The sequence below is a fragment of the Adiantum capillus-veneris genome, chromosome 23 (assembly GCF_014529385.1).
Source record: "Adiantum capillus-veneris isolate H3 chromosome 23, ASM1452938v2, whole genome shotgun sequence".
In the NCBI taxonomy this organism is placed as follows: domain Eukaryota; kingdom Viridiplantae; phylum Streptophyta; class Polypodiopsida; order Polypodiales; family Pteridaceae; genus Adiantum; species Adiantum capillus-veneris.
In genome coordinates, this window is record NC_140953.1 from 43,926,175 (window position 1) to 43,998,263 (window position 72,089).

General features: G+C 44.0%; 1 protein-coding gene across 1 annotated transcript; it reads right to left on the minus strand.

Moving 5' to 3' along the window:
• Window positions 1-13,246: 13,246 nt before the first annotated feature.
• Window positions 13,247-57,239, minus strand: LOC147427718 (diaminopimelate epimerase family protein). Its single transcript, XM_086497279.1, has 10 exons — window positions 56,939-57,239; window positions 56,805-56,855; window positions 56,550-56,717; window positions 56,408-56,478; window positions 56,271-56,328; window positions 14,466-14,645; window positions 14,279-14,363; window positions 14,127-14,186; window positions 13,739-13,812; window positions 13,247-13,598 (listed from the first exon to the last, which is right to left on the minus strand). The coding sequence occupies exons 1-10, from the start codon at window positions 57,164-57,166 to the stop codon at window positions 13,485-13,487; spliced, it is 1,089 nt and encodes a 362-aa protein (XP_086353405.1). The 5' UTR covers window positions 57,167-57,239; the 3' UTR covers window positions 13,247-13,484.
• Window positions 57,240-72,089: the final 14,850 nt, after the last annotated feature.

The following is a 72,089-nucleotide window of genomic DNA, read 5'->3' on the forward strand; positions in this document are numbered from 1 at the left end:
AGACCTACTAAAATATCCCAAGCCTATTTTGCAGATTTTGTTGAACGGGTGTGAGGAACAATGGTGCGCTTCACAAACAACGCAATCAATGCATGAGCCTGTGCATCCTTAACATCCCAACGAGCTTGTTCTGCCATAGGCAAAACAACTCTAACAGCTCCAATCCTTGCAGCAAGGCCTGCAACATCCTCAACATCGCCTACATCCTCAGAACCAGGACGTACATCAATGCCCTGCACAATGTTCCAGACACCGTTTGACACAAGAACATGTTGCATCATATAAGCCCACATAGGGTAGTTGTTCCCATCCAACCTGTCCTCAGCAACAAACATCTTGAACACATCTGTGTTGTTGTTGTCAGGCATGGTAAATGCTACACCTGATGTGAAAACTGCCCGAAAATAGGAGAAACGGAGCGGGAACAACCTGTGCTATATAGCACAAACCGTAGAAGACTATAAGGCACCTGTTATGCAGAAAACGGAACTGACAGAAATTCTGCACAAAATGACGAAATAGCCCGTGCAGTACTGCCTGTAGTGGAAACGGAGGCCGAAATGAGCCCAAATCAAAAATCTGAGCAGACGAGTGCTGGAACGAACGCTCGCCAAAGCTCACTGAAATCGGAGAAAGTGAGAAGGCATGTGCTGGAGCAGCTGGCGACTAAGCCCGGGAGGACGTGACCTGCTTTGATACCAATTGTTGGAATTAGGGTTGCAGAGAAACACACACAGCTTGGAGAAGACGAAGGAAGCTCAAGGCACACAATAGAGAGTGTGTTACTTAGTGTGCAATGGAAAGATATATAGCCGTAGAGTGATGGGCGTATATACAATGCACGGGGGAAAAAACCTCCTAAAGAGGGAAAAAATGCCCCGACGGTCCTAGTGTGTTCACACACATCACTACCACATGTATATGGTAACAAAGACTATCTCTACCAGAAGGACCTTTACTTGCCACTAGGCAGTCTTGCAAAGAAGCTTGCAATGATGGTAGATGAAGCATGGATTGTCCTTGACCGAAAGGGACTGGGTAAAATTTGGTTAATCTTGGGCTCAACGGTGGCCTTCAAAGTTTTGAAGATGAAGACCATGGAGGATTTTATGAAGTTAGTTGACAGCCTCTATGCCAAACCATCGGCATCTAATAAGGTATTTCTCATGAAGCGCTTGTTCAATCTAAAGATGACAGAGAATGGTTCAATTGCAAAACACCTAAATGACTTTAACACCAACATAAGTCAACTTCAATCGGTGAAAATCAATTTCAATGATCAAATACTATCATCTCTACAGGATAGTTGGGACAGCCTTGTGATTGTTGTAAGTAATTCTATCTCTGGCACAAATACTCTTAAGTTTGATGATGTTGTGGGTGTTCTCCTAAGCGAGGAAATGTGAAGGAGAAGCACATGAGAATCATCAAGTGTTGCACTGTTAGTGGAAACAAGTGGAAGGCCTAAGAAGAGGTTCAAAAGCCAAAAGGGTCGTGATCGCTCAAGGTGGAGCAAGTCCCGTACACAGTCAGTTCTTGAATGTTGGAATTGCAACAAGAAGGGCCACGTCAAGAAGGATTGTTGGTCCAAGAAGAAGAAGGAATCAAAGTCTCAAGACAGCAAGCCAACATCGAAGGCCAATGTGGCAAGTAAAGTAGAGCGAGATTCTCTAATTCTCTCATTAGAGAATGTCTCTAATTATTGGATAGAAGATTCTAGGGCTTCATTCCATGCGACACCACACAAGCAACATTTCCAAGATTACACCAAAGGTGATTTTGGGTATGTATACTTGGGAGATGATGAAGCTTGTGAAATTTTTGGCACAGTGGATACTTAGGTAGCTGAAAGGGACAACAACAAATGCTTTGCATTTTGGAGGAACTGATATTTTTCTTCAAGGATATGCTAATGCAGATATGACACGTGACTTGGGTCTGAGGCCGTGAGGGAATTGATGTTGTGGTTTATAAGTGTTTTGTCTAGTGCTTGAAACTTCCATCTTCATTGCACTAGCTAGTTATTAAAGGAACACAAAGAATTGTATTGTAAAATGTCTCCCTTGATGGGGGAAACCTATAATACAAAGCCTTTTGGAGGGGGGACCGGCTGCATGAAAATCTGGTCCTCAATTGTTGTCATAGCTTAATTTCTCTCTCTTTTGAAGTATTGTTCATGCTTAACTAACTAGGTGTTATGCTTTTTGTTGCTCTCTCTTACCCAAGCACTCTTGCTATGCTCATTAAGAATCTATTCTAATGAAATGCTCAATATGTTCATGCTATTTTCCGCTACACACAAGTTACTAGGCCATTAAAAGTTACACCCCTTATGAGGAGAAGCCATTGTGCATGGAGAAAAATCACTCGACGGAAACCAAAATTTTCACGGCCAGTCTCGAGCTAGGTTCGCCAAAATATTATAGCCGGACGGTGACCGCAAAGTAGTCGGAAAACGACCGATCGGTTGGCCGGTGGCCGGTGGTCGAACATCAATGGCCCGTGGGGCCGATGGCCGAATTCAATGGCCAATGGCCAATTTCAAAAGCGGACTTGTCTTCTTAAGGGTGGCCACACATGGGCAGATTGGAGGGTCCAATTTGGACTTGTCAACACAGGGCGGCTACACATGGGTGCCTCTCATGAGAGAGGGCAGCCCTTTTGGCCTATAAAAGGAGGCCTCTTCTACACACAAAAACAGATTGTAAAGCATTGTGGTGCATTGTGAATTTGATGTGAGGTGGTGAGAGTGAAGCAAGGCGGGAGCTCCAAAATGGTATAATCCCTTTGTAACTTACTTCTTGTTTGAAGTACTAAAGCCATTGAGTGGCTGCTTTCTAGTGGATGTAGCCCACATTGGATGAAACACGTATATCGTGTGATCTCTCTCTCTCTCTCTCTCTCTCTCTCTCTCTCTCTCTCTACTTTATAATCTCTCGTGTGTGAAAATTATCTCTCTCCATTAAGTAACCTACTCAATTATCTACTTAGCTATGTCATATTTCCTAACATGCAGAACCAAGTTGCTCATTGATATCCTTGACACCAGTAAGGAAAGTTTTCATCTCATCTTCCTCATGCATAATCTTTGACTCTAGCTCTTTACGCAGTAATGCAATTTTAGCCTCATTGTGACTTGCATAAAGACTAGCCAAATATCCCAAGCCTGTTTTACGAATTTTGTTGAACGAATATGAGTATTAATAGTGTGCTTCATAGAAAATGCAATCAATGCATGAGCCTGTGTATCTTTTACATCCCAATGAGCTTGATCAGTTGTAGGTAAAGTAGCTCTGGCAGTAGTAATCCTGCCACCAAAACTTGCAGCATCCTCAACATCGCCTACATCCTCACAACAAGGACGTACATCAATGCCCTACACAATATTCCAAACTCCCTTTGGCACAAGAACATGTTGGGTAATTGTCCTCATCCAATCTATCCTCAGCAGCAAACATCTTGAACACATCTATGTTGTTGTCATCCATGGCAAATGTTGCACCTGATGTGAAAACTACCCGAAAAGAGGAGAAATGAAGCAAGAACAACACAGCACAAATGTAGAAGATTGTAAGGACCTCTTATGCAAAAAATGGCACTAACAAATATTCTGCACAAAATGACGAAATAGCCATGCCGTATTGCATGTCACTAGAAACAACGGTCGAAATGAGCCCGAATAAAAAATTTGACTAGACCAAGCTCGCCCAAAGTAATTTTTGACCTGCTGCTGACGCTCGCCAAAGCTCAGAAAATTTGAGAAAATGAGCAAGCGTGCTGCAGCTGCTGGTGACTAAGCCCGGGAGGACGTAACTTTCTCTAATACCAGTTGTTGGAATTAGGGCTGCAGGAAAACACACACAGCTTGGAGAAGACGAATAAAACTCAAAGCACACAACAGAGAGTACATTACTTAGTGTGCAATGGAAAGATAGATAGCCCTAGAGTTGTTAAGTATGGAGCCTGATTTATCCCTTGTTATTTTGTATTAAAAAACGTATATTTGTAAGGCCCCCGTTATGAGGAGAAGCCATCGTGCGTGAACAAAAATCACTCATCGATGAAAAACCAAAATTTTCCTAGCCAGTCTTGAGCTTTGCTCAATACTAGCTTTGCCAAATATTATGGCCGGACGACGGGCGAAAAGTGGTCAAAAAATGGACGGTCGCGGTTGGCCGATTGGTCGATTGCCGATAGTCGATGGCCGTTAGCCAGTGGTCGAAAGTCAATGGCCGATGGCCAATTTCAAGGTGGACTTGTCTTCTCAAGGGCGGCTACACATGGGCGCATTGGAGAGTCCAACTTGGACTTGTCTACACAAGGGCGGCTACACATGGCTGCCTCTCATGAGAGAGGCCATCCCTTTTGTCCTATAAAAGGAGGCCTTTTCTACACACAAAACAAATCATTGTGTAGCATTGTGATGCATTGTGAAGTGGATGCAACAAGGTGTGTGAGAGGTGGTGAGAGTGAAGCAAGGCGGGAGCTCCATTAAGGGTATCCCTTTGTAACCTACTTCTTATTTGATGTACTAAAGCCAATGAGTGGCTGCTTTCCCGTGGATGTAGCCCAAATTGGGTGAACCACGTATATCATGTGTGCTCTCTCTCTCTCTACTCTATAATCTCTCGTGTGTGAAAATTTTTCTCTCTCCATTAAGTAAGCTACTCTACTATCTACTTAGCTACATCCTATTTCCTAACAAGAGTGATGCACATATATACAACGCACAGGGGGAAAAAACCTCCTAGTGAAGGAAAAAATGCCCCGGTGGTCCTAAGTGTGTTCACACACATCACTACCACATGTATATGGTAATAGGTACTACCAATAGAAGCATCAAGAATAGGTGATTTCCCACTTGAACCATGAGAAGTGGCTACATTGCTCTTACTACCTTTTTTGAGCAGCAATAAAAGCCTCTTCAATTACATGTTTTTTAGCCATGTTCTTTCTTGAAAGTGACTCTTGCAATAGCAACGTGCATAATGCATCAAACTTAACAACATCAAGATTTCCTTGGGTCATTATTCTCCAAGTACCAGCAAAAGTCTGGTAAGAATCTGGCAAAGCATCAAGAACAGTCTACACAAGGGAACTATTAGAAATGACTTCACCACAAAAATGAGCTACTCATTAATATCCTTGATACCATAAAGGAAATTTTCCATGTCATCTTCCTCAAGCATAATCTTCGACTCCAACTCTTTATACACATCGATGCAATTTTAGCCCCATTATGACTTGCATAAAGACCATCCAGAATATCCCAAGCCTGATTAGCTGGTTTTGTTGAGTGAATGTGAGGAGTAATAGTACGCTTCACAAACAACACAATCAATGCATGAGCCTGTGTATCTCTAACATCACAACAAGCATGCTCAATCGTAGGAAAAACAACTCTAGCTGCATCAATCATGTCACCAAAACGTCCAACATCCTCAACAACGTTTGTATCCACAGAATCCATACGTACCGATGGGAATGGGATCGTGCTAGCTAAGGTAGGTGATAGAGAAACATAGTGCAAGTGTGTGAGTGTGTGTAAGCAAGATTATCACTCAAGTGAATTAAGTTCCAAGATAGATTAGCTTGGACTCATAAATACAATCTTGAGTATTGACTTATCTTAGCACAAGCTCCCCACAGACAAGCATATAGTGCAAACTTGAACTGTGTTGTTTATTCATGAAAGTGAGCTTTAAGTAGCTCTACAGCTTGACTCCTTTACATGTGGGACTATTCCACCTTTTCCCTCATTCACTTAGAGTCTAGGACAAAACCCATCTTACAATTCTCCACTTGGGATTTGGACTAGGACAGATACATTGAAGATGCATTATCCACTAAGGATGACAAAATGGTATCCACAGAGGATGGCAAAATCCACACAGGATGACAAAATCCACATAGGGTGGTAAATCCACACAAGAAAATAAAAGTCCTCCCCTACAAGTAGAGAGGCTGCAATCTTCAAAACTTGTCGTATAGAAGACAAGGTTATTATCGCCTTCGTCTTATTCTTTGTCCTCTACCATGTGAGCTAATTCTCTGATTGGTCTCTTCCCTTTGTAGCTTCTGATGTTGCTGCTACTACTGCTGCTTTCTCCATTGCTACTGCCTCCATTTGAGTAGCATCAAGAAGGAGGGTGTCCCTTCTTACCACATTTGTTGCAAGGTTTGTTTGTGTAGCAATATTTCACTACGTGTCCCATTCTTCCACATTCGTAGAACTTTCTTCCAATTGATGATGTCGATGGTGTCCCTTGAGGATGATGTGAAAAAAGCCCCTCCTGATGATGTTAATGAGTCTTTTTGCTTTCTTCCTTCTGCTTGAATTGAGTTGATGACATCTTGGAAAGGTGGAGCCGGTTCTTTCTCTTCAAGAATGGTGACTGGGTGATCATAAGAGGGTGGAAGTGCACTCAAAATCACAGGCACTTTGTGGTACTTTGCACTAGATATAAGTGCGCTGCGTGATAATGCTCTTAAGCCTATTTACTAGGCTAGCAATGTCCTCCCCTTCAATCATAGTAAGCTTGTAAAGTTGTCTCTTGTGACTAACCTTACTTCTTCTAGCCCTGGCTCCACAATTACTTTCTAGGACATGCCAAGCTTCATGTTCATGCTTACATTCGTCTATGACATGAACATAGTTGTCATGCAAGGAAGTGATGATAATTCCTAATGCTTGTTCGTCCTTGGCCAATCGTCCTTGGCCAAATTTTGTGCACTTGCTATGAGTATAGATGCCCTAGTGTGCACTCCATCGATTTCGGCTTGTTGTTCTAAGGCAGTGCTCATAATAGACCATAAGCATTTTTTCATGAGGTATCCCCGTAGCTTTGTTTGTCAGGTGTGAAACCCTTCCCCGTTGTACTTTTCTATTCCCTTCTCCCCCATTCGTGCTAATAGGGGGGTCGTAGCTTAGGAGACTGTGAGGGCTTTCCCATATGGTGCCTCAAGCTGGGCTTACCCTACATTTGGTCCTCATCTCCAACTATGTCTTCATCTATTACTCCATCTCTTGTAAGTCTGACTTGGTTGATGTCCACATTCCAGAATGCACATTGCATGTGAAGAATATGCCATGAAGTGAGGATCTTAGAGATAAGTGATGTAATCGATCCATGCATGAATATGTATTCTTTTCCATACAAATCACTCGCCCTCTGACTATCAGGTAGGGATTCTTCTTCCCAATCTTCTTCATCCTCTCTTCTTCTCCTTCTATTCCTCGTAAGCGAGTTGCATGAAGAATGCCCGAGCATAACTTTGCATGGCATTGAAATATTTCTAAAGTAGCAATAAACTCCATTGGTGGCTTGTTAGGCACACAAACACCACATTTTCCATGGTACACACCCCGTCAGTGGAGTGATGCTCCTCAAAACGCAAGACCAACTCCCTTGCACCAACTACTCGTCCTTCCTTGCCTGAATCTTGCTTTGCTAGCTTAAAAAAGGCATGAACGACATCTGAGAGAGAGAGAGAGAGAGAGAGAGAGAGAGAGAGAGAGATCCCTCCAAGGAGCTGCGGTAATATGTAAGGTTGGTGGCAATGAAATGGGTAACCTTGGATCCAGATAAGTTGGGAGACATTGAGAGTTTTGACTTGACTCTAACCTGCATGGAACATCTATCACTTATGTTGCTTTTTCTTCATCTTCTTCTTTCTCTCTCCTCTAGCTATCTATTGACATTAGGGATTTTCCCTTTCTTCTTGCGTGTGTGTGCTTAAGATCTTATATTGTGTAGTGGTTCGTGATATGTGAGGTGGGTTGCTTAATATATAGATGCTCTCTCTCTCTCTCTCTCTCTCTCTCTCTCTCTCTCTCTCTCTCTCTCTCTCTCTCTCTCTCACACACACACACACACACACACACACACACACACACACACATTCTATAGGACTGCGCGTGAGTGTGCTACCCCACACCTCCAAGAGCTTTTAGCATGCAGTGGTTCATGATATGTGATGTGGACTGTTTAATAGATAGATGTCATCTCTCTCTGTCTCCCTCTCTCTCCCAGGGTCATGAACTTCTCTTTTTCTCCTCCAACCCCAACATGACGATGTGTGATAGTGCTCTCTGCTTGAGCATTTATTTAAGCAAAATAAAGAAGTAACAGATGTAGGTGTAGTTTAGAACTTTACATTTCAGTTTGACATAAGTTTCTATAAGTAGTAATATTGATATAGTATAAATATAAATATTATAAATATTGGTAGACTACAAAGTTTTTGACTTTATATTGCCAGAAACAACTCACAAGTCTTTTCACTTTTTACAATCGTACTACTTACCTTTCACTTTTGCATTTCAATTAAACATGAAATCAACCAATCTATGACATGTGGTTTAAGCTCCATTATATATACAATATGGGTAAGATACTTAAAAGATAGATCTATATTAGGTCTACAAAAGTTGGGATAATCCATCCAAAAATGATACAAGGATTTATAGAGATTTTTTAAAATTTGAGGGATATTTTAGGATTTTGACAAATTTTAGTATGTTTGCACGATTTTGACGAGTGTGCAAATAGGTGGAATCACTTGAGATCCAAGCGAAGGTTGAAGAAATATTGAGGGATGTGAAACAACGTAGGGGATGAAAGGGAGAAGCTGACAAGAGCTCCAAGCACGGTAGGTACCTGGCAGGACCACGAAATGTGTGTCAACAGGGGGACGCATTGGCAATAGGAGGCTGCAAGTCAGAGCGTGCCTTGATTTTAAACTTTTTTAAGTTGATGGACACGAGATGGATCAAAGACGGAACTTGCCAGGATGGCCTAAGTCAATTTTTCTCAAATTGTTGTCTTACAGCTAGCGTGGGTTCCATTTCTCTATTCTACTTCTCATTTTCCAAGGCAACTACAGCCTTCGGCCTGAGAGAGAAAAAATCTAGCCAGATTTTGTTTAGTAGAATGAGTAGTAGCCAGTATGTTTGTTTAGCTAATTTGACTAATCTAGGAAAAGGCCAATTTGTATAGAATGTCAATGAGATTCAGTTTAGGGTTATTTTGGTAATTTTTTGTTTTGAGGAAATGGGCCGACCCCGTCGAGAAGCGGCCATATTGGAGGACCCCTAGGGAGATGAGGAATGGAGTGCAGGCTTCGTCATCAAAATGGAGTAGCAGCTAGCTACCCCTGTTCTTGCTCAAGGAGGCTCTTGCCTCAGCACAAAAGCATGAACCCACACAACTTTACATCAATCAAATGAAGAGCCCTCTTGTGGGGCATCACATAATTGCACGTCGGGGAGAGAGAGAGAGAGCAGTGTGTAGCGTGCAGGGCATCACTCCTAGCACCACACTGTACATGGGAGGGAAAGAAAGCACCGCACTTGCAATGAAGAGTCTAAGGCCTCAGCGGCCGCAGACCATCATCAGGAAGAAGTTTCTCATCTCGATCATCATCATCATCACTACGAAAAATCAGCAGAGGACAGTATGCGCAAGAGAAATCCCAAGCTCATTCAAATGATGTAGGCTTCTTGTCGATGTGATGTCTAGCTAGCTGACTCTTGTGTCAGCTATATATATATATATATATATATATATATATATATATATATATATATATATATATATATATATATATATAGTGGTAGCTACATGATCTACCAAAGGTAGCTACCACCCTATCATTGGTAGCCAACACTATGTGATCAAGATTGATCTATCTATCATGGTCATTATTAATACAAACCATACAAGAAGCTACTCTTTACACGGTTCCCTTGATAACAACAAATAGAAGATAATCTCTAACTCAATGCTACAAAAACAAGTTAGTATGAATACCATAGTCCATGCTTTTAGATGCATCACAATTGCTTCAGGGCACCGATGGTGGTTTGCTTTGTGATTGAAGTCCTTGGAAATTGGATCCGTATTTCCAAGCATCACTTTACGATGATGGTTTGCTGGTTTGCTTTGTGATTGAACTCCTTGGAAATTGGATCCTTATTTCCAAGCAAAGTGATGCTTGGAAATACGGATCCAATTTCCAAAGAGTTCAATCACAAAGCAAACCATCATCGGTGCCCTTAAGCAATTGTGATGCATCTAAAAGCATGGACTATGGTATTCATACTAACTCGTTTTTGTAGCATTGAGTTAGAGATTATCTTCTATCTGTTGTTGTCAAGGGAACGGTGTTAACTGTAGCTTCTTGTATGGTATGTATTAATAATGACCATGATAGATAGATCAATCTTGATCACATAGTGTTGGCTACCAATGATAGGGTGGTAGCTACCTTTGGTAGATCATGTAGCTACCACTATATATATATATATATATATATATATATGAGATAGATTTCGAGCGCTAGTGCCTACGTCACACTAGCGAGCACTCTTCAAAAACATTGCTTGTGTCACACATGAGCGGCTCCCATTCATGACATGGCAAGCTTGAGGCGAGCGCCCATTTTTGGTGGAAAAAAGATGTCCGAGCCTCGTCACTATATGGCATGGCTCTGGCTCAAAGGGGATCTAGGGCCCAAATTTGGAGTGGTGAGGCGACCTTAATCTCAACCGTTGGATCATGCAATGAACCGGGGGTGAACTAGGGGTGGGTGAACTAGGGATGGGTAAACTGGGTTGAACTAAGGGCAAATAAACTAGGATGTGATCATGTGCCATGCCAACATGGACAGCGACGCGCGCTAGCGTGGTGGTAGGACATTCATGTGACACCTGAAACCACACTTCGCGAGACTGGTGAACTAGAGGCGCCATTTTTGCCCTAAGTTCACCCCACCCCTAGTTCACCGAGTCAACGGACGGCTGAGATTGCATTGCGATTTCCTCTTCTCTTTCTCAACATAGATCCCCCTTGGCTGGAATAGATCCCCCCTGGTTGGAACTGTGCCATATAGTGACGAGGATGTCCGAGCACCCGGTCAGACTAGATGGACGGAAGAAGAATCCAACGCTGCAGGAACCTGATAAACCAGAGCTTCCAAAATGCTTCTTGACCGCGTGTAGGCAGAGTGGGGGGGGGGGGGGGGTCGCCCAACTGTGAGGAGTTGTTGTCCATGACATGGCACACCAGCAGAGCACAGAGGGAGGCGTCCTCCCGACGTGTGCGAGGGGAAAGCTATGGCAGCTGCTTGGATTGGTCCAACAAAGCATCACAGAAAGGCGTTCGGAAGCGTCTGACATGGGCCTAAGTATCGGAGGGCCTCAGCTGTGCCACGTTGCCGAAATTTATGGCTCTGTCTCTGTCTCTGTCTGTCTCTCTCTCTCTCACACACACAAATTATTATTTACTTAGGCTTGCGTTCAGACGAGCGCAGATTCTCCCATATCGAAGTGCCTTCCGCTCCTTCTGTTCACACAAGGCGTTAGCAATATTGCTTTGCAAAGTTAAGGCGCAAAACAATCTCAACGAGCAACGATTGCGCAATGCCTACGTGTGTGGTTGTGAACCTGTAGTGTTGCAACCAACAATGGTTGCCCGTCTTTTGCGCTGAAAAGGAGAGCTCTTCCGAGGAGGAGGGCCCCGGGGTGGGGGCGAGGGAGGCTCACTTTGCATGCATGTTCCTTTTAACTCTTCCACCGACCGTCTGAACTAGTCTTATTAAACATTCGTTTCTACATGCCATCTTAAATACCCCAGCATTTTTTATGTGTGTGTGTGCGCGTGTGTGCGCCACTTGCACAGACAAAGAAATGTGCGCAAAAGCAAAGAGAATGGGTTTTGGATTTTTTAATCTCAAGATTTAATATTGAAGAACAAACAACGAATTGAATCGAAGGTATCCACTTAAAACCATCATTTCCTCATCTCCAAAGCTTAAAATGCATAACAAAACATTAAAGCATTTGAAATTGGCAAGCCAAAAAGCTTCTAACTTCCCAACACTAGGTAGATAGTTGTCCTTTGTTGGCACACATTCAAGGCTAAACTTGCTTGTGCATGGATTTCAGCATAAAAGATTGCCTTAATGTGCCAAATTCAATTTGTTTTAAAACATTGAAAGGAAGAGCAATGTCCCTACATGCTGCCTTTGTTGCCATTGTCGCAATGCTGGTCTTGGACCAGCTTGGACCATAAATCTCACACGATCTTAGTAAGAGACACTAGACTTCCTTCAAGATGCAAAAGTATCAGCATCAAGCCTGCCAAATAAACCAAAGGGTTAAGGTAGCTACTGCTTCTGCAATAGAAATTTCTTCATCAACACTTCGCTCGCTTGAAAGGAGACAGCTACAAAGAGCTTCAATGTCACTTGTAAAAGGATGTGTTCAAGTCTCACTGCTGACCACTCCAGAAAAGAAAGCCAACGGCTGAGGACGAATCCTCCAAGGTGTAAGTTACAGTTCCAAAAGGGACATACCTTTCACCGAAATGGATTTGGTGTCTCGGTTATATGAGCTTGAATGTGAATCTCTCAAGGAAGATCTGATGCCACCTTGGCAAGTGCACACACCAATCCTGTTATTGGAAAATCAGCCTACATGGAGGAAGAACTGGCTTGAGAAAGGATACACTCCTAAAAAGTCCTTACCTTTAACTCCAGCAACCCATGGATCCAAGACACTAACAGGGGTCAAGTTGAGAATATTATGTTACACTGTGGCATCTTGCTATGTTGCATTTCATGCTAAAAGGCTCCCGCAGGCACATTTACTCACAGAAAAGTGCAAAATGGGCCGACATTCTTTATTCAGACAAGCATTGCTGATATTTGAGTGGAAGGTCTGCTCATGACGCATAGTTACCTCTATCCATTTGATTTGATCATCTTGCCACTCTTTATCCACAAACCTTGCTTAACATGGGTGTATGCATATACATTTAAGCCTCAGCTTATCACCAAACTAATGTGAAATAAGTCGTCCATCACAGTGTTGGCCTCGAGGTGTTTCACCTTCACCAAACTTGACATGTAGCACTGGAATCCACTCAAAACATTTCAGAAAAGAAATTTTGATCTGATTGATTCTACGTACCTTTCTATAAATTATTACTTGCGGTCTCTTTTTCAGCTTATGTGGAGCCTGGGACAGTCACTTTATCACATGCTTTCCAGAGATTATTAATAATACCCCGACATATATAGTGAGTCTATTAAAAAAAAAAACCACCCCCTATTATCGTATACATAAAAGTGCACATTTTTGCATATTAATAATCCTCTCCTGTTAACTCACGTGATATGATACACATTTTAAAAAGTGACCACCTTGGGATTTGGACCTTAAAACCCCCAATACTTTTGAGTATGAGCAATTGTCTTCTTCATTATAAAACCATGGATACAACAACATGCCACTTCTAGTGGTGCATAGCAAATCACCCTTCCATTCTAATGTTCGCCTCAAATGAGCACAAAGTAAAATGTACGCATCCAAAGAACCAGTTACATGTAAGCGCCTCCATGTCCTCGGCTTTTCGGACACAATTATAAGCTTGACACAGTGCCAGCTCAATTAAGTTGGTTGCTTGAAACATGACGTTGAGCTACAAAAAAGCTTTTCCTTTGAAGACGGGCTCGGCTGGTCCAGTCATATAGACATGATTGTTTTTTCTCCATTCAATCTCAAGGGGACCACCAGGAAGATCCACAGTGCATTTCTGACAACAAGAGAATAATTAGCGTAAAATAGAAATCCAAAGGTAGCAACAGCTAAACTAAGATATAGGATTATCAACAAGTGCATCATCAGAAGCCAGAACCAAAAATCAGGAGGCATTGCATAAGAGCTTCCAACTACCTTCTCAATGTGCGCTTCCAACACTCCCGCAACGACTACCGCGCACGCTCCAGTCCCACAGGCAAGTGTTGCTCCTGTTGTTAAGATCACAAAACATAACAAATGTTAGAAAATCCCAAATCAATATCCAAAAATCCAGTTTATTAAATGAGCAGGTAGGTTGAAGACTTGATGATGAGCAACACCCCTATTATCTCCTATTGCCACATTCACAACATCACTTTCTTAAAACCAACCTGTTGACCACTTGGCTCCTAAAACCCATCAGCACAGTGCCAGCTGCTTTAGACTTCATTCATTCCCGCGCGATTTACATTGGTGTGTCGAATTGAAACAAAAATTTACTCTAAACAAAGTTGTTTAAGAGACCATTCCATATGCCACTCACCTGCCCCTCGTTCCCAGACCCGCATACGTACATGGGTAGGAGAAAGAACTTGTATAAACTCTGTTGACAAACAAAAAGTCCAATAATTGGTAAGGCTATTACCATCTTGCCTGTATTTCTATGACAAGCAAATGACTTCACTGAACCTCTACCTGTATTTGTTCTAGCAGGAAAAACTTCATGGTGTTCAAATAAAGGCCCTATCCTCTCAAGAGGCAAAGAGTTCACTTCCAGCCCCTAGAAAGAGGAACATAGTTAAAAGGGAGAAAAATAAACATAACTGCTCTTATATATCACTTCTACAACAGAACATGCCAAATTTGTGCCATTAACAATTACCTTCCCATCATCCTTGGCAAAAATGACACAATGAGGGTTACCCATGCTCACACACGTTACCAACCAGTTTTGGCCCTCCACTTGCAAAGGCACTTTGACGACAGCTCCATTCTGACTGGCTAGGAGCTTAGTTGGGACATCAGCGGCGTTTAAAACAGGAGGACCCATGTCCACCTCCACCTGCAAAATGATCTCTCTCTCTCTCTCTCTCTCTCTCTCTCTCTCTCTCTCTCTCTCTTCAATCTCCTCCATGGTCAGCAGTCTAGGATTCCATAATATTTTATTTTGTCATTTTGTCATCTTGTTACTCTGACTTTGTATCAGATCCACCACATTGTAACTTTCTGGTCTCATAGGTCACTTTGGCCTTTTGAAGATGTTTATATAACATTTCATCTCTCTCTCTCTCTCTCTCTCTCTCTCTCTCTCTCTCTCTCTCTCTCTCTCTCTCTCTCTCTCTCTCTCTCTCTCTCTGCTTCGACCCTTTGCATTACATAAAATCGACCATCAGTCCATATACAAGAAATATGGGAAAAACCTTGATGAAGGTACAATGAGAATATGGGGAAAAAATTCGAAAAATCCCATAACAAACTACACGAAAACATCTGGGGGTAAAGATACTTTAACCAGGTAGTGACGTGTAGCTATCTGGGTAGTGATCAAGCCAACACAAATCTATCTCTCTCTCTCTCTCTCTCTCTCTCTCTCTCTCTCTCTCTCTCACTTGAAAAACCCCTCAGAACGCCAAATGATGCTGATTCTGAGGGCAAGTACGTCATTGATTACAAAGCAGCCTGAAGGCGACAATCGGAAACTGTAAAAACTCACATCACAAACTGTAGGAAAACAGAAAGCCAAGGTAAATAACCTCTCTTGAAGAGAGTAAAAGTGCCCTGGCAAGCTAAGTGCAGAAGGATGGCAGCAGCCTCTGAAAGATAGGCACTTCCACCAAAAGCTTACTCTACTACTGCATATCAAAAACCTAGACTACCAAAAGCCGCCACCAGCGGCAAAAAGAACAAAGGAACATCTACAAGAGTTCTAACATCCGGCATTGCCCACAACTCGTAAAATCTGACAGCAGAAGGGAATGGGAAAATAAAAGGGCACAGCAGTCAATGACGAAGATGAGAGAGAAGAGGCAACTAACATTACCAATAAACTACAAGAGGATGTCAAAAGATGAGCAATAAAACATTGCACTAGCGCTGGCAAGGATCAACCAAGACAGAAATCAGTCCACTTGCTGAAGGTGGCTCCTGAGGACCAGAGCTAGGGAGGGAACTTCAAGAAGACAGTGAAGTAGGCTACCTTTTGGAGACCTGATCTAGAGGTTTGGTGGAGCGAGTAGAGAGCAGAGTAGGAAGTTGAAGACAGCAACCCAACAACCCAAATCGGAGACAACCAATGTGGAGAGCACAAGAAATCAAAAAAGGCAAGAAACACAACGAAGGAAACAACAAATAGAGAAACCAATGAAATCAAACAAAACACATGCTCTAAAAACAGATTTCCCCACACCCACGCCTCCCCTCCCCCCCCCCCCACACACACACACAACCCCAAAAGTCAATTTACAAAGAACAAGGAAAGAAAGCTTGCAAAAAACCAAACTATACTCACATGCCTGACACAGACTCACACACATAAACTAAAGTAAGGGAATGCAAGCTGAAAGAAACCAAAAACAAAAAAAAACAAAAAAAAAAGCAAAAACAAGAAGGCAAAAAAAGGCAAACCCATCCATCAACTTAAAGCAAAGATTCGCCAAATTGAGAAGCTTCCGCACCTCCACCAAGAGCGGCAATCGCGACTCGATGCAGGGCCCTTTGCTTGCAGGATTCACTTCAGACCTGGCTCAAGCAAGACTAAGGAGTCCCTCCAAGTGGTGTCCTCTAAACTGCATGAAAGAGGTCTTCGATGAAACCTAACGTTCTAAGCAAGTGTTGAGGGGCAAAAGTTACTCATGCTGGCCAAAAACTAGAGTAGGAAATAGAGTAAGCAGGAGAAAATGATGAAGAGTCGTAACAAACTACACTTGGCACCACAAATTACGTCATCATAGGTGCAAATTATCTCTTCATAGGTAAGAGAAAAGCCTTTTTCAACGCGATTTGCAAGTAGTATCAAGTACCCAAGGACCCCAAGAACCCAAGTACCCAAGTACTCAATGCATGATCGTCACCAAAAGCGGGATGATACTTTGCAGGAAGATGATGAAAGTGAAATTGGAGAAGACGAAGTCCCTACACCAGCAGGACCCTTTCCAGATCCTCCTCCCTCCCCATCTATGCCACGGATTGCACCAAATCCTATGAAGGCTTTGGTAAAGACTATGATGGAGATGATGCTACAACAAGAGGCTCTACGGGTCGTCGTGGAAAGGGAATGTTAAGCTCAACGTGTAGCTGTTGAAGACAAGAGGGCAACTATGGAGCTAGAGCGTGAGCAGGTACACGAAGCTCAACGCATAGCGGCTGAAGAAAAGAGGGCAGCTATGGAGCTAGAGCGTGAGGCACCAAGAGACCAACGCATGTAAGACTTGATCCTGCAAGTGCTCTCCTCAAAGAGCGACCCACTCAAGGAGGCCGGCAAGTCATCACGTAGAACAGGTAGAGACGACGACTTCAACAATCCGGTCACTATGAAGTTGACTTTTAGAAAGTATGATGGTAAGATGAATGCTTCTGTGATTTTTTCTTGGTTGCATCAATTTAATGCTTACTTTGCGACTAACCAGAAGAACAGTAACAATAAAGTTTTGACAGCCGTCATGTATTTGTCGAGTGATGTCATTAATTGGTATCAAGCCTGGCAAGAGGCACAGTTGGCTGATCACCTTGAGCATGCCATGGATGATGTACCCCTGTCTTTTAGTTGGGTCGACTTCCAAGAAAAGCTCAAGGCTCGCGTTACGCCACCGTAGTACCTTGATCGGTAGAAAGCGGACTGGCGAGGCCTCAAGCAAAATGGAGCTCCAGCCTCCCGTTATGTCTTTTAATAACCATATTTTGCAGATTGGTATTCAATTGCGTAAGTCGGATGAGGATCACAAAGAGGCTTTCTCTTTGATATAATCGAGTATTTCAAATACATTATAGAAGTCTTAGACGCTAAGGACTACAATGACGCCATCAGAATCGCTCTTAAGCAAAAAATGAAGCACAACAAGGGTAAGCCGAAGGAGAACAAATCAAGTACCCCTTAGAATCAACAAAATGTTAAGAACAATGGTAAGAACAACGGTAATTCTTGGTCTTCTCAATCTTCCACTACACCTAAAGCGCATAACTCTTCACCTAACATTGATAACAAAGGAAAGGCTAAAACTCAGGAATCCCCTAAGTTGACACTTGATAAAAAAAACTACTTAAGGAATAGTAGGAGGTTGGTTAAGTCTTGAAGAACAAACCGAGTATGGAAAAGAAATGCATATGCTTTCACACTAAAGGTCACATGAAAAGAGACTGTCCTAAGAAAGAACCCACAAAAGAACCCACATCTTCTGCTAGTGTCATAAATGAGAAAACTAATGTGCCCTAAGTTTCTAATGTAGTCAGCGCATTGTGATCTTGTTTGATCCTGGCAATATGCATGATGTGATTAGCACTTCTCTTGCGAAGAGCGCACATTTAGAAGCTATTTTAGAGGACCGGATAGCAGTTTTTGTATTTGCTCTTGGCATGAACTCTTCAATAATGTATGAATGTCCTAAAGTAACAGTCTCAATTTAAAACGTAGGTTTTCGTCGTAAGTTTGTTGTTTCTCCTCTCTATGGATGTAATATGAGTTTCAGCATTGAGTGGTTTCGCAAGCTTGAGCCCCAAGTTGAGTGGGAAGAAAACACGCTCACTCTCTATCAAAGGTGCCTCTTCCGTGGTCATCCATTGTGAGCACAGTATGCCTTCTTTGTCATTGATCTCTCTCTCTCTCATGTTTTGAAAGGGGATAAAACACCCAGTCCACAAGTACATCTCAGTACATAGTCAATTCAGAAAAGAATCAATCATTGCATGAAAAGGAACCTCTCTCCGTCATTCATTCTCTAAAGCCTGAGAAGCATTTTGTGGAGATTTCATTGTCAATATTGGTCATCAAGCCCTCAATAAGCTCCAACGCACTATAGCTAGTGTATTTTGGAGCGACCGTCAAGCTAGATAATTCCAATCTTGTGAGCAATTTTGTGGTTTGATTGAGTTCCTAGTAAAGCTAGAAAAGCTAACCCAATTGCAGATACAATCAGTCACAAAGAACAAATCTTGGCTCTCGAGTCAAGGTCCACAGTACCCATTCGGAAAGTATCTTTTTGTTTGCATGAAAAGTAAGTATGCATTTTTCGAGCTCTCATTCGTGGCGGTCTCTTGTATTTTCGTCACCGTCTTTGTGTGTTACCTTCTCATAGGAAAGCCATATTGCACAATGCACATGATTCACTCACGAATGAGCATTGAAGCATGAAGATCTCTCTAGGAAAGATACAAAGTTTGCATTCAAGGAATACACAATAATTCACCGTTGTAGATCATGTCAATATTATTTGCACGCTCATTCCTTGGCAAGACACGGTCACAACAAAAGCATTAGCACAATTGTCCATCAAGCATTGGTATTCCCTTTATGGTTTGCCAAAGTTCATAGTTTTAGGTAGAAAAGTCAAGTTTAGACCACATTTTTGGCATGTACTCGTTGAAAAGTTTTGCACTTCGTCACATTTTCCATCTACATTCCACCCACAATCATGAAGCATAGTCCTTTTCCAGTCATCCGAAAAGTAAAAGGTGTGTCTATCAAAGTGTGGTTGGAGTTGTTTCAAGGAGATCCCCCAAAGGAAATTCTTAAAGAGGATGAACCAGGGATCGTAGATAAAGTTGAAGACATGCAACCGAAGCATATTTTTCTGCATCACTTTCAACGCGGCCCAAAGAAGCAAGCCTTTTTGAAGTTCAAGTATCGCAACACACGCAGCAGAGTGGGCGACGATGATTTCTTTGCAAATTCCCCAGAGTTGTTGACACACTATACGGAAGTCGTCCCAATACCTCACCTTGAAAAGGTGGAATGTCACGTGCACATCTAGCCCTATGTGCATGTGGACAAGCTAACTCCTATTTCTAGGGTTTAGAACAAGCTAGGAAGTGTTCTAGCACCCTTGTGAGCCTATACATAGACATGCATGTCCAAGCACTTCAGATTAGTTGCATACCCTCTGATTGCAAGGGCACAACCACTGTCTGCTAAGTGTTGGCACTGGGGAGTGTTCCCATACAATTGCATTAGTACCAAGCCTAGGTAATAATTGCATACAAAGCACCTCTTATTAGTAGTTCATCAACTTATTGATAAGTGACATTTTAGCATCATTTTACAAGGTCGTGGGGTTCAAATTAACACTGCTCAACCCAGACCGATGCACCTATATTAGTGATCCCAACGGTCACTTGAGCATAAGTCTGTACCCTCATTACCAGTACCATCAGCATCCATGGCGTTTTTCAATCAGCGTTTTCAGCCATGACCAGCAGACATCAGCGTTTTCAACCACCAATAGTAAATTTGCATCGCCGTCAGCTAAAAGACCATCAGTGTTTTCAGCAGACTTGCATCTCCGACAGTTTTCAGCCCTAGTGTTTTTCAGATTTGCAGATTTCAACCATTGTCTCAGTGTTTACAGATTTCGTCTTCAGATCAGCCAGCGTTTTTCAGCAGATCAACCGATGGCCTCGTCATAGTTGCAAATCCCATTCACCATCCCTAGCGTTTTGCATTTTCAGCCCTTAGCCTTGCAGATCCAAGCATCTAAAGCAAGATCCCATCAGCATGTCAGCATAGGAGGGGATGTAAAGAATGCAGAGAACTACCGGATATAATGTTTGGGTCTCTTATGGCAAAGTTGTTTGGGTGCATAATGGAGATAAAATTGAGTGATTGGGCTGAAGAGAATGGCAAGCGTGCAAAAGGACAAGCGGGTTCCGTCCACGCCATAGCACCATTGATCATCTTGTCCCACTTCATTGTTCTCATGAAGGAAAGTCGATTGAAAGGCAAGCGATTGTATTGTTGCTTTGTGGACTTTGAGAAAGCCTTTGATATGATTCCATGTAGCAATTTTTGGAGAAGGATGGAAGAACTCCAAGTGTCAAGTGAGTTTATGCTTGCGGTTTCTTGAATTTATGAGAAGGTGATGTGTCAATTGCGCATGGAAAGAGGAATTTCAAAAAAAATTGCAAGCACTATTGGGGTTAAACAAGGATGTCCATTGTCACCTACTCTCTTTGGTCTATGCATCAATCAATCGGAACAAATGGTACTTGACTTTATGCAAGAAGAAGGCATTGAAGAGGTCACTATTTGCAATGCGGTAATCATGCTTTTGTTGTATGCAGATGATGTAGTGCTTCTAGCACACACTTTAGAGGATGCACGAAAGCTTATGGTTGTCCTTGAGAACTTTTGCTTGCATAGTGGGGCTGATTGTGAATGAATCCAAAACAAAGGTTATGCTTGTGAAAACCAACCATAAGGAGAAGCCATGCATTGTGTACAACAATGAGACACTTGAAGTTGTTGAGAGCTTTAAGTACCTTGGCCTTGAAGTTCCGGCCAATCACAAGTGGCATGAATGTGCTATGCATCGTTTGGAAACAGGAAAGAGAGCGGACTATGCATTTGATAACATGTGTAATGCGGGAAACATGAAGTGTTGGGTTCTCAAGAAGTACCTTTTTTGACACTTTGGTGACACCGGTTCTTCTTTATAGAGTTGAAGTGTGGGGCAAGAGCATCTCAAAGTCTACTTGGAAAGAGTTTGAGAATGTTTAAAAGCGTTTTCTTACAAATTTTCTCCAAGTTAAGACACAAACACCATAAATGCTCCTACTTCTTGAGTGGGGATCTCTTCCAATTGAGGTTATGGGCATGGAAAGGGTTCTGGAGTACATGATATAAATGCGTCAAAACCCCTTACATTGACTTCCTACAATTGCATGGGAAGCAAGCAAAAAAGTTCAAAAGACACATAAAAGCAAGATCTTCAGCACACGATGGATGCAAGACATAAAAGAAGTGGTTTGGGTGATGGGATGCATTACGCTTGCTACATGATGCCTCAATTGACTCCCAAGTGAATGAAGCTTTTCTACAACACAAATATATTACGGCTTGGGAGCAATCTGGTGGGTCACGCTTCATACACTACACCACCCATATTGCCCCCAACTACAAAACCATGTTCTTCGGCTGAAAGAGGAAACCCTACTTAGCCTTACATGCTTGAGTCTATCCCTTGTTCAACGATACGCACTATTGTAGCCATTCGACTTAGCTCCCACTCCCTTTAATGCGAGAAAGGGCATTGGGGCAATGGAGAAGAGTCAAATCGATTGTGCACATTATGCTCACTACAAGTTCGAGAGTAGTACCACACACTACCAGAGTGCTTAGCTTTTGATTACATCCCAACTTGCTTCCCTCACATTTTTAGCCATGACTTAGACCTACACACTTTCCTCTCCCAGCCAGAGTGTGGGCTCTCCATTGCGACTCTCATCACCACAATTTTGGAGCATCAAGAGTCACTCATCAGCCACACACATACTGCATCACATGAAACTTTGGTCCCATAGGTCATATCTGACCTCTAAGGACGATAATAATCTCTCTCTCTCTCTCTCTCTCTCTCTCTCTCTCTCTCTCTCTCTCTCTCTCTCTCTCTCTCTCTCAACCTTCACTCACAGTATCATTTTGTCCTCTCTCTAGTCTTTGCACACCTCTCATGAAGTAAAAGGAACTCTCTCATTCAACAAAAGGAACCTTGAGTACGCACTGAGCACTCATCCTGAGCATTCAACATCAATCACTTCCGCTGCACATTACAATCTGAGCAGTACTTCGTATGCCTTGTCTTCCAAATTGATCCCTAGCAGGTTATTTTTCTTCCAAAGCATGAAATGGATGGGTTGAGTGATTCTCAAATTACTTTAGAATTCCAACGCAACGAAGGCATGAAATATGATAGCATAGGAAGCATGATTGCTTGAGCTACTTTTAGCCACACATGAAAAGGCCATGCCTATATTTCCATTAAACAAACTTATCCATGACCTTGTCAGCATTGTTAGAGAAATATTATTTTCTCAACCATACATAGTTCCTATTTAGGATTTTTCTAAGAGGAAATTTTGAAAATTGAGCTAGTTTTTGTCGCGTGTACATCTAACCCTTTCTCCCTTGTAAGCCTGTACGCACAACGTCCATGTCCACGCATTTTAGAGTAGTTGCATTACCCTCTAATTGCACAAGAGCACGGTGAGTGTCCGCTAGGTATATGCACTGGGGAATGTTCACATAGTCTAGCATCAATATCCAAGCCTCGACAGTATCCACATATAAAGCACCTCTTATCAATGAATTATTAAGTCATTATTAAGTGACATCCTAGCCAACATAATAAAAGGTTGTGGGGCTCCTGCATGACTCTGCTCGACCCACCTGTATAAGTGACCCTAGGGGTCAACCCATTCAATCATCAAAACAATACCCAACAGGGGCACGAGCACTCGTGGCCAAGTACCCAACAGCACCATTGGCATTTTTCCACCAACAACCTCAGCGTTCAGTAAATTCAGCCCTATTGCCATCGGCACCAATATTTCAGACCAACGTTTTTATCCTCACATCGCCAGCATCTTCCACAACAACAGATCCTTAGCGTTTTGCAACAGCAGCCATATTTCAGCCCTAGCACGTTACATCAGCAGGTCAGCCTTCAGATTTCAGCCATTAACCTCATTATAGTTTGCAAACACCAGTCAACTCTGCCCTAGCATTTTTCATTTTCAGCCTTTAGCCTCGCAGATCCAAGCACCCATAGTAAGATCCCGTCAGCATCTCAGCATCTAGGACCATTGTATCAGCATTTGTGCAAAATCTAAAGCAAATAACTCTCTAGCAATAGAGAGACAGGGGCCCTTGGTGAGGGGTTTGGGACCCCATCTGTTATTCTCTCTCTATCACTCACACGACCTTCACTCACAATATCTCTCCTCTCTCTCTCTCTCTAGTCTATGACACGCACTGAGCACTCATCCAGAGTTATCACCTTGAATCACTTCCGCTGTTTTTGCTATTTTTGCACTATTTTTCTATATTCTAGATGATTTTTTTTCCTAATCTTCTTGCTCTCAATCCACATTTTTAAATTTTAAAGCAGCACAATTGTAAGTTGAGACAAGTGTCAGGTGCAATGAAGTTGAAATGGTGAAGATCTAGGTTTTACACTTCCACAAATCTTTTACTTCTTTTCCTTGCGTTGTGATTGCTTTTAGCTTTGAATGATGGTTCCTTTCACTTTCCCTCAAGAGAGGAAATAAGAGAGAGCGGTAGAGATGTGTAGAGAGAGAGAGAGAGAGAGAGAGAGAGAGAGAGAGAGAGATCCAATGGGGTTCCAAACAACCCTCTCAAGGACCCCCCACACCACTACCAATGTGGTATTTGCTTTGAATTGCGTAAATGGAATGTACACACATGCAATACCTCAAGAGCAAACTCTGCTGACTCGAATGGGGAATGTCGCCGTGGTAACTCCTCGAGATGAGGTACCTCCGGGGCTGATTTGATGCACCTTTGGATCCTTCTCGATGTGGGATTGCGGATGGCCACCAAGGGGTAGATCTGGAGATGAATTGCGCTCCCGATATGGGAGGAATGAAGGGCTAAAAACGCAGATCTCGATGATGCCGATGATGGGCAGCAATGGGAGCACTCGATGCGGCCAGGGAATGGCCGAGGAGAGGCTCAATGGGCAACTGAAGTATCGGACCGCATCTGAGAAGGCTAGCGCTTGAAGATTCCGCACTCCTCCGACGAGGTAAGGGCTGAAAACTGAAAACGCTGGCTGATCTGTAGGGCTTGAGAAAGTGTTGGGCTGGAAATGCAAAAGCGTTCGCTGTTGCAACTCCAAAACGCTAGGGTTGATATGGAGTAGAAACGCTCGGGCTAGTTTGCACTTCTTGCTAGCGCTCACTTCTGATGCAAATCGATGGCTGATGGGGTGCCTTTATAGGCCAATTTGCAGTTTATCAATCCACTAAGGTTCAGGTAGGGGAAAACCGTTGTCAAATTTTTAAGAAAATATATCAATAAAATGATCTATTGATAAGTTTGACAGGGGGTTAGGTTCTGGGCAAAACTGTCGCACATCTGCCCATGACCCAGGAACCGATTGACGCGGGGAATGGCTCATTCGATTCCTCTAACCTAAAACCATATGCACACCATGCCAAATGCCCATCGTAGGGTATTAACATCAATCAAAGAGCGTGTACAAACAATTTATGCAAGAGGGTTCCAAAACTAGAAAACCTAATCTAATGAAACTCATTCGGACACTGCAGGTCCTGCAAACAAGCTCACAAAATTGAAGGTTCTAATCTTCCTAGGATTCTAGACACTCCTATCTAGGAATAGGTGCAAAATTGACTCTCGAAGTCAATGAAGCATGTCCACGTGGCACACAGAGCCATGTGCACCTGACACAAAGATCCAAGACAACAACTAATACATTAATATCTACACCCACTGGATAGCCAAGATCGATCTCTCTCTCTCTCTCTCTCTCTCTCTCTCTCTCTCTCTCTCTCTCTCTCTCTCTCTCTCTCTCTCGATGAAGCATGTCCACGTGGCACACAGAGCCATGTGCACCTGACACAAAGATCCAAGACAACAACTAATACATTATGCCATTTCCCTCTTGCGATGCCCGACACCTCGAGAGGAGATGTCTTGCTAACCTCCAAGCGGGCTTTGTTTACAAGAGGCACCAATAACATCATGCATACTGCCTGAATCAAAAAAGATAAACATGCGTTGACCATTCACATGACCATAACACTTCATGAGAGACTCATCAACGAGATGATCGTGAGAAACTTGGAACGCACTAGTATTCTCATTTATGACATTAACAGAGGATGTGGGTTCTATGGGTTCTTTAGGTTCGTTGGATGGGTTCTTAGGACATGTGTTCTTCATGTGACCCTTGACGTGACATTGATAACATGGACCTTCCTTAGAATAAATGACTTGTTCTTCTGCCGTTATGTATCCTCCTAGAATTCCTTGTGCAGCTTTTTCATATGAGGTGAGCTTAGGTTTAGCAAGTGTTTTAGCCTTACCCTTAGATTCATTTTAAGAGTTCTTTTCCGAAGGATAAGAGGAAGATTGGCTAGAAGAGTTACTGTTCTTACCATTCTTACCGTTCTGTGGGTTTTGAGGAGTCTGAGAGGTACTGTGAGAAGACTTGTTCTCGTTAGGCTTTCCTTTGTTGTGCTTCATCTCCTCTGCGAAAGCAATCGCTACCGCCTTGTTGAGATCTATTGGGTCGAGTACTTCCACATCAGACTTGATATACTCGTCCAATCCAAAAAGGAATGCCTCTTTGCGCTCATCATCCGATTTGCGTAATTGAGTGCCGAGCTGCAAAATACGGTTAGAAAAAGACATGACGGCCATATCATTTTGCTTGAGATTGCGCCAATCTTCTTTCAACCGCGCTAAGTACTAAGGTGGCATAAACCGCGTCTTGAGCTTGTCTTGGAAGTCGGCCCAATTGAAAGAAAGGGGCACGTCTTCTTCGGCTTCCTCTAGGTGTGCAGCCAACTGTGCCTCTTGCCATGCGTGATACTAATTAATGGCGTCACCGGCAAGATACATGGCTGCCATCAAAACTTTGCTATTTCCTGTTTTCTTAGTTGTCACAAAGTAAGCATTAAATTGATGCAACCAAGAATGATTAACATTAGCATCCATCTTACCGTCATACTTACTAAACATCAACTTTTCAGTGACTAAGTTGTTGGAGTCCGCATCTCGACTTGAGCTACCTGATGAACTACCCACATCTTTGACCGGCTCGGACTTTAGGTGAGTACCTGTAGGACCAACTCTTGCATGCGTTGGTCTCTCTGCACCTCACGTTCTAATTCTAAGGCTGCTCGTCTGTCTTTGGCCGCTATGCGTTGGGCTTCGAGTGCTTGCTCACGCTCAAGCTCAATAGCTGCCTTTCTTTCTTTGGCCACCAAGCGCGCTTGCTCACGCTCACGCTCCAAGGCATTCTTTCTTTGGCCGCCAAGCGCGCTTGCTCACGCTCACGCTCCAAGGCTGCCGTTCTTTCTTCGGCCGCCAAGCGCGCTTGCTCACGCTCACGCTCCAAGGCTGCCGTTCTCTTGCGATCCAAGGCGGCGCGTCGCGCCTCTTGTTGTAGCATGATGTCCATCATCGACTTGACCAAATGGCAAAGCCTCCATAGGATTTGGTGCAACCCGTGGCGTAGATGGGGAAGGGGGAGGGTCGGAAAAAAATCATTCTGGTGGGGAAAATTCTTCTTCACCACCTCCATGCTCATCACCTTCACGCAAAGTATCCATTCCGCTTCGGCTGATGACCATACACTGAGATCTTGGGTACTTAAGTTCTCGAGGAACTTGGGTTCTTGAGGTTCTTTGGTTCTTGAGGTTCTTGAGTTCTTGAGGTTCTTGAGGTCTTGAGGTTCTGTAGCTTGCAATCGGTGTTAGAGAAGGTTTTTCTCTTACCCGACCTCGACTCTTCCCTGCGAGCACACCCCTTGGCAGCCTTGCGCTCACACCAAAGTTACTTTTTCTCACCTCACGTCGATTGGCAGGTCGCTAAGTGCTCGGTCCGCTCTCAATGAGTGAAAAGAGGAACAAGGGGAGACTAGACAAGCCCTTTTTTCTTGGGTTACCTGTCACTCTTTAAAAACACAATTAGGAATCGACACGGGTTACGTGTGACCGCAACAAGCAAATATGTATTGGATTCGCGGAGGACAGCGGACTGTCGGTAAATTTGGGTAAAACCAAAGTTATGGTGTTTAACACCACACCACAGTGGTACAGAACACTGCCAAAGCTCTGATACCAATGTAAGGTGCAGCGGAAGTGAATCTTGAACTTTGCTCAAGATGAGTGCTCCGAACTGTGCTCAAGGGTTCCTTTACTTATGGAAGGGAGAGCCTTCCGTTCCTTTAGTGAGAGAGTGCAATGATCACAAACAAAGTGAATGCTATTGTGAATGAAGGTGCTGAGACAGAGAGAGAGAGAGAGAAGAATACGATACCACACGGTTCTCAAACCCTCCTCCAAGGGCCCCCTCTCTATGGCGAGAGAGGTCTATGCTATTGATTGCACAAATCTAGTACAATGGTCTAGATGCAATGGACTTGCCGATGATGTCCACGACAATGATGACGACAACGAGGACGGGCTGAAATCTGAAAACGCTAGGGCTGAACTGCTGAAATCTGCAAAACGCTAACTTTTTGCTGATCTCTGACATTGTGTTGGCGAGGTCGGTGATGGTGACGGCGATGCGCTGAAAACGCAAATGCTGAAATCTGCGGACAGCGGGCTGAATCTGAAAACGCTGGCTGATCTAACGGTACGGCGAGGATCTGTTGCGGGTAGGTGAGATCTGCGAGGCTGATGGCTGAATCTGCGGTGTCTTAAGTGCTGAAAACTGAAAACGCTGATGTGCTAGGGCTGATCTGACGCCGGAATTTGCAAACGCTAAGCTGAATCTGCAAACACAAACGCCAAGCTGATCTGTAGCAAAAACGCTAGGGAATATGCTCTGTTGGCTGAAAACGCTAGGCCTCCTGCCGGTCTTGTTGAGAAGATGCACTACAAGTTGTTGGAACCTCTTCTGCCAAAAAGTGCTAGCGCTAGGTTTCTTTTATAGATACTTAGCAAATATGCCCTACTCACTTTTCCAACAATGCTCATGATGGGTACTGAATGTCATGCTGATGATCATGTTGTGTGCAACCAGAGGATATGCAACTATTCTAAGTGCTTGGCCTGGCACGGCCTGTGAATAGGCTCACAAAGGTGCCAGAACACTTCCTAAGCTGACCTGAACCCTAGACCTAAGATAGCTTGTCCAAATGCACATAGGGTTAGATGTGCACATGACATAACTGCCGTGGAAGGTGAGGAGAGAGCTACTCCCTCAAAAGGATCTATCGCCCAATGCCAACAGTGTACTCAAAGGAGACTAGCTCCCCATCCGTTTTCTAAGAAGGCCACTCGCATTCACTAGGATCGCAAACCAACACTTCTGTCACAAAGTGATGACGTGGCTACCAACAGCAGAAACCCTAATTTCTGCCAGAAACCCTAAAAATCCTGCAAACCCTAATTCCTGCCAGAAACCCTAATTTTGCAGAAACCCTAATTTCTGGAAAACCTAACCCTAACTGCTGGCTGAAACCCTAAGTCTAAAAGCTAGCGCTTTTGCCACGTGGCAGTAGTGTACGGATTCCAGAAATCACGGAAGCTGAGAAAAAGCAACTAGCGACGCATTCTTTGCTTGCTTTTTGCTACACAAGGAATTGGGGAGAGAGAGAGAGAGTTGATTTGCTTTATTGGCTCTCTCTTGAGAGAGAGAGAGGGATTGCTTTTGTTCTGAAGCTTTTGGGCATCCCTTGTAATCTTTATATTCACGGTTTAGGGCTCACTTCTCAGAGCATCTGGATGCACAGTCTGAGAGTGAAACCCTAACCGCTCTTTGTACTTTGACATTGATTTAATACATAAAGAAAGACCGAAAGGGGCGCCAATCTTTGGGGCCAATATCTCTAGGCAAGGAACTCTGCCGGGCCAGTGCAAATCTATTGTGATCTGTGAATTGTTTTGAAGTGGTTATTTGGTGCTGTCGCGATTGATTCTTGACTTGGAGTGTCCAAGTATGTTACAGTGGTATCAGAGCACGGCCGATTTTGTTACCATATACATGTGGTAGTGATGTGTGTGAACACACTAGGACCGCCGGGGCATTTTTTCCCTCTTTAGGAGGTTTTTTTCCCCCGAGCATTGTATATACGCCCATCACTCTAGGGCTATCTATCTTTCCGTTGCACACTAAGTAACACACTCTCTATTGTGTGCCTTGAGCTTCCTTCGTCTTCTCTAAGATGTGTGCGTTTCTCTGCAACCCTAATTCAGCAGATTTATGCATAGCCCAAGGTCTAAGCATTGGCAGGCTGTCAAGAGGATTTTCCGCTACATTAGTGGCACTTTACATCTTGGCTTGTTTTATCCCAAGGGGGGATCATTGCCGCCAGACTTACATGCTTTTTCGGACTCAAATTGGGCTGGTTGTTTTGACACGCGAGTGTCCACAAGTGGTTTTTGTTTCGTGCTTGGCAGTTCATGTATATCATGGTTGAGCAAGAAGCAACCTACTGTGGCCACTTCGAGTTGTGAGGCTGAGTACAGGGCAGTCTTCACAGCTACGGTTGAGTGTGTATGGCTCAGACGCCTTATGGCTGATTTGGGTGTTGGACAGGACATTGCCAACACTATCTACACTGACAATCAGAGCGCATTGGCAGTTGCGAGGAACCCAGTTTTTCATGCTCGCACAAAGCACATTGAGGTGCATTACCACTATGTCAGGGAGAGGCTCTCAGCAGGAGAGATCAGCTTGGCTTATGTGCCAACACGGGACAACCTTGCACATCTTTTCACAAAGGCATTGTCTCGTGAGAAGCTTGAAGCTTTCCGCAAAGCTTTGGGCTTACTCCCCTTTGTGGACTGATCATGTCCTCAGGGCATGACACTTCCCTTTACTCATGTGCCAGCTCTCGTTCACCGCATCACTCCAGGGGGGATTTGTTACCATATACATGTGGTAGTGATGTGTGTGAACACACTAGGACCGCCGGGCATTTTTTCCCTCTTTAGGAGGTTTTTTCCCCCGAGCATTGTATATACGCCCATCACTCTAGGGCTATCTATCTTTCCATTGCACACTAAGTAACACACTCTATTGTGTGCCTTGAGCTTCCTTCGTCTTCTCCAAGCTGTGTGCGTTTCTCTGAAACCCTAATTCCAACAGATTTCTCTTCTACGGGAAATCCGATCCCCAATTATTTTTTTTCCGCGGCACCTATGGCTTCACGCAAGGATCAGTCGACTCCCTCTGCATCTGGAGATACGGGCAGGGATCACAACGAAGATTCTGGCAGAGAGTATGGCCCGTCTCGACCTACTCAGGCGGAGCAAAGAGAAATGAAGCGTCGTCAATTGATCGGCGATGCAACAAAGATGATGCTCACTTTTGCGAAGGATCCAAAATTGGCAAAATATATGAGCGAGACTTCTTTTCAAGAAGTGTATGCGCAGTGGCAGAAAACCATTACACCACCCCTGAAACCCACTCTCAAGAAACCTTCTAATCACAAACAGTATTCAAAGAAGGAATTAAAAGAGGTGGTTGATGCACAGATTGCTCAGCTTTTTGACGCGCAAAAAAGCCAAAAAGCATGGCAAAAAGCAGAAGAAAGGCACTGACTTCCCGGGATATTTGGGTCGTCAGTCGACTTTTGACAAGGCAAAGAAACAGAAGAAGCATGTTCGATTTGAAGGAGTACCCAGTTCTTCTTCTTCTTCTTTTGACAGTTCTTCTAGCTCTTCAGACTCGAGCGAAGAAGACAGAAAAGGTAAAAAGCGAGGCAAGAAACAAAGCTTCGGAAAGGGCAAGAAAAAGGCAAAGAAGGCTAAATCTCGCCCAGAGACTAACAGTTAGTAGAGGACTCGTCTACAGACAGCTCAAATTCTGATGACGAAAACTTTTATGCGAACAAGAAGAATTTTCACAAAGCCAACCAGTATGACTTTCTCGAAGATAAAAGCAAGAAACTCCAAGAGTTTAAGGAAGGTGGCCACTCGATCAAGTTTGATACTTTTTCAGGATACTCAGATGCTTCAAAGGCTGTCTTTTATACAGCAGTTTGACATCGCTTTCGCGGAAGGACGCTATTCAGAGCACTCCAAGATTCGGAGAGCTGCCTCTTACTCTAAGGGGAATGCTAGTACTTGGTGGTCCACGCTTCTTTTAAACAAGACTGCGCCAGTTAAATGGCTGAAATTTAAGAAGCTTTTTATTTCTTCTTGGTTGACGCAAGAATATGAGCGAGATATACGAGCTGCTTGGAACCATCTTCGGATGACCAAGAAAGATACAATCAATGCTTATTGTGAAAGATTCTGGAGCTCTTTTCTACCCGCCTCTTCATTCAAGAAGATCTCGTTTAGAGAACAGATTGAGCAGTTTACCTTGGGTCTACCTACAGAGATCCGAGATCACTGCTTGGAGCAGAAGTCAGCTTCTATTCAAGAGTTGATGACTCATGGGAAGCGGGGCTTTGCCATTTACTCTGGCAGTCTGACCTACCCCACAGATGAGGCCATGACACAACGAGCCGAACAGACTTCTGGGAATGAAAGTAGAAAGAAAAAGAGCAACCCAGAGAAAAAGGATACACGACCCAAGCTTACTCCTCAGGAGCGAGCTCGATTCATCAAGGAGGGTAAGTGCTTTGGATGCGGGGAACATGGACACATCTCCGCGAAGTGCCCTAAGAAGGCACAGAAAGAACAAAATGATAAGGACGACGACAGGCCTGAGAGTTCGAGAGCAACTGAGAAACGTGGACGAAAAGGCAAGATGAAAACAGGACTGGTTCCAGATTGTGTGGGTACCGATCCCGACACCATGGACGAGAGTATAGAACTTTGTCGAGCTTGGGGCAAAGTGAAAGATCAAGAGGCCCTGATTTTCTTTGATGGAGGAGCCAAGGCCAACTTCATTTCACCGGAATTGGCAGCGCAACTCGAGATTACTCCCAATCGGATGGGACTACTTGTGGAGGCAGTTCTCGCCAAGGTAGGATCAAAACGTACATACGGATCCGTTCCGTACCGTACAGACGTATTGTACGATCCGTACGGTATAGATCGATCCGTACAAGGCACTTTTTTAAAATTTTCTTTTTTCGAAGATAAGCCTGGCTGAGGATTTTTGATGCATTTTTGCTGACTTATGGGCGAACATTTGAGCTTTAATATGCTTGCTCAATCATGAATGTTGTCTAAACTTTTAAGTCTCTTGCAGTAGTTACACAGTATGTAGTTGTCTTGTAAAACATGTCTATAAATGTCTTTAAAAGTTGTTGGCCTCTTTTGTTTTTTATCAGAAATGTCTTAGAAAGTTTGGTAAATTGAGTTTTTTTAACAAGAGTACATATTTTTATGTACATAAATTTTTTTCCTGTACGGAACAACGCACAATACATACATATATGCCACGTACAGTACGTTTGGTACCACCTTGGTTCTAGCGGCACCCGGCAAGGACGTAGCCATTACACCTGTCATTAGCAAACTTCGGTTGCATTGTCAGGGGTATTTGGGGCATGAGGACTTCTTCATAATGCCTTTGGAGGGTTGTGATGTTCTCTTAGGGATTCCCTGGTACCACAAGAACAACGCCGTGGTCGATTATCGGGCGAGAAAAGCGACTTTGACTACACAAAAGGGTAGAACAATTGTACTTGATATTAAACTGAAGGGCGAGTCTATCCCTATTGTATCGGCTTCGGCTATTTCAAAATTAATGAAATCCAGTCTGTTTGTTTACTCGATCTTTTTGAAAGAATTGAGCGATAAGGATAGGACAAATATGTCTAAACTTGATAAAGAACGCCAAGATTTTCTCCACTCTCACGCCGATTCCTTCTCAGAAGGCCTACCAGGAGAGTTACCACCTGATACCATTGATCTAATACCTAGAAGCACACCACCGAACCGGCCACCTTACTGTGTGAGCCGAGCACAGAATGAAGAGATTATGAACCAAGTGAAAGACCTCTTGGAAAAGGGTCTTGTCCAGCCTAGTACTTCACCATATTGCTCTCCAGTGTTGTTGGTTTTGAATAAAGACGGATCTTGGAGGATGTGCATCGATTATAGAGCTCTCAACAAAATCACCGTCAAGAACAGATTTCCGATTCATAGGATCGATGATATACTCGACAGGTTACAGGGATCCTCGTGTTTTAGCAGGATTGACTTGAAGAGTGGATATCATCTAATCCGAATCGCGCCGGGAGACGTCTACAAGACGGCCTTTCGGACAACTTTTGGGTTATTTGAGTTTTTGGTGATGCCTTTTGGCTTAAGTAATGCTCCTGCACTTTAACCGGATGATGGACAGGATTTTTCGAGAGTACAGACTATTTGTTGGCACTCTCTTTGACGACATCATCGTTTTCTCCAAGAATGAGGCAAAACACAGAGATCATCTGCTTCATGTCTTTCAGACATTACGAGATCACAAGTTAGTGATTAATGCAAAGAAAAGTGAATCTTTCCTACCACAGATACACTCTTTGGGACACATTGTCTCAGCACAGCAGGAGTGCAAATGGATCCGGCAAAGATAGAGACTATACGTGATTGGCCCGATTTGAAGAATGTCTATGAAGTTAGAAGCTTCTTGGGACTGTGCTCGTACTACAAGCGGTTCATACGAAAGTTTGTAGAGGTTGCTTCCCCTTTGCATATCTTGACACAGAAAGGAGTCCCTTTCTCGTGGGGATCCACACAGGTGACTGCCTTTCAAACATTGAAAGAGAGATTGACTACGGGACCAGTTTTGACTTTGCCGAACTTGCAGAAGTCATTTGAAGTATATTGTGATGCTTGTGGTCGTAGTCTGGGTGCGGTCTTGATACAAGAAGGCCATGTCATTTCTTACGAGAGCCAATTGTTCTCTAGGCCGGAGATGACAGCACAGATATATGAGAAAGAGCTTTTGGCGGTTATCCATGCTCTTACTCAATGGCGGCATTACCTACTTGGAGCGGATTTTACTGTCTTTACAGACCATCAGAGTTTGCGCTACTTCTTGTCACAGAAGCAGCTTTCGGAAAAGCAGATGCGGTGGGCAAACATCTTGTCACAGTTTCACTTCTAGATTGTCCATGTGCAGGGACAGAAGAATGTGGTGGCAGATGCTTTGTCTCCGAAGCCGTTGGTTCTGGCTATTTCCGCGATACATCATAGGAGCTTCGAGGATATGGTCGATTAGTATGCCACAGATACAGATTTTCCAGATATTTTCACACGAATACGGGATGGGGAGACAGTAGTTGGATACTCCCTTCGGGAAGGCTACTTGATGAGAAAGACTATGTTGTGCGTTGCACAGCCGTTCAGGGAAAAGGCTATGACTGAATACCATTGTCCACCTTTTACGGGTCACCGCTGCATTGCTACCACCATGAAGGGGGTAGAGAGATACTTGTTTTGGCTGAGACTCAAAAAGGATGTGGAAGAGTTTGTGCGCAGTTGCTCAGTATGCCAGAAGGTCAAGTTTGACAGGCATAAGGCACAGGGATTGTTACAACCTTTACCCATACCCACCCGCCCCTGGGAAAGTATTGCAATGGATTTCATTTTTGATCTCCGGAGAACACAGAGTGGTCACGATGGTATCTGGACTGTTATTGATAGATTTAGCAAACGGGCTCATTTCATTCCAGTGAAGAAAACAGTCAAGCCGGATCACTTAGCGAGCCTGTTTGTGGCCCAGATCTTCAGATTACATGGCATGCCTGAGACGATTGTCTCCGATAGAGACCCCATATTTACGAGTTTGTTTTGGAAGGCAATTTGGGAGAACATTGGCACACGATTGCAGTTCTCGTCATCGTTCCACACGCAGAATGATGGGCAATCTGAGATTGCAAATTCAGTGGTTCTAGATTTATTGAAGTCTTATATCTCTGATCAGAAGACTCAATGGGAAAAGTACTTACCTTTGGTGGAATTTACCTACAATAACACGATACACTCTTCGACGGAGAAGGCGCCATTTGAGATTGTTGAAGGTGCTGCGAAGGTTCCACCCTTCCTAAGCACGAAAGATAAAATCTTTGAAGCGGATGAACATACGCGAGATTTGGATACGACTTTTGCCAAGGTTCGCGAGACTTTGCAGAAGTCTCAAGAACGACAGAAAAAGGCAGCGGATCGCCATCGTCGCGACTTGAAATTGAAGGAGGATGATTGGGTGCTCTTACGTTTTGAGAAGGCACGCCTAAGAAAGAAAAAGGCAAAGGAGAGGCTTTTTCCAAAGCTTAGTATGCGATACTATGGACCTTTCCAGATCACTGAAAAGATAAATGATGTCTCCTTCCGGTTGAAACTGCCAGATGCTTCGAGGATTCACAATGCATTCCATGTGAGTCTCTTCAAACCTTTTAAGGGTGATGTGTCTGATGATGGGGAGCCTGATGAGCAACCCGAAGTGGAAGAAAACGAGGAGATCCTTGTTCTTGAACAAATTTTGGCACATAAGGATACGAACAATAAAGGTAAGTCCAAAGGCGGTTCTTAGTTAAGTTCAAGAACTATCCTGCATTAGATGAGAGGAGGAGGACCTAGCAGATACTCCTCAGATTGTGAAACTTTACCTCAATGCTTTTGGTTTAGCATAGTCTACTCCAAACGGAACCCAGAATTCAACTTGGCCGAAGATCTGGTGCAGTGGGATGCACAAGAGGGGAGTCTCTCCGCTCCTTTGTCAATAGCTGCCTTGATTTAGATACTAGAGTCACTGATATCTCTTTGACCTTCAGGGATACTGAAAGCTGACAGTATTCTGCTTTATGACTTTAATGAAATGGAATTCCTGATTATGATACTGATTTGTTCTCAACTTCTCTTAAGTGCAGGAACTGATAGACGAAATGACTACAGCATTTTGGTCTGATTGATCTCGAATAGACATGGTTGCAATAGGGGTTAGTCAATCGGACATCGATGAGGTCCCGATTGGACCTAGATGCGATTGCTAGCTACATTGCCGATAAATCATGGTCTAAGATCCGAATGAATGTTGAATGTCATGTGATGGCCTATGATGTCTACTGATGTCCTATGATGTCCTGTGATGTGACTGTCGATTTGGTACATGTGCTAGATGTGTGTTCCTAGTACGTAGGTACTAACAGTCAGTGTTTGCTAAGACAGTTTATGGCTTCTGTCGGTTATGCAGACGTAATCGCAGTCGATTACAATGCTTTCAAGAGGGGGTATGCCACAAAGTGATGACGTGGCTACCGACAGCAGAAACCCTAATTTCTGCCAAAACCCTAAAAATCCTGCAAACCCTAATTCCTGCCAAAAACCCTAATTTTTCAGAAACCCTAATTCTGGAAACCCTAAACCTAACTGCTGGCTGAAACCCTAAGTGGCTGAAAAAACCCTAAAAGCTGGCGCTTTTGCCACGTGGTAGCAGTGTACAGATTCCGAAAATGATGGAAGCTGAGAAAAAGCAATTAGCGACGCATTCTTTGCTTGCTTTTTGCTACGCAAGGAATTGGAGATAGAGAGAGAGAGAGAGAGAATCCCTTGTAATCTTTATATTCACGGTTTAGGGCTCACTTCTCAGAGCATCTGGACGCAGAGTCTGAGAGTGAAACCCTAACCGCTCTTTGTACTTTGACATTGATTTAATACATAAAGAAATACCAAAAGGGGCACCAGTCTTTGGGGCCAATATCTCTAGGCACGGAACTCCGCCGGGCCAGTGCAAATCTATTGTGATCTGTGAATTGTTTTGAAGTGGTTATTTGGTGCTGTCGCGATTGATTTTCGACTTGGAGTGTCCAAGTCTATTACATCTTCCGATGGGACTTCATCCTAAATCCATAATCTCCAGGGAGATGCCTCCCCTCTATTGCTAGTACCTGGCCGGATCCATCCTGTACACATGACATGACACAAGCCATACTCGCACGTTGGTCTCTATCTAAGTAATAAAATCTATTTATCTAAGTCTCTCGATATTGTTTTACTTGTGACGGTTAAACAGATGCAAAGGAGACAAAAACCATGAGATGAGGGGGGGGGGGGGGGGGGGGGGGGGGGGGGGGGGGGTGGGGGGGTCAAAGGTGGAATAAGCCGACAACCCTACAAAAAAGATAGGGCCGGCCTAAATATAAAAGGGCCACACTATGCCCCAGACATAAAACGGGTGGTCGGTCCAAACCAATAGCTATGCAATCGGTGGAAAGCTTGGGAGACACACTAGCCATACAAGTATGCCCAAAGCCAAGGTGAAACAACAAAAGTGTTAACTACTGTTAACACTAGAGGCCTTATTTGCAGAGCTAGCCACCCACGACCCTAGCTTATTTTGGGGGTGACCCTTCACCGTCTTATGATTAAAGTGCTTTCTCCCTTACTTTCATCTCTGCATAAAGAGAAATAAATCACCCTCTCCATCTTCCTTTGGATAAGATTCTATCTTCCTTTCAGTAGCTATATATTGAGTACAAGTAGACCTCTACGGGTGCTTGTGTGAGTCTGTCACCCATAGAAAGTACAAGTATAATGCTGTGAGAAAAGAAAATGTGGACAAACTATCTATTCATCATGGTGGCATGTATGAGGACTAAAATGAACCACCAGGGAGATGCATAGTGCCATGTAATGTGCCCCTAATCTAGACTAAAGGAAACTAATCCGTGAGCCCACTGCCAACAAAAGGGCAAGGGAACTACAACATGCTCTTCACCACCCAACCACCTCCTCTTATAGGCCGTTGACGGTTGTCTAAGTCCACACATACATTTACTCTCCACATGCGGAGTAAATCCCAAAACTAGTGTTGTTCTTCCCAATAGAGGTCTTTCGTAAAGTATCTCTTGGCAACTTGACAAAATCCTACTTCTTCTTAACTCCACAATCTGAGGGAGGTTACAATGTGCCCAATCATGGCTGCACAATAATTGAACCTACATCCCTTTGCTTAAAACTGTGTGCCATTACAACTATGCGTTGCTTCTAGTTTGAGTAGCGAAAGGTGACCCTAGATGTGATCAAAGCTAACATCAAACGACACACATAGTGTTTTAAAAGAGTAAGGCTAATAAGAAAACTCAAAGTAGCCACATAAGTCATGCTTTCTCTTAGCCATATACACATCAAAATATTCTGTTGAAAGAGAAATACTAATGTGAAAAACTAAATTGGAAACACATCTAGTGCACACACATAGTGTCGTGATGTAGTGAAATGATTTGGGTTTGCACTTTGCTCAAGATACACTCGAAATACACCATACTTGTCACGTGCACATCTAACCTATGTGCATGTGGACAATACTTTTAAGGTTTAGAACAGCCTAGGAAGTGTTTTGCACCCTTGTGAGCTTGTACGTAAGACCTGCATGCCTAGACACTTTGGATTAATTGCATACCCTCTGATTGCATATGAGCACAGCCAGTGTCTGCTAGGTGTAGGCATTGGGGGGGTGTACTCATACAGATCACTAGTACCCAGCCTAGGTAGTTCACTGCATACAAAGCACATCTTATAATAGGTTTTTAACTTATTAATAAGTGACATTTAGCCCACTTTTTTTTACGAGAAAAGATCCTTCTATTAGTTAATAAAACTACCCATACGGCTACAACCACCTCTACTAGAGAGGGCTACATCACCCATAAGGGGAGACTCTCCCAATGATAAAACAGCATATGTACAATAAGGGCTAAATCAAGAGATGGGAGTAGGAAAAAGCCACACAGGTGGACGGTAGTGCCATCTAAGCTCACCCCAGGCCATGGTGAAGAAAGGCCCAGGGCCCCAGAGTCGAAGGAACTCCTCTCTGCGCTCCCGCATGCGGTTGGAGCTGCCATGAAGTCTCTCGACCTGTATGGATCAACTCCAGCCAAAAATCTCGAACAGTCTCCACTGGTGGCACAAGGCGAGCCTTGAAGATGCGGAGGCAACGGGCCCGCCAAATGAACCAGAGTGTCAGGCCACAAACGAGCTCCCAACACCTCTCTCTCACTGCAACACTCCTATGGAGTAAGCTCTGTAGCAGGCTGGAGTGTAGGTCGACCAGTGGACCAAGAAGCTGCCCCCAAGTGTATTGCCGTGCTGTGGAAAGAGTTGGCATCAGCCGAAGGACCCGAAGCCAAACCTTTGTGCCATAGGGCAGTCCCACAGACAATGACGATGACTCTGCAAAGGATGGCCACAAGCTAAGCATGCTACCGAAAGGCCACTATGTACTAGCCAGCTCCCCACTGTTGTAGCTCTATGTGCAACTAGCCACTGGAACAACGTGACTCGCCGCGGCTGTCTGGCGTCCCACAACCTCACCCAAAAAGCTGACAAGAACTTAGCTGTGAGACCCTCCTCCTACCAATGAGGTGTTGCAACAGGACGAGTCTCTCTTTGTGCGGCCAGTATGTGACGTCCCAATCGAATAGTGTACTGAAAGAAAGGGACCCCTAGATGGTCGGCTGAGGAGAAAGGGTCCCTCCAAAACCATTCTCCAGGATCCCACTGCACTCGTGCAGTGGACAGCTCTCCCAAGCCCAAAGCCTCCAATGGCCTGTCTCAAGAGCTGTTGCGTCAGGATCGATGACACAAGTCCTCCTGCAGATGCCCACTACTCGGATCCTCTGAAAACAACACTCTGCAACCTGTGGAGCCTCTACTGATACTCTGTGTAGTTGCCCCTCGCCCTGTATCTCGAAGAACATGGAGAGTACAGTCTCTGAACAAGCTCGAACTGTGATGAGGACCTCTAGTCGCGTGAAGGCCCCCATACATCTAGGAGTTGCTGCCTCTAGAGGTGCCAGCCACTCAACGAATACTACCTCTGCGATGTCCTGACACATGCTCTGCACCCCCCTCAAGCCCTGCAACTAGATGCTCTATAACTCCTCTAGCAAACCTGAGAACTCAAGCCAGTCACCTAGAGTGCACGTTGGACCCTCTGCCATGGGACCCCAAGAAACATGAGGCCTACTACCAACCAAGTGGCCTCTCTGAGTGCTGACCATGGGGTTCCGAACAAGGGGCTGTCTCAAGCGCTCCTCCTTGCAAGTGGCCTGGTGCTGCTTCAGGCCTCTCCGCATCTGCTCCCAAGAGCGAAGCAGGCTCACAGCAAAACAATCCTCCAGTCTCCTGCTCAGACCAACTCTGCGCATCTTTGTAAAGATCCATCTGATGGAAGGTCTCCAAGGGCCTCTTGCCTGAGGCACTCGTGCTCGAAGCCGTTGAAGCAAAAAATCCTTCCAGGGCTCCTCCCCTGAAAGCAGTCCTCTGACAACAAACTTCCCAAGAAGGGCTCTACTCTGTTGTGCTAGGTCAATGATCCCCAAGCCCCCCGAGAACAAGGTAGAGTGATGACCTGCCATGCTACTTTGGCCCGAGCTATCTAAGTGTCGTGCCCTGACCAAAGAAAATTCCTGATCAGCCTCTCTATCTGGCTGATGCAAGAGCTCGAAAAGATCCAACAAGATGTAATATACCACATAGTAGCCAACAACACCTCATTGGCCACTACAACTCTGCCTGCCAAAGAGTCGTGTCGAACTCCAATGTAGCAACTTCCTCCCAATGGACACGAGGAGGGGAACGATCTGTTACTCAGGGGACAAGTCCAAGCCAGCCTGATAGCCCAAGTAGCGTACTGCAGTCCCTGGGGGAATCCATCTAAAACCCTCACCTGGCAGCCAATCACGCGTAGGAGCACACCCAACCCAGAAAGCCACTGTCTTCCTCCAATTGATCAGTGCGCCTAATGCACAACAAAACGTCTCTAGAGCCTGCTCACACCTGTGCACGTTGGCCTCCTGACCCTCCAAGTACAAAGCTGAGTCTTTTGCAAACTCAGCATTCAGTAGCTCATCGCCCTGAATAGGGAGCGCTAAGCCACGTAAACCAACCTGCTGTGAAACCAAGAATTTGCTCATCGCCTCAACATAGAACAGAAAGAGGAAGGGGACTAGAGGGCAGCCCTGTCTGACGGAGCGTCTGAGCATGAAACGGTCTCCTCTACCACCTGCCAAAAGCACCTGACTGTGTGCACATATGTAGAGAGCTGATAGACCTATGCTCTAAGCATCTGAGAAGCCCATCCTACGTAGAGTACTCTCCAAGAAGTCCCAGTCAACTCTGTCGTAGGCCTTCTCAAAATCGAGAAAAAGTATCACCAGATCCTCACCTCGGAGGCGAGCGAGGACCGATGCCTCCCAAAAAGTGAACATGTTGTCAAGGATACTGCGCTCCTTGACAAAACCTGTCTGGGTCCCATGTATAATGCTCTCTAGAAGTGGCTGAATCCTCAAGCTCAGAGCCTTGGCTAGAATTTTGTAGGCTAAGTTGAGGATGGTGATGGGTCGACACTGCTGAATCTCATCCAAGGGGCCTCTCTCCTTGGGATTGAGGTAGATCAAGCCCACTCATGCTGTCAAGCATCTTTCCTGTGTGCAAGATGTACTGAAAAGCGCTGCAAAGGTCTGTGCCCAGCAAGTCCCAGTACTCCAAGAAAAAACTGGGAGTCAAACCATCCTCCCCGAGACAACTACTACGGGGAAGTGCTTTGAGGGCCACATGGAGCTCCTCTAGCTGAAGAGGCAGCTCAAGTCTCTGACGCATCTCCTCAATCACAAGACAAGGCATCTGTGCCCAAACCTGCTCTCTGCATGCATCCTGACGCTCTGACTGAGACTTTGCTGACAGCAAGTAACGGTAGAAGTCAATAGCAACTGCACGCATATCCTCTAGCTCTGAAGCAACTGACCCGTCAGGTCTCCTCAATTGGCCGACACTACATGACGGGGTCCCACTACCTCAAAGAACGACCCACTCACTCTGCCACCTGGGTCCACTGAGATGCCTGTCAATGGAAAGCAAACTAGTGACGCCTCTTCTCTATACTGGCGAGCCTGTTGCAACTGCTCCTCCAACCAAGGACAGTCTAGGTGCTACTCCTGCATCCTCTGCAAGGAAGCAACGCCCCGACGGAGACGCTGCTCCTCCTCCCTCGCTACAGCCAAGTTTGTACCTGGTCCGGCCGCCCAAGTTTGGGACCAGCCGCCCACTTGTCCAGGCACCCACATATATTTTCATATTTCATTTATTTCTTGTTGGGTCGTGAGGGATTTTTCTAGGCTTTGCCCTATCTCCCCTTGGGCACCTATTTATGGAGCCAAGGGGGTACCCACTTCCACAGATCACAAATCTCATCTGATTGTGTATTGGGTCTTCTGCTCATGGTAGTCATGGGGGGCTGATCGCCCCCTCTTCACCATCTCTGGCGTTTGTGTCTATTGTCTCTCTCTTCTCTCCTCTCTCAAGCTTCCGCACACGCGCACTCTCACAGGCATCGCCCGACCCAGCTTTAATTCCATATATAAGTAACCCTCAGGGTCACTTCTCAAGCATAAGTCCAATACCCGCAGAACCATTGTAGTATTGCATTTTCAACCTTAAGCCTCGCAGATCCAAGCATTCACCGCAAGATCCCATCAGCATCTCAACATCTAGGATCATTGTATCAGCATTTGTGATCATCCTCTCTTCTCTCTCTAGTCTTTGCACATCTATCTCATGGCGTGAAAGAAACTCTCTCGTGAAGTAGAAGGAATCTTGAGTACGCATTGAGCACTCATCCTGAGTATTCACCATAAATGATAAATCACTTCCGTTGCCCACAACAATTCCATCTCGTAGATTTATCTCAATGGAATTGCTAAAAGTTAAAACTAAAAGCACACGTTGTACTTGCTCTTAGATGTATAGTCCTCATTAAAACTCTTGGCAAATTGTAAATTTAAATGCACACTTATAGTGTCTTGATGGAATGAGAATGAATATTGGTTTGAATGTTTACCAAGGCATTAAAATAATACATCGTATCATACCACCTCAAAGTAGTAATGATAAAAGCTGCATTGGAACTCCTGAAAGAATAAACATAAACGAGCAGTTTGTATCGTACTTGCACATCCTCATAGATGCCATAAAGTATTCATAATGTTACACTTGGAATGCTACTAAAATATTTGACCTCCTCTCTCTAAATGATCATAGCATAACAAAGAAAAGACCATTAAGACGGGCACCCAATGTGACGACTGCTATATTTATACAGACAATTCCAATTAACACCTGCTAGCGGAATAAAATTTGGTTAAAAATCCACACGTGTAGAAGCAGTTTTCTATGGTTCATAGCCATGCATACTGATAAGAGAAAAAATCATATGTTACGTGCATATCAAAATGAAAGAACTCAATCGTAAATGATTCGTTGTTCGCGTCCATGGAGGCAAAATGAACTCCTAGAGGAAGATAAAGCATAGACAATGTGTATAAATGCCAATCGGAAGCCAATCTTTTTGTTGCACCATTGTGCATACCTTGCATATCTTAATTAGAATCGACTTTGTCGATCATCAAAGTTATAGAACTTGAACCTATCCAAACACTCTTGTACATATATTAAAAACAATGAACCGTAATTTGGTCGATGTTGTCCTTGACAGAGTGTCGTGCATCAGTGGAAGCGTAAAAAGATTATGCTTATATGGAGTCAGATCCACCATAGTCGCATGCCTTGCATGTAGCTTCATAGTGGAAGAGTGAAAAAATTATGCTTATATGGAGTCAGATCCACCATAGTCGCATGCCTTGCATGCAGCTTCTGCAGACATAGCAACAATCATTTGCACTTTTTTTATCTCTTCAATCTTCAAAAATTTGCTTGTAACTTTGAATTTCAAATTTCGAGCCCAATTTGCAAGCCATGTGTCACATGCACATCTAATCCTATGTGCATGTGGACAAGCTATTCCTACTTCTAGGATTTATGTAGCCTAGGAAGTGTTATGGCACCTTTATCAGCCTGTACGCACGACGTGCACGTCTAGGCACTTAGTAGCTGCATACCCTCTAATTGCACAATCCATTAGAACCCAGCATGAGCATTTTGATCGCATGAACCCAGTTCCCAAAACTTTCGAGCCCAATTTGCAAGCCATGTGTCACATGCACATCTAATCCTATGTGCATGTGGACAAGCTATTCCTACTTCTAGGATTTATGTAGCCTAGGAAGTGTTATGGCACCTTTATCAGCCTGTACGCACGACGTGCACGTCTAGGCACTTAGTAGCTGCATACCCTCTAATTGCACAATCCATTAGAACCCAGCATGAGCATTTTGATCGCATGAACCCAGTTCCCAAAACTTTCGAGCCCAATTTGCAAGCCATGTGTCACATGCACATCTAATCCTATGTGCATGTGGACAAGCTATTCCTACTTCTAGGATTTATGTAGCCTAGGAAGTGTTATGGCACCTTTATCAGCCTGTACGCACGACGTGCACGTCTAGGCACTTAGTAGCTGCATACCCTCTAATTGCACAATCCATTAGAACCCAGCATGAGCATTTTGATCGCATGAACCCAGTTCCCAAAACTACATGTGAACCATCTCTTAAGTGGCACTATTATTAATAAGTGGCTTTTTCACTTATTATTATTATTATTGCCAGATCGTGGGGGCTCCTTTTGCACTACTCGACCCAGCATACACCACCTATATAGGGAGGCAAGGGGCGCCAGTAGATAGCAGAAGAAGCAGAAGACACAAGGAGGGCACAACATCCAGTAGACCAGCAATACCCTCAGGCTCTCAGCGTTTTCTCAAGCAGCAAGACCAGCGTTTTTGCATGACATTGCATCAGCGTTTTTGCATCCAGAAGACCAGCGTTTCCACATCAGCCCTTAGCCTCGGCGCACCGCACCTTCCCGGTAGCAGATCCTCACCGCAATCATCCTATCGCAGCACATCAGCCAGCGATCAGAGTTCAGTAATAAGAACAGCCAGCATTTCAAGAATTTAGCCTCAAGACAGCAGCGTTTTTGCAGTTTTCAGCCTTGCATGCATCAACGGTTGCAGATCGGCATTTAGCACTGTTAGAGTTACACCACCGTTGCTTCGCCATTTTGTACGGCTAGTGATTATCCCGGGTTGGCCACCCATCGCACATCATGTAGATTGCATGGGCGAACACTTTTAGCACATGTCCGGCCGGTCATTTTCTCAGCCTGGTTGGGTGCACATTTTTAGCCATTTTCAGGCTTTTATGTTTTTTGCACCAGTTACACATTTGGCCCTACCTCAACCTAAGATTCTATAAATAGAATGCTTAGGGTCTTGTAGTCATTCAGATTGTGTATTGAGAACATCATTTGTAGAGCACTTGTGTTTTCTCTCTCTCTCTCTCTCCCTCCAACATTTTCGGGGCACGTGGCTCACACCCTCTCCGCTGCTCACTCTCACATGGTATCAATCGCCAAGTTGTGGAGCATCTGCATCGATCTCCCTCCCCAAGGCTAGTGCTTGCATCTCTAGCCCTTACCATCGCGGAAAACTGCAACATCAGCCTAGCGTTTCTGGAACCCTAGAGTTTTTGCAGAGTTCAGCCAGCGTTTTTGCATTTACCGGCCTTGATCTGCACACCTCCTGTAGGCGCTCCACTCCTTGCCAGAGATCGCACCCAAACAGCCCATATCAGCATAGTGTTTTTGCTGGCAGATTTGCGTTTTTGCATCTGCTGGCATTTTTGGTCATCTTGCGTTTTTGAAGACTTGCTACGTTTTCATTTCTACGCAACAATTCTGCACCTTCGTCGGCGACTTGCAATCTTATCGATCTACCTCTGGGACCACTCTTTGAGCACGCGACATGTCGACTACGAAGCAGAAGGGACAACAACAACAGTCTCAAAAGGGGGCCACTGCGTCTTCTGCGACTACCGCCACTTCCACTTCCGCGCCTACGTCGGCATCTACCAACACAACATCCAACAATTATGCCCTCGCACAGTTTGCTGAGGAGAAGAAGTTGAATTTTACACAATTATTCTATGTGGAGGACATGAGTCCGCACAATCATTGCCTACCATCCACTCTGGGAATGGTTGAATGATTTCACCCATTCGGCTACGAAGCCTTCCCTTCCCACCACCACTCAGGATAAGCTCGACGAGTGGGTGGATCGGGACAGACGAGTCTTCACCTTTCTTATGATGAACCTCTGGGACCGCATCACGAAGGAAGTTTCCAAAGAGGAGCATGCACATCCATTGTGGAGACGGATTCTTGACCAGTTTGAGGAGACCTCATTTGCCAAACAGATCACACTTGAATGGGAGTTGTACAACGTCCAGTTCAAGGATTTCAACTCACTCGATGGGGTTGACCCGCCGCATGCATGAACTCTGGGGCAACCTTGTCTCTACCAGAGGCAACATCACCCTGGCACGCATGTCTGACCTCTTACTATTCAAGCTTCCCCCACGCATTGAACCCTACTTTCAGAGTTGGCTCACACCTGGACGTACCTCCTTTCCTACCTCGGACGAGATTCTCCCTTCCCTCAAGCAGATTGAGGGGCACTCCGCATTCAGAGCCGGAGGTGCTGTTAATGCAGAAGGAGTTTTGATAGCTCAAGGAGGCAACAAGAAAGGTAAAGATAAGAAGAAGAAGAAGAAGAAGAACAAGGACATCGAATGTTACCACTGCCACAAGAAAGGGCACAAAGAATCAAAATGCAGAAAGAAGAAGCGAGATAAGGCCAATAGGGAGAAACAAACAGCCTCAACTGCAGTTGTAGCCTCTCACAAGACAACTGGGACCGCTCTTGTCGCGACGACAGACCACGCTCTTGCTACATCGCTGTCAGGTACTTGGGTTGTTGACATTGGAGCCACCACTTACATGACTCCCCAGCAGTCTTGGTTTAGCTCTCTCAGGGAGACTCACTGGCAGATCGTCACTACGGGTGACAACCATGAGATTCCAATGTCTGCCACAGGCCAGATTACCCTCATTCGTTCTACCTCAGACCCAAAGGTCGGTTAAGTGGAGGCGCTTTAGGTTCCGGACATGGCCTTCAACCTTCTCTCTATGTCCAGTTAGGACTCTTAGGGAGCTGACATACACTTTGGGAGTGGCACAGTGACCATTTCTGATTCTACGACAGGTACTATCCTTGCACGCGGTGAGCGCGATGGTTCCCTATACGGCCTCATTGCTCTTTTTTCTCGGACCACGGAGTCTTCTTCTCTATGGCATGCACGATTTGGACATCTATGCTATTAGCAGCTTCACCAGGCTGCTAGGACCTCTATGAGCGATACGCTCCTCGCTAGGCGCATGTGAGGCTAGCCATATGGGCAAGCAACACAGGGTTGCCTTTCCGAAGCAGGCATCCAAAAGAACTTCGGCACCACTCGCACTAGTTCACATTGATCTATGTGGCTCGATGAGCACTCCTTCATTTTCTAGCTCACAATTTTTGCTTGTGCTGGTGGATGATTGCACCAAGTACACTTGGGATTCGTTCTTAAAGCTCAAGTCGGAGGCTTTCAGTTTCATTCGAAATTGGAAGATAATGGTTGAAAAGGAGAAGGACTTGCAGGTCAAATGTTGTTAGGTGCAGCGGAATGAATGTTGAACTTTGCTCAAGATCAGTGCTCCGAACTGTGATCAAGGTTCCTTTTACTTAGGGAAGGGAGAGCCTTTCGTGCTTTAATAAGAGAGTGCAAGTGATCACAAACAAAGTGAATGGACACTATGAATGAAGGTGCATGAGACTGAGAGATAGAGAGAGAAGAATACAACACCAGAATGTTGTCAAACCCTCCTCCGAAGGCCCCACTCTCTATGGCGAGAGCGGTCTACTATTGATTGCACAAATCTATACAATGCAATGGACTTGCCGACGATGTCAACGACGATGAGGACAACGACGAGACGGGCTGAAATCTGAAACTGCTAAGGGCTGAAATCTGCAAATCTTTTATCTGCTGAATTCTGACTCTATGTCGGTGACGATGTCGAGGACGACGGTAGGACGACGCGCTGAAAACGCGGATGCTGAATCTGCATTTTCCGGGCTGAATCTGCAAATTGCGCAGGATCTGACCGTGCGGCGAGGATCTGTTGCGGGAAGGTGAGATCTGCGAGGTTCAGGACTTCTTCTGCGAGTGCTAACTGCTGAAAACTGAAAACACTGATGCTTGTGGGGATTCCGTCGCGAAGATCTGCAAAAACGCTGAAGTGTTTGCAGATGCAAAAACGCTAGGGCTGAAAATCTGCTGCTACTGGATAAAATCCACTAACGCTAGGGCTGATTTGTCTTGATCTGCAAAAACGTTGTTGATCTGCTGGTGCAAACTGCTAACGCTAGGGCTGATCGGTCTTCTGTTGTCGCCAGGCTGCTGCAGATGCAAAAACGCTGGCTGATCTGGGTGCAAAACACTAGACCTTCTTGCAGATGCAAAAACGCTAGGCTTGTTGGGCCCTGCTGAGAAGGTGCCTGTTGAACTGAGTTCCTGCTGCCTCTTCTGCCAGAAAGTGCTAGCGCTAGGTTTGCTTATATACAAACTTAGCAAAATTGCCCTACCTACTTTCCAACAAAAGTCACTTAAAAATAATAAGTGGAAAATGTCAAAAATAGGAAAAATAGGTCTATGCACTATAAAAATGCTCTTGATGGGATCTGATGGGAATCTGATGGTCATGCTGTGTGCAACCAGAGGATATGCATCTAATCTAAGTGTCTGGACATGCACGGTCTGCGCGAACAGACTCACTAAAGTGCCAGATCCCTTCCTATTCTAGACTCACTTGACTGATTGAACCTTGGTCATGTTGTAGCTTGTCCATGGACACATAGGGTTGGATGTGTCACGTGACATCCCCTCCTTTTCAAAGTGAGGTACTGGTACCGAACTGTATAGCGTCGAGGGAGATCGCCAATAGCGTTTGGAATCCTGGAAAGGACTCTTCGCCGGCCCACTCTGATGTGTGTGTTGTGCGATACTTGAACTTCATAAAGGTCTGCAAAGTCTTCTTCTTTGGGCCGCGCTGAAAGCGACACAAAGTCAGTTGAGTTTCCTTCAATGCTTCAACTTTGTCTATGGACGTAGGTCCACCTTCTTCAAGAATCTCCACGGCTTAAAATTCCTAAAACCACTTCCAACACAAAAACATGAACATACCCATTACATGTAAAGTGACCGGAAAAAATCTTGTCTTCCTCAAAGACTGTGCATGCAATGTAGATGAACAAAGAAACGGAGTGCCAAACCGTTCACCACACACACGCAAACAATGAGATCGAATCTTTCTCTTTTGAACGAAAGCAATCAACTGTGGCAATTCACAACGGAAATGCCCATGCTTGGTGCTCATACTTTCATGTGCTCTTTCTACAACTGTGTCGTGCCAAGGAAGAGACATGGAATGTGACTTCCTTGAATGCATACTTTTCAGCTATTCATGAAAAATCTGCAGACATCCGTGCTCATTCATGAGGGAAACGTGCTCAACGTACAAGATGTCATGCCTAGGAAAAGGGATCACATAAAGACGTTGACTAAAATACAGGAAACAATCACGAATGAAACACTCGAACAATGCGTGCTGACTAATCATTCAAACACATAGTACTTCCTATAAAGGTCCTTTGGACCTAGGCTCGAGAGCCAAGATCGGCTCTTTGTGTTTGATCGAATCTTCCTGTGGGGGTTTTGTGGACCTCGACTCGAGAGCCAAGATCGGTTCTTCGTGATTGATCAAATCTGCAACAAGGTTAGGTTCGCTAGAAAAAGCATCAACTAAACCATCATCCTTGTGAACAATCATGTCTTGATCATACAAATCATCATGCTCATGAGAAATCACATCGTGATCATCATGCAAATCATCATGCTTTGCATTGGCATTCAAATCATCATGCTTATCATTATCATTCAGATCATCATGCTTATCATCATGCAAATCCTATGTGTCATGCTTTGGAGAAGAAGAGACTGAGAGAGTCTCCTTTTCCCAAATTTCTTGCATCTATGTCTGTACTTGAGAAAAGAGTCGCAACATCTCTTTCATGTGTCGCGCTTGCTCATACTCACGCTCTATGGCTGCCTTTCTTTCTGCTTCTCTTTCTGCTTTTCTTTCTGCGTGTCTGCTATCAAATTCTGCCATTCTTTCTACCCTTTTTGCTTCGCGTTCTAACTTCATGTCCATAAACATCTACTCCAACTCCTCCATAGGAGTTAGTGCAATCCTTGGCGTAGATGGGGAAGAGGGAGGGTCAGAAAAACCTCCTGGTGGGGAAAATTCTTCTTCGCCTCTCTCATGCTCATCACCTCCAAGCGAAGTATCCATTCCGCTTCGAGTGATAACCATCCACTGAAGTGTTGGGTTCTTAAGTTCACGAGAAACTTGGATTCTTGTGGGTCTTGAGGTTCTTGAGTTCTTGAGGTTCTTCTTTCGCTTGCAATCTATGTTAGAGAAGGATATTCTCTTCACCCGAGTTCTGCTCTTTTCCGCAGGCGCACCCCTTGGCGGCCTTACGCTCACACCAAGGTTGCTTTTTCCCACCTCACATCGATTGGCCGGCCGCTAAGTGCATGGTCCGCTCTCAATGAGTGAGAAGAGGCATAAGGGGAGACTGGACAAGCCCTTCTTTCTTGGGTTTCCTGTCACTCTTCAAACACACGATTAGGAACCGACGCCCAAGAAGTTTTGGGTTCGTGCAACCGCAACAAGCAAAAAAAAATCCTGTGGTTCTTGTGGTTCTTTCCTTGAGTGATACAGAACACTGCCAAAGCTCTAATACCAATGTAAGCTGCAGCGGAATGAATGTTGAACTTTGCTCAAGATGAGTGCTCCGAACTATGCTCAAGGTTCCTTTTACTTAGGGAAGGGAGAGCCTTCCGTGCTTTAATGAGAGAGTGCAAGTGCTCACAAACAAAGTGAATGGACACTATGAATGAAGGTGCATGAGACTGAGAGATAGAGAGAGAAGAATACGACACAAGAATGTTGTCAAACCCTCCTCCGAAGGCCCCACTCTCTATGGCGAGAGCAGTCTACTATTGATTGCACAAATCTCTACAATGCAATGGACTTGCCGACGATGTCAACGACGATGAGGACAACGACAAGACGGGCTGAAATTTGAAAATGCTAAGGGCTGAAATCTGCAAATCTTTTATCTGCTGAATTCTGACTCTATGTCGGTGACGATGTCGAGGACGACGGTACGACGACGCGTTGAAAACACAGATGCTGAAATCTGCGTTTTCCGGGCTAAATCTGCAAATTGCGCAGGATCTGACCATGCCGCGAGGATCTTCTGCGGGAAGGTGAGATCTGCGAGGTTCGGGACTTCTTCTGCGAGTGCTAACTGCTGAAAACTGAAAACGCTGATGCTTGTGGAGATTCCGTCGCGAAGATCTGCAAAAACGTTGAAGAGTCTGCAGATGCAAAAACGCTAGGGCTGAAAATCTGTTGCTGGATAAAATCCACTAACGCTAGGGCTGATTTGTCTTGATCTGCAAAAACGTTGCTGATTTGCTGGTGCAAACTGCTAACGCTAGGGCTGATCGGTCTTCTGCTGTCGCTAGGCTGTTGCAGATGCAAAAACGCTGGCTGATCTGGGTGCAAAACGCTAGACCTTCTTGCAGATGCAAAAACACTAGGCTTGCTGGGGTCCTGCTGAGAAGGTGCCTATTGAACTGAGTTCCTGCTGCCTCTTCTGCCAGAAAGTGCTAGTGCTAGGTTTGCTTATATACAAACTTAGCAAAATTGCCCTACCTACTTTCCAACAAAAGTCACTTAAAAATAATAAGTGAAAAATGTCAAAAATAGGAAAAATAGGTCTATGCACTGTAAACATGCTCTTGATGGGATCTGATGGGAATCTGATGGGAATGCTCTGTGCAACCAAAGGATATGCATCTAATCTAAGTGTCTAGACATGCACGGTCTGTGAACACACTCACTAAAGTGCCATATCCCTTCCTATTCTAGACTGACTTGACTGATTGAACCCTAGTCATGATGTAGCTTGTCCATGGACACATAGGGTTGGATGTGTCACGTGACAACTTCACTCAAACAGAGGGGGTTAGTTCACCTCGAAGGACTTTGTACAGTGGTGCAAGTCAGAGGGCATCTAGCGTCAGCTGACTACTCCCTATACTCCTTCCCAAAACGAAGTTGTTGAGCGGAAGAACCGGACTATCATGGAGATGGCTCGTGCCATGCTTACGCATGCTTCTTTGCCCCGGGTTTAGGGGAGAGGCGTGCAACACGGCCATTTACATTCAGAACCGTTCTCCTACCCATGCTTTGCAGGACATGACTCCTTACCAGGCTTACTATGGGCCTCGGTCTCACACTCTCGAGTTTTTGGGTGTCCGGCCTTTGTCCATGTGCCAAAGAAGAAGCGACAGAAATTAGACTTCAAGGCGAAGAAGCTCATCTTCATGGGCTATTCACGAGTATGATGGATACCGGCTTTATGATCCTGACTTCAAGACCACCACGGTTAGCCATGATGTGACTTTCATGGAGCTTTTCAGCACACCTGCAGAGGGGGTAGCATCCAAGCCTATACCTTCCCTACCTCCTCCTCGTCCACCTCCTACACCTGACCCTGACCCTATCCATGTCCTTGTACCCTCTACACCGCAGCCAGTTACTTCACCCAATCATGCCATGTCAGATTCCGATTCTGATGTGGATGATGGTTCTCCTCCGGTGGAGACGGTCCCACTTCGTAAGAAGAAGTTAGTACTTGGTTAACTTACCTCTAAAATTTCTTCCTCTGGAGTCACGAAGTTACCAGACTCACCAAACCCTGGACAGCCTCGAAGTTCTGCACGCCTCAAGGAGAGGCAAGTTTATGACAGCGCAGAGTTCGTGAACTTTGCACTCATGTCCAAGATTCAGGCTTCACCAGTTGAGCCTTCCTCGATGGAGGAAGCATTCCAGCATGATTGCTGGAAGCGTGCCATGCAGACAGAGTTGGACGATATCGAGCGAAATAAATTTTGGACTTTGGTTCCCAGGCCCAACAAGCGAAAGGTGGTTTCTATGAAATGGATTTTCAAGACGAAGTACAAGGCCAATGGTTCCCTAGACAAACACAAGGTGAGACTTGTTGCTCAAGGTTTCACACAGCTACCAAGCGTGGACTTTGACGAGACCTTTGCTCCCACCGCTCGCATGACTACCATATGCACAGTGTTTGCTCTCACAGCCAACTTTGGTTGGCCTATCTTCCAGATGGATGTAAAAATGCTTTTTGAACGGAGATTTGGATAAAGAAGTTTATGTGGGGCAACCTCCTCGGTTTCGTATACCAGGCAAGGAGGATTGGGTCTATCACTTGTGGAAAGCATTGTATGGACTGAAGCAAGTTGAACAACAGCGGTACCTCACACTTGACCAGTTTCTCATGAAGGTGGGGTTACGGCGTACCTCATCAGATTCCAATTGTTCTATCGTCTCTGATGGCTCTTTGGTTGCCATAGTGATTGTCTATGTGGACGATATCATTTTCACAGGCTCATGGACCAGCAGAATCAAGTCGATCATGAAAGCTATGGAGACACGTTTCGAGATGACTAATCTTGGGCTTCTTCACTATTTTCTTGGATTCGAGATCTTTCAGACACCAAACGGCATCTTCTTTTCTCAACGGAAGTATGCAAAGGCTATCCTGGAGAGATTCCAGATGACGGGCTGCAGACCGATTGGCACTCCTCTTGAGCCTGAAGAGAACATATCGCTTCACGAACCTTCCCCACGAATTGACTTGGAGCAGTACAGGAATGTTGTTGGTTGGCTTGTATGGCTGACTTATTCCCGACCAGACATCTATTACACATTTTCTGTCCTCAATTCCTTCAACACCCGACCTCGTCAATGACATTGGCAGTGTGTCCAGCGTACTTTGCGGTACATCAGCGGCACCTTAGACCATGGTGTGTTCTATGGTCGCTCCAAGGGTTGCACCTTACTTGGTTGGTGCGATTCAGATTGGACAGGAAATCCAGATACTTTGCGCTCTACTACAAGGGTAGTTTTCACACTCTGCTCGGGACCCATTTCATGAAGCAATAAGCGGCAACCCACCGTTCCGCTATCTTCTACAAAGGTGGAATACAGTTAAGCTTGCTACGTTGCTTGTGAGGCCATATGGCTACGGAGATTACTACGAGAGTTGTGTTTTCCCCAAACTGTTGTGACTCGTCTTTTGTGCGACAATCAGAGTTGCATTGCTATTGCCAAGAACCCTATCTTTCACGCTCAGACAAAGCACATTGAGGTGCAGTACCACTATGTTCGGGAGCAGGTTTTGGCTGGAGATCTTCATATGGAGTATGTCCCTACAGCGGACAATTCTGCACACATCTTCACGAAGGCTATACCTCAGCGGACCTTGGCTTCTCACCTTCGACTCATCTGTGTTGTCTCAGCATCCGGTGATGAGAGGGGGTGTTAGAATCACACCACCATTGCTTCGCCATTTTGTACGGCTAGTGATTGTCACGAGTTGGCCACCCATCACACATCATGTAGATTGCATGGGCGGACACTTTTAGCACGTGTCTGGCCGGTCATTTTCTGAGCCTGGCTGGGTGCACACATTTTTAACCGTTTTTTTGGGCTTTTATGTTTTTTGCACCAATTACACATTTTTTTCCCTACCTCAACCTAAGATTCTATAAATAGAATGCTTAGGGCCTTGTAGTCATTCAGATTGTGTATTGAAAGTATCATTTGCAGAGCACTTGTGTTCTCTCTCTCTCTCTCTCTCTCTCTCTCTCTCTCTCTCTCTCTCTCTCTCTCTCTCTCTCTCTCTCTCTCTCTCTCTCTCGCTCGCTCGAGCTCGAGCGTTTTCAACGGGCGTGGCTCACACCCTCTCCGCTGCTCACTCTCACAAGCATCGCCGCAGTTGCAGATCCATAGTAGCAGAACTTAGCGTTTCCAAATTTCAGCCCATCAGCATTATAGATCTAATCACTGTCATCGTCGACATCGTCATCGTCGACACCGTCATCGACAAAGACATCATCAAGCATCATAACATCTAGACCCATTGTACCAGACTTGTGCAATCTAAAGCAAATACCTCTAGCAATAGAGAGGGGGGCCCTTGGAGGGGGGTTTGGGACCCCATCTGATGTCATCTCTTCTCTCTCTCTAGCACTCTTATGCACTCTCACTCACAGTTTGGATTCCCTTTTGTTTTGGTCATTGCACGTACTCTCATTAAGTCGAGGAAGGCTCTCCCTTTCTCTAAGTAAAAGGGAACCTTGAGCACTCACTAATCACTCATCCTGAGCTTACACCATCATTCACTTCCGCTGCATGTTACATTGGTACGAGAGCTCTTTGGCAGTGTTCAATATTATCACTCAAGGAAAGAAGCACAAAGAACCACAAAAAAAAAAATTGCTTGTTGTGGTCGCACGTAACCCAAGACCACTTGGGCATGTCAATCCCTAATCCGTGTTTTTGAAGAGTGGTAGGTAACCCAACAAAGAAGGGCTTGTCCAGCCTCCCCTCGTTCCTCTTTTCCACTCATTGAGAGCGGACCTTGCACTTAGGGGCACACCAATCGACGTGAGGTGGGAAAAAGCATCCTTGGTGTGAGCGCAAGGCCGCCAAGGGGTGCACCCGCAGAAAGGAGTTGAGCTTGGGTAAGAGAAAAGCCTTCTTAAACGCAGATTGCAAGCCAAGAACCTCAAGAACTCAAGAACCTCAAGAACCCAAGAACCCCAAATACCCAAGAACTCCTTGCATGGTCATCACCTAATAAGAATGGATACTTTGCGTGAAGGTGATGAGAGTGGAGTTGGAGAAGGGGAACTATAGCATGTTGTTCACCACCCAACCACCTCCTCTTATAGGCCTCCTAGCCCATCTTTGGGAGCCCCTAAACTTCATGCCTTGCCCACGGCCGTGCCCCACCTTGGTCCTACCCTTGTCCTCACACCAGAAGAGCTAGCTGGTGTATCCCACTGACTGCACTAAGATAGCTCTAACCGGGCGGGGCGGGGGGGGAGGGTTTGAAGACAAGATGCATTTTCTTAGCACTCTTAACAAGTTGTCGAAATGATCGATGCAAAAGGTGCTCAGATTAAGCGCTGCAGAATGCCATGTTGAGAGATGGCACGGTGCCAATATTGCTTTACAAAGCAGACACATTCAAACATCTGTATAAACAAACAATTTGATGAGTAATGAGAACTACCTGTCCATCAGCTCTAAGCTGTGGAATGATGAGTCCAGCCAGAGTATGTATAGTATAACTGTGCAAAAAATCACATAATTGGTTAATATGACCAAAACATAAAGGAAAATGCAAAGAAAAGAAAAGGTTGGTAAAACCTCTTAGTTTCTATTGTATCCTCAAGCTCCGCCACAAATCGAGCCATGCATCGGATTCCATTGCCACACATCTACCATGTTCATAGCATAAACCAATCGTGCAACTCTGAAATTGAGCTCCAAAAAAAATTGCTTCTATTACCTCAGGCTCACTTCCATCTGAGTTAAAAATGCGCATTGAGTAATCAGTCCCATTGATTCCTGGCATTGCAAAAATGACCCCATCTGCACCCACTCCAAAATTGCGATTGCACAATTTCACTGCCTGTTGTGGAGAAATCTTGGGTTCCATGGAGTCTCTGTTATCAACCTAGGAATGGTGCACGGGGCTTTGTTATTTATGGCTTACAAAGAAAAAAGGGACAACGCGCTATGTCCAAATTCTTCATGGAAATACCAGCAAGAAGTCATTTCCAAGCCCTTGATACTTCACAAACTCTAAGATTTCCTGTGTGCAAGGCCAAAGTAAACGTACGCATTACTAATACACCAAAATGCACATACAGACAGCACAGACATGGGTGATGGTACCTTGGGTGGAGAATTATTCACGGTTTCAAGGGGTTTTTCCATGATAACGGAGGAAGCTATCAATTTGAGGTGGTGCAGAGGCCGCAATAATGAAACAGATGTGATGGCATGCTGTTGAGGGACCTTGAGTAGTCGTGACGAAGATGAAATGCAACGAAGGGAGGTTAACGCGAGCTCCGCTGATGCAGAGCATTTGTGTGTATAGTGAGCCGAAGAAAGAGCAGCCATGTTCCTCACCTGCTTCGCGACTCGCGCTGCGCAGAGGAGTGGCTCTAAAAATAAATTACTTTTCGGTAACTTACATTTTTTGGTGGTACTGCTGAAGTCAACAGGGAAAATTGAAGTGCAAAGAATAATGTCATCAAGCAGGTTGCCAAAGGTTAATTCAAAATTTGAATGGTTTCAAAAAGTAGATCAAAGAGTGGTGTGACCAAAAAGTGTGCTTCCTTGTGAGGTTGGCACTATGAAATAATATAGCCTTGAGTGGTGAGATCTTATTATACACTTGTTAATATAGATTAGTAGATTATTTGCAGTGAGGACTAGGTGCAAGTTGTTTGTATTTGAGGATGTGGAAGATGCATCTATATTAAATTCCCATGTGAGCATAATGCAATAGTGTATGAAAAATTTTGTTATTCTTTGAGACAAATCATGGAGAAGATGTGCTAATGAGGTAGTTGGTTTTTTATACAAATTTATTGATGTGACAATGATTGACGGCGACACATGTAGCTACTGATATTTCAATGGTTGCAATTGTTATGATTGGTGCTTTTGAAGGTGTATATCTGAATTTTTTTTAAATGGATACAGCTGAAATGAATGTAGTTAAGCAATATATTTGTGTTTGGTGTTAATTTTGTTCCTTGCAAGTGTTTGCCCTTCACCACATATTTGTAAAAAAACCACATTGAGGAATTGCACTATCAAGTGAGTTTAAAAGAGGTCTTGGAGTGTCATTTGGGCGAGGTCCATTTTGCTTGTATATTGAGAGATTTCTTGTAAAACTATAATGTCAACTTTAATGTGCCCTAGCATGAATTTTTTGAATAGATGATTTTGAATTCAAAATCATATAACCTAGTGTGAGTTTGTTAAGGAGGTAGAGGTTGTGTGAGTCTTGAACACAAAAGAGGGTTGTATAGAATAGCCCATGTGTATGTATTTTGCCTCGTTTAAATGCTAATGTCTTAAGGGATATGTCTTGTCTGAGAACCCGAGGAATTGCCTTGGGGATTCTCCGCGCTACCACCCTATTATATAAGCCATTGGTCATCTATATCTAAAATCCCCTATACACATCTAGTAGTCGGCCCTTGGCGTGGGTCCATGACCCCCCTGGGTTTGCCCTTGGCCTTACATTACTCCCCCCTTGGAGAAGTGCGTTCATCCTTAAAAACAAAAGTGGGAAACTTCTTCTTAAGAATATTAATGTTTTCAACAATGTCATCCTTCATAGATCCAGTTGTCCATTTGATTGGAACATGGTTCGGTAGGAGGCTCAATGAAATCAAGAAGAATATCTTGATTTTTCACATTGTTGTCCCTTTGAGTAACCAGCCCATATCCAACATAGCATATAGACTCCATTTAAAGCTCACTTGAATATGCTAAACGAGTTATCACAACTAAGAGGTGTCTAAAAGAGTACCTCTTTTCACTTTCCATGAAAGTAATTGGTTGACATAACTCATCAACAAAGTATAAGTCCTTGACTTGATATCATTCTTCATCAGTAAACAACCCCACCAAAACTGGTGTTCAAGGTTGAGATCCTGATTTAAACAGGAAGAAGCTAAACTTAGTCCCAACCTGGTTTGTCTCATGGTAAGCAAACTCCAAGTAGAGAGATAATATTTCTAATTGGGTTGCTTTGTGCTAACGTACACACTCGGCAATATCCTTTAACACAAGATCAATACTTGTAAACTGTTTATCCTCTTTAGATAACTGACAGTATTGAGGTGTGTTTCCCCACCGTTTATAGACAGTCCTCCAAAATGACTCGTAAACAAGGATCACAATTCCATTCATTATTGTTGATTAATGAATAATTTTAGGAACAATCATCTTGGTTAATTGTAGTGAGTTGATCTACAAGCCCCCAAATTGAGCTATGACCTTTGTTGGCGATTGAGAGATCTACAACTAATCTCATGAAGATATTGCGCATAAAGAGTGAAATGCTTTAGAAGCTACGAATGTCATGAATGTGCATGCTGCTTGAAATCAGCCTTTGCTAAACACTAGGGCCCATAACACCTAGTGAGCATGCACTTAGCAAAAATAAGATCCAAACCTGCATTTCTATAAGGCTAAAAGCACGCTTTGGTGGTACAAAAAGGAATGTCCTTGACAGCACCTTTGACAAATCTTTGAGTTACAATTTCTGCATGTCACATGAAAAACTACCTATCATACTAAATATCAGTGGATATATCTTCGACAGAAGAATCTAAAAACACAAGGTCCAAAAAGTTTTGACCTAAAGTACAAAAAGTTTACCAGTCCCCACTTTTTCATTGATAGAAGTAAAATAGGTCCTTTTTTTGTACCACCAAACCACGCTTTCACCCATAATCGTACTTGCTAAATTTTATGGCTAATGTTATGCTCACAGGTCATCGAAAAAGAATTACTTCCCATGTGAAAACCGTGCTAACATATTTGAACCATAATAGAATGTGAAAATCCATCACCTCTAGGTACCAAATGAACTTTTTCATTAACATAACATAATTTTGATATGTGTATAAACAACCATCCGTTAAAGTTGTTTAACAATACTCGTAACCTTACAAGTCTTACTAAGTATCCGACAATTTCTGGCCACTGCAATTGTTCCTAATACAAAATGCTCAGAATGGTCTAATAAACGGATGCGACCAGCACCTGGGGACTTTGTCGCGACACATAATTGAAATAACGGGTGCCAGTGTCAGTCCTAAAGACTCATATTCTCCACATGTGGAATATATCTCAGGTAAGGATGTCCGAAAAAAGAACATCCTACAAGTAAAAGATGTACCTATGTGTGGAGGTAATTGTAAACACTCTGCAATATGAGAGAGAGGGACCCTCGTTTTCCTTGCTCCACATTGGCTAAATTGAACTCCATGAGTTCCTAGACCATGTTGCTCCTCTTGTGACAACATGTGCCAAAGAAAACTCGACCATGTAGGTCCTTACCTGCATAATGAAGAAATGTATCTAGGACACTACATCCTTACTCCTACATGACCTTGTCATGTCTCTGAAGAGCAAAGTGGATGAAACATTGAAGCTTATACATCCTACTTGGAAAAATCAATCAAACATATTCAAAAATGAAATAAAACCAAATCAGATGCGTACTTGTGGAGATTGAACATAGTGGTCACTTACCCGCAGTCAAATGCAAACGACCAAATCTCCCACCTAAAAAGGCCTAGTAACACTGTCAAACGATTAGTGAAAACCAAGAGTATTGCAGTGGTAACCTTGGGTGTTGCCTTTGCAATCCCCTTGGTTAAAATCTAGAATTTCAAACTCCTTGGTTAGACTACGTATGAAGACTACTCAAACTAGAAGCCAATGGTGACCAACACAGTCTACCATGTCTAATAGTGCTTGGAATCAAATTGGAAAGTTGAACTATTTCACTACCCCTTGGTAGATTGCGAAATTTTTTGCTTGAAAGTACAGTTGTGATGAGATCAAACTATGACCCTTAACACCTATGGAGTGATTGTATATTAGGTGGATCATACCCCTATAAGTACCACTCCGAGAAGCACAATCAGTGTTGCAACAAAACATAGATTGTTACATAGTTGGAATCTTATTGACAATTGAATTTTCAAGGAATCATATCTCTCCACGAACAAAAGACAAAATTTGTCAACACCCCAAACAAAGCAGTCATACTAAAGTTTCTTGGGTAATGAGGCCATGCCTACTTACTATCCACACAAAGCATAATCTGTATTGCTAGCACCTTGTGCATAGAAATTGCCCAAATTGTAGTCATTTACAATTATCATAAGCAAATATACCAGCCTCAACTCTTACTGAACTGAGTAGCTGATGTTATAACGAAATCGTAAACCACGCTTTAGTGGAATGAGTCCAAAACATTGGTATGCCATGCATGCATATCAAAAAAATCCTTGGCATCAATGATGGTCTCAACAGCTTGAGCCGGTAGCATACATGCCTTGCATGATTTGTAATGGCATGGATACATCACAGTTTGTTGTTGCCCAACAGTTAAGCTTATATCTTGTTATTGCCAATTTGCCAAATCAATGTGCCATGATCCTTGATCCTAAATCAATGGATAGTACTTTGCCACGAAATGGAAGCCTTGTTGCTCATTAAAACTGCTAAAGCACTTGAATGAGTCCAAAACATTGGTATGCCATGCCTGCATATCAAAAAAATCATTGGCATCAATGATGGTCTCAATAGCTTGAGCCGGTAGCATACATGCTTTGCATGATTTGTAATGGCATGGATACATCACAGTTTGTTGTTGCCCAACAGTTAAGCTTATATCCTGTTATTGCCAATTTGCCAAATCAATGTGCCATGATCCTTGATCCTAAATCAATGGATAGTACTTTGCCACGAAATGGAAGCCTTGTTGCTCATTAAAACTACTAAAGCACTTGCTTTGCACAGCCGAAAAAATCATGTCAAATTTAAAGGTTAAACACAAAAAACAAGAGGAACTTGAGATTGGCTAACCTTGTCGCCTCTCCATGGCTTGTGATCCTAAAATTCACAAGCAGTTGCTTGTTTGTGAGTGAATTTCAGTCCACGCTTGTCATCCATGTACTTCAAGCAGGCTCTTAGCCATCTATATTGATGAATCTAGCTCATAGCTATGTATACTGAAGAAATTTAGACTTGTAGGTTGTACCGTGTATGCCCTCATGGCTTGGTTCATACCGATGTCTAAGAAAACAAGAAGGAGATAGGTTGCCAAGTTTCCCCAAGTTCATATGCTAATAGCATGTTCGAAACTTTGGAAGCTCACATGCGCAATATTCCTTAAATTGAAGTCTTGCTTCTCATAATTTCATTGAAAAGATGAGACAGAATGCATCTTGAGTGCTCATAGATAATAGGTGCTCTTGTTGACACCCAAATGCCGAAAACAAAAGAGAGTTGACCTTTTGAGCTTTCATAAAGAATCGGCCTTGTCGAAGCGTACATCTTTTTAAGAATCATGAGATTAATCAATATTGTGATTGTAAATAGCTAAGGAAACGTAGCTGTCAAGCTTCATATAATTTCCAAACTCTACTTGACCTAAGCAACCTTTGCTTGTCAAGGTGGCAGTGTAAAAAGTCGGCAAAATGGAATAAGTTCAAAACTTTAAACTGGGACATGACGAAGTTTTGGAATGTCAAAGCTTCTGATAAAGATAGCCATGCTATATTCCTCAAGTTTGCATAATGTTTTCGTTAAATAAACTCTAAATGAAATGAGAATAGAAACAAACCAAACAATCCCTTACCTTGTCCGTATCTCCTTGGTTCTGTAAATTTTATGCACACTCTTCTTTTCCCTTGCAAGCCCCATGGAAAACTTTTTGCAAAGATTGGAGACCGAAAGGTCGAATCCCATTCCCATCATGGATTCTTAGGATTATGCACTGTCGTTGATGTCCATGGACTGACGTCATGCATAGACAAAACCGCACTTCTTGTGCAAGTAAATTCAAGAAATTGTCTTTCAGTGTACCGTATCCTTGTTGAGATTCTTTATTGAGACCGCCTTTTGTTGTCCTTGACATGGTAGAAGCGATATAGGGTATGCTATGAAGCGGTCCTTGAAACGGCTCTTGCCGTATTCTCGGCTCTTGTTGAGGCCGTATTAGTTTAATGTACCCCTGTGGATTACCTATATTGAGTGCCTTGTGGGACATATGGCTGCTAACAGTTGTTTGTGGATGAATTCAATCCTTGTTGGCCTTGTCGTGTGGGAACATCACATATAATGGGAGGGGGCTGCCAAAAATAGGGTGCCCTAATATTCTAAAAATTAAAAAAAACATGTGAATCCTATTTGAGCCATGGCATTGCAGAGAGCAACGATGAGCGAGAGATGAAGATATCGATGGCGCTGCATGTTGGCTGCCTCTGCCCCGGCCTTAATGATGAGAAACACTGCCCTACTCCCGTCGATTAATTCTATGAACCTTGACCGTGTGCCCTCTCTGTGTGCAAGCGATCGTTCTCACCCTCTACACACAGTCGTCCTCGACCTCTTCTCCACGACTTGCATGCTCATGCAACCCCTTTGTTTTGTCCCAAAAAGCTTAGAGCTCTGATACCAATGTGAGAACCCAGGGAGCTGCCTTGAGGATTCTCCACCCTACCAACCTATTATGTAAGCCCTTGGCCATCTATTTAAACTCCCCTATCCACATCTAGTAGTCGGCCCTTGGCCTAGGTCCATGACCCCTGTCATAAAATCTAATATCTAACCAACCCAAATGATTTTCTCATATTAAATTGATCACTTAATGTGGGAGAACAAACGGGAACAAGGATTAAGATACAGATATGCTTATACATCTATTTCAACACGGGGCCAATGGTAAAGGGGCCCAAATGAGAAATGGTATGTCAAAGAGCAAGGTTAACCAATGGAGCAAAAGACCTTAGAGTTGGCTTCATTAAAGCCTCCAAAGGTAAGTGTTGAAAGCTTTAGGACATAGTCTTTAAATTTTAAACTTTAGTCAAGTAAAGTCTAAGCAGGCAAGGGGGCAGCTTGCTTAAGCAAGGGCTGTGCTTAAGCAGGGGGCCTGCCTGCTTACCAAGTTCAAATAACTTGCTACAAAGAAGGGAGCGAGCCCTACAAAGGAGGGATGTGTGTAGTAAGTATGCACCTCACCAAGGACACATACTCTCATGAAAGGAAAGGGGCCACATGTCAAGTGTAGAGGCACATTGCTCAAGCAGGCAAGGGCTATGCTTAAGCAAGGGTTGTGCTTAAGTAAGAGGGGTGCTAGCTTAACCTCACAAGAGGGAAAGAACGACACTTGTCAAGAGACTACACAACTTGCCCCAAAGGGAGCCAAGCTCTCATTGGCTAGAGGGCTACATGGCCCAACGAGCTTCAAGGAAAGCCTAGGGAAAGGGGGGTCGACCTAGCTACCTCTCTCCCTCTCTCATTTGATCATCCCACGAGCTCTCTCACTCTCTTTGTTCTCTTCACACACTCTTGTGAAGCAAGGACTCTATCTCCTTCTCCAAGCTTGAGAAGTTGAGTGCATACTACAACAAACTATTGGCTATGGATGCAAATCCACACAAGAGAATGATTATGCTTGCTTATCAATCTCTCTAATCTCCATTATCACTATGCTAAGCTATGCTACAAGAGCTATGAGTGATTATGTGCAAGGGGTTATTGCTTTCTCGTAGAGCTACTTCTACTTCTCTCTTCTTCCTCACTCCTTGCCAGCTCTCCTCACCTTTCATGGTGTTTGAGGTCTTGGGATCGAGGCTGGGCATTTTCCAAGTTCATGCTAATCATGTTTACTGTTGTTATGCTAATGCTTGGTGAGTGAATCTTGCCATCTTCACCTCATCAAGAAGGTCTCAAGGAACACAATCAGTTGTATTGTAAACGAGTCTTCCGTCATGGAAGAATCTATAATACAAATGCCTATTGGAGGGGGGGCCCCAACTAATCCGGTCCTCTATTGGTGTCAATTTCTCTAAACTCTCACTCTCTTTTACAAGTATTGATCATGCCATGTTAATGAAGTAACATGTTAGTGTTACTCTCTCCATCCAAGCACTTTCTTTCTCACTCTACATCTACACACAAGGAAATGCTCAATATGTTATTCACTTTCTGCTCCAACTCAAGTTGAAAGTCTAATTCCATTACATTGGTATCAGAGCATTTGGTTTCTCTTTTCTTGCTTAAGAAGAAAGGTCCTTAAGTAGCCTATAAATGGTTGATGTTGTTAATTATATTAGGGTAAGTGGAACTGGGATCTATTATCGGTTTTGTTGAGTCCACTATGTGAAATATGGTGCACACCTCGGGAGCTTTGGACTTAATAATGGAGTCTTTTTAGACTTGCGTACAGCTTTACCATTATTGAGCCATAAGAAGTCTGAAAGGAGATAGCCCTCCACAACTCTGCTATGTTAGACCTAGTCCACTACTCTCTATACTTAACCACTTCGAGCCGTGGGTGTAGATACTTAAGAGCCAATTTTCAAAGGCTAAGAGGAGTGGCAACTAAAGTTTTGAATTGCCAAAGCATACACTAAGTATATACATAAATTTTGTTAACATGGCAGACAATAATCAAGAGAGTAGAATGAACATTGATAGTTTTGATTTTGCACATGAAGGTGCTATTGATGATGCTTGCATGTTTGTGAACTCTCGTAACTAGGTTGCAGCAAACTATGGGCAACCCTGCTTTACAAGCCGAAGTTACTCAACAACTTCGCGCTTATGGGATTTCCCTTCCTCTCCAAGAGGAGAGAGAGCTTAGGAGGTCTCTTGAAGAGACCCCCAAAAGAAGACTCTCTCCCATATGAGAGGACGAATCCAAATAGCAAGAAAGCAATGAAAGTTAAATTTCCTCTGAAGATTTGGCTCCACGAAGACAGCGGTCTAGACGATCGCCCACTCCTCTCAAGAGTAAAAGGTCAACACATAGCCCCTCTCCTCGTCATTCTGAAAGAGAAGAGAGGAAACAAAGGAAGAAAAGGGCTAGGAAGAGGTCACCCTCTTCTCCTTCTTCTTCACCTTCCTCCTCTTTCGATGAAATCTATGGCTATTCTCCTAGAGAATACAAGATGGGAGGACATCGCAAATCATTCCCTGCATGGCGAAGGTCACAAAAGCTAAAGAAGTTCAAAGAGGGAGGAAAGAGTCTCTTTTCTCACCTATGATGGCACCTTTAGTGCTACCGACAAAGTGTTGGCCTTCATCCAGCAATTTTATGCGGCCTTTGGAGACGAGGGCTTTACAGAGTCCTCCAAGCTACACCATGTAGCTATGCACTTTCAAAAATCAGCTTGTCAATGGTGGGCTAGCCTTCGTGGCAACGGCGAAGCCCCAAAGACATGGAAAACTCTACAAGTTTCCATCATGAAGCAGTTTCTTGCAAGCGATGCAAAGGACAAAGTGCTTACCGAATGGTGCAACCTGAAGCTTCTCTCTCATGAGTCTATCCACAAGTATGTAGACAAGTTTTGGGATTTACATCTCAAGGCTACTGTCTTTCAAAAGATAGACTTTGCCGAGCAAAGGTAGCAATTTTGTGCGGGATTACATGAAGAGATGGCCGAATACATCAGTTCTCAACGGCCTGGTACTATTAGCGAAGTACTCCATCGCACCATGGTTGCTTCACGTATCAATGTGGATCAAGGGGCTGGACGTAACGTCAAACCCATGGACAACAAAGGCAAAAATGATGCAAAGGGGAAGACCAATGTTCAAAATTCGTCCCAAGGCACTTCCAACAACAACAATCAGTCCAAGGAGAAGGGAGTTTACAAAGGTAGAAACAAACTCTTCTCCTGAAGAGCTTGAAGCTTTTCGTAAGGATCATAAGTGTTTCAAGTGTGGGGAGCAAGGACATGGCTATCGTTCTTGCCCCAAGAAGAATACTCGCAATGAAACTCCTAGGTCTTCCACCATCGAAGCTCCAAAAGAGGATGCTCATTGCAAAGGCTCATCACTCTCCTATGCTTGGGGAAAGGTAAGAGAGCATTATACATTCATCTTGTTTGACCCTGGCTCTACTCACAATTTCATATCAACAGAGTTGGCCACCAAGTTGGGCATTCAAGCTTTTGAGATGGGAGATATGGTAACATCTGATATAGCTTTCAGGGACAGCAAGCCTTCGTTACTCCCTTGATTGGGAAGTTGAGGCTTCATGTACAAAGCTATGTCGACAAAGAAGACTTCTTCATCTCTCCTCTCCAACATGAAGATGCTATCCTAGGGGCACCATGGTTTGATCGCATGGATCCAATATGAAGTTCCTTGAAAGGAGAATTACTTCACTTATAGGATGTATATGCTAGTGAGCATGGTCGCACTATTCCACTTGTAAATTCTCATGCTTTTGATAAGTCAATGAAGAGCTTAGTTTCTGCGTACATGATTTTCATCAAAGAGTCTCTAAAAGATCCTAATGTTTCATCAAATGTAAATGATAGGAATCAAGAAGAGTTAGACTTGTCTAATTTTCTAAAAGGATTCCAAGATGTGTTCATCGATGATATCCCTATGGACTTACCTCCAAAATGAGTGGATAATGACCATCTCATTGAGCTCCTTCTAGGAAGCTCACCACCTAACAAGCCTCCTTATCGAGTCTCACAAGCTCAACAAGAGGAGGTCATGAGGCAAGTACAGGAATTGGTAGACAAAGGGATGGTGAGGCCTAGTTCCTCTCCCTTTGCTCTCCAATCCTTTTATGCAAAAGAAAGATGGTGCATACCATATGTGTGTGGACTATCGAGCACTAAACCATATCACTATCAAAAACAGATTTCCCGTGCCTCGAGTAGAAGATCTGTTTGATAAGCTACAAGGCTCTACCTACTTCACTAGGATTGACCTTAAAAGTGGCTATCATCAAATAAGGTTAGTGGATGAAGATATCCTAAAGACCGCGTTTCGCACAACGTTTGGTCTTTATGAATATCTAGTCATGCCTTTTGGCTTGACTAATGCACCAGCTATGTTCAATCGTCTAATGGAGAAAATTTTTAGACCATATCGTAAATTCACTAGAGTGTTCTTTGATGATATCATCATCTACTGCAAGTCTTCGGAGGAACATAAGCAACATCTCCAAGTGATTTTTCAAGCATTAAGGGAGAACAAGCTTTTTCTCAACCAAAAGAAAAGCGAATTTTTCCTTCAAGAGATTCAATACTTAGGTCATATTATCTCTCAAGATGGTAACCGTATGGATCCATTAAAGTTAGAGGTAATAAGAGCATGGCCTAACCCAAGGAATCTACATAAGCTAAGAAGCTTTATAGGTGTGTGTGCATACTATAGACGCTTCACATCAAAATTCTCTCAAGTAGCGGGGCCACTACACGACTTAACTAAGAAAAACGTTAAGTATGTATGGACTGCTAAGGAGCAAAATGCTTTTGATAAACTCAAAGAGAAGCTTACCTCTCAACCAGTCCTCATGCTTCCCGATCTCTCAAAGCCATTTGAGGTCCAATGCGATGCTTGTGGTGATTGCCTTGGAGCGGTTTTGCTTCAAGAAGGGCATGCCATCGCATATGAGAGCCGAAGGTTCAATACTGATGAACGAGTCTTGGGCATTTATGGGAAAGAGCTTTTAGCTGTTCTACATGCCCTAGACACATGGAAACACTACCCCCAACCATTGGCTCATACACAATGCCTTTCATGTAAGCCTACTTAAGCCTTACAAAGGAGAGCTACCAAGTGAACCAATTATTGAAGACCCTCCTGAAGTTGAAGACCAAGAAGAGGTGTTACAACCCGAAGCTATCCTTCGGCATGAAGACAAGGTACTACACCATGGTAAGATTATCCGACGGTATCTTATTAAATTCAAAAATTATCCTTTTGAAGATGCTAGATTTGGATGCAAGGAATACAGCTTAAGGATAGTATGAACCTTGTCAATGCTTACAATGCTACATTAGAATAAGCAAATGTATAAATTTCTTTTAAATGATCCATGTTTTTGTCTTATAAGACTAGTTCTCTTTTTATTGTGCACAAATTTAAAAAGTATGCATGCTTAGAATCATGTATGTGAGGACGACGTCTCTCAAACACCAAGTAGAATTTGTCACTCTACTTTGGGAAAATGAAATGGACTAAAGAGCAGACATGCTTGCGACAGCTATGTCTCCCAAGCACCAAATGGATAAGTCATCCATCTTGGAAAGATGTTGTAGGGTAAAAATGGATCCTCTACCCGCTAAGTAAAATTGACTAATGACTATGACTTTATCTATTCTACCTCATAGTCGAGGACGAATATGATTTCAAGAGAGAGGTAATGTCATAAACACTACAACACAACATGGAGATATCGACGCGCGTATATCGACGAAATTAGCGGGCGTCGATATACGCGTCGATATACACGTGGAAAGGCTTTATTTCCCACGCGTATAGCGACACGTATATCGACGCGTATAGCGACGCAAAAAAATTTGGAGGAAAAAAGCGAAATCCGCGAGCAGCAGGGGCCATTTTCGCCTGCGCTCTGCTCAAATCTTGGCCTCCACCTGCTGCGTAGGTATTATGCCCCCCTCCCCCAATCCCTCTCTCTCTCTCTACATCGTGTGTGTGTGTGTGTGTGTGTGTAGGAGAGAGAGAGAGAGAGAGAGAGAGAGAGAGAGAGAGAGAGAGAGAGAGAGAGAGAGAGAGAGAGAAATGTGTGTGTGTAGGTAATCAAAGAGAGAGAGAGAGAGAGAGAGAGAGAGAGAGAGAGAGAGAGAGAGAGAGAATATATGTATGCTTAGGAAATTAAAATTAAAGAAAAATAATTAAAGAGAGAAATGAAATGAAATGTTATATTAACGTCTTCGAAAGGCCAAAGTGACCTATGAGACATGAGACAAGAAAGTTACAATGTGATGGATCTGATACAAAGTAAGAGGAAGAAGATGACAAAATAAAATATTATGGAATCCTAAACTGCTGGGTATGGACTAAACGGCTAAACCAGCTAGCTGGGATAGGTAGATCATAGGAGATCCAGCAGCTGTCGCTGGCGGATCTCATCAATCTCCTCCATGGTCAGTAGTCTGACCGGGCGTTATGCATGTCGAGCCAAAGTGACCTAGCTAGATCCTTTGATGCAGCCTCTGTCGATGTTGTGTAGTCCTCCGCAGTCATGGACGTCTAGATCTCCCTAGCTCAGTCGCTCGTTCGATCAGTAGAGAGATAGGGAAGTAGAGAGAGAGAGAGAGAGAGAGAGAGAGAGAGAGAGAGAGAGAGAGAGAGAGAGAGAGAGAGAGAGAGAGAGAGAGAGAGAGAGAGAGAGAGAGAGAGATAGGAAATAGCTAGAGAGATAGAGAAAGAGAGTTAGGGAGAGCGAGAGAGAGAGAGAGAGAGAAAGCGAGACAGAGAGAGAGATAGGAAAATAAGGAAATAGAGAGAGAAAGAGAGATAGAGAGAGCGAGAGCGAGAGAGAGAGAGAAAGAGAGATAGCGAGAGTGAGATCGAGAGAGAAAGAGAGATCGAGATCGCTTTTTTGAGCAAGAACCATGAAAGGCTTCTGAATCTTTCTCAACTATGGAACTAAAAGAGGCAAAGGGGTTTTGTCTGCTACATGCATTGCCATGTACACCTGGAAGTGCACGTATGTGTCTACCCATATAAGATTTGACCAATAAAGACGAGATTTTGACATGGTGGTCCTGATCTCCGTACACCTCTGGACCGAGGTGTATGGAGATTGGGCAAGACTAGAGAATGCGAGGTAGTTTACATTGTGAGGAGTATATATATATATATTAAAACAACATTCATAATCATTGTAGATGGCAACGTCATCAACTAACATGGAGGAAAAGATTGCATGCTCGTGCACGCTATGCAAGTATCAAATCCTGCGCAAGCGTAGGATATGTAATGAGCATGTGCACAAGTACGGAGAGTTTGCTAGAGAAACCGTACAGAATCTGCGATACGACTCCTATGGAACGAGCATTGATTTTCGCGACATAGCACCTACATCTGAGAGAGAGAGAGAGAAAAAAAATATTATGCGTGAAGGTCCGACCAATATAGAGCCACGGATGGAAGCAGAAAAGGGCTTACAGGCAGAAGACGACGGCATGGAGGAGATGCTGGATGCCTTCTTCCAGACAAGCGAGGAGAACGCAAACGAAGCGGCACCAGAAGCCGTGCGCCTATCTCCTGAAGACATGTTGAGGAAGTTGGCACGTCAACCAATCTATGAAGGCGCCAAAATATCTGTGCTTAGTACTTGTCTGGCGTTTTTGAATCTTCAGTCAGTGTACGGGTGGTCAGATGCAAGCGTCACTGCTTTGTTTAGGTACGTAATTTACAAAAGAGATTTTCCGATTGCAACGGTGATGTGCTCGGAGAGCTTTTTAATTTAATGTGGCTTAAACAGGTTATTGCGGGAGCAACTTCTCCCGGCTGGCAATGAAATGCCCCCCTCCAGGCCAGACGCAAAGCAACTTCTGACCTCAGATGGCTTGGACTACAACAAGATTCATGCATGTCCAAATGATTGCTTTCTTTTTCGCAATGAATTCTCAGATTGTCTGTCGTGTCCTAAGTGCGGAGCAATGCGCTACAAACAAGATACAGTTGGCGAGACAGTGCTAGCTAAAGTGTTGCAGGACTAACAACTTCGGGATACAATGCATGTCCAATTTGCGGGCAGTCTTTGGATGTGCGCTATTCTACCTCTCTTCAAAAGACAATTTATCAAGGCCACCACCGTTATCTTCCAGATGGCCATCACTTGCGCGAAGGCCAGCTTGGTCGCGTCGAATGTCATCCTATGCATGTACAAGAGTGGCGTCGCCGATGGGAGCAACATGAGGGGCAACCTATTCCAGGAATGAAACATTTGTCCATTCTCCATACGTTGCCGTACTGGGGTAATCTACTAATTAACCATTTGCTGAATCCAATGCATATATTCAAGAATGTGGGAGAGCTCCTCTGGAAGACAATCATGGGAATGAAAGACAATCGAGCTTCACGAGATGATTTGCAGTCAGTTGGAAAGATGCCAGAGTTGTGGTCTTTCACCAATGCAGCTGGTCAAACAAAACTTCCAAGAGCGCCATGGGTATTGCTAAAAAACAAAGAGCGACAAGTGAAAAGGGTGATTTCAGAGTTCAGGACGCCAACAGGATATATGCGATGTCTCAAGACAGCATTCACCCGTGACGATCAACTGTCAGGGTTGAAATCGCACGATTGGCATAAGTTCTTGCAATTCATTCTTCCAATTGCGATCAAGGGGTGTTTAACGGAGGAAGTGTGGACGTGTATATACAAGATTTCAGAGCTAGTGCGGTGGATCTCTTCCAAGGAGATACGGGAGGAATCTATTGCAGTCGCAAGGGCTAACTCCATTGAGGCAGTTTGCATGATTGAGAAGTATATACCCACG

Excerpts from the sequence above, each read along its gene's own strand:
- LOC147427718 (XM_086497279.1), bottom strand. The coding sequence starts at position 57,166 with ATGGCTGCTCTTTCTTCGGCTCACTATACACACAAATGCTCTGCATCA. Across the intron at positions 56,718-56,804 it reads TTGGAAATGACTTCTTGCTG|GTTGATAACAGAGACTCCAT; the intron begins GTATTTCCATGA and ends CACCATTCCTAG. Across the intron at positions 14,187-14,278 it reads TCCTGCTAGAACAAATACAG|AGTTTATACAAGTTCTTTCT; the intron begins GTAGAGGTTCAG and ends GTTTGTCAACAG.